General features: G+C 40.9%; 1 protein-coding gene across 1 annotated transcript; it reads left to right on the forward strand.

The window, feature by feature from the left end:
* The first annotated feature begins 980 nt into the window (after nt 1–980).
* On the forward strand, nt 981–57,940 carry LOC149440935 (sodium- and chloride-dependent neutral and basic amino acid transporter B(0+)-like). Its single transcript, XM_089657969.1, has 14 exons — nt 981–1,133; nt 7,151–7,292; nt 11,134–11,265; nt 12,133–12,294; nt 13,867–14,002; nt 15,847–15,979; nt 29,031–29,171; nt 31,532–31,760; nt 35,342–35,467; nt 46,267–46,385; nt 50,475–50,574; nt 52,012–52,121; nt 54,062–54,229; nt 54,619–57,940. The coding sequence occupies exons 1-14, from the start codon at nt 1,071–1,073 to the stop codon at nt 54,784–54,786; spliced, it is 1,929 nt and encodes a 642-aa protein (XP_089514095.1). The 5' UTR covers nt 981–1,070; the 3' UTR covers nt 54,787–57,940.
* The last annotated feature ends 3,008 nt before the right edge of the window (nt 57,941–60,948 follow it).

Genomic DNA, 60,948 nt, shown 5'->3' on the forward strand with positions numbered 1-60,948 from the left:
TGCGAGGCTTAGGAGGGGGGAGCGGATGAATGCTCGTCCACTTCCCCGTCCATCTGGAGCTCAGAGTCACTGCTTGGGCAAGGCAGTATGGAGGCCTGTGAGTCCAAGTGGTCGGCCACGCGTTGTGTCCGGAACAGCGCGGGGATATTATGTCTGACTTGTGAGTTGTCGCTGTGGTCGGAGGGTAGAGATATGTCTCCCTACCTTGCCCATAATTCACTGGGGTGGAGGAATGTCCTGCAAAAAGCTGCTTTAAGGTCTCGTCATGCCGGAGCTCTTCACTCACATGTCCATCCCGGCAGGAGTCCAAGCCACGCCCCTCAGATAATTTTGTTAGCCAAAAAGAAGCCTGAAGTTTGAATACACACATGAAACACCTATAATACGCTTCTAAAACACTTGTATATGCTCAAAAGACACAAATCAAAATGCCACAAAAACACCTGAAAATTGCTCAACTCAGGTTTTAAAACAATAGATAGAAAGTCTATCGATTACAATCAAGTCAAAATATATCCATAGATAAGCACTTTAACAAAGTTCATCTAAACAGGAAGCGGAGTCTGCTTGTGCAAATATCAGATATAGTGCCTATATAACACCTATTGATAAGATTATTTATATCTGAATACATTTACATCTATATCCTAAAATATATAAAGAGACAATAGTTTCCATTGAAAATAACTTGTGATAGACACCTACAGAACAATTATGCAAAGCCAATGGCATGTTGACACAAGCTTGATTAAAATTCTAGACTAATACTAAGTTAAACTTAAGTCAATTACTTTCGGGTTGAAACTTCCAAAATGTCATTGCTTTAACTATGGATAATTTCATGGTATGTTGCAAGATAATTTGTCCAGCCTACTTGTGAAACTCATCATTACTGTAATTGAAGCAATGATGGGAGGCGGTGATATGTCTACATAAAGGAGCTCTGTCTTACCTGGGGAGAGAAGTACACAGGAGGTTGGGCCAGTGAGTGGTTGAGCTACAGAGGACACACACAATTACTTAAAAAGGACAAGGATATAATACATCTCTGTTAAGATCTACTTTCAGGAATGGGTTTCTCTCTGCCTAATTTCCTCAAGTGTTGCAACAAGAAAGCCAGCAAGGACCTCACGGTGAGTGTACCAGAGAGTTCGTGTATGAATGAAAGTGTCAAGTGTCTGGGATGGTAGCCAGCTGGATGTTTTTCCCTTTACTTGAGTTACTTTGTAAATCAACCAAATGAGAACACAAAGTGTATAATATAATTCATGAAAGTACAAGGGATTCCAAACTCCTTGTTCACGCTGTTACTTCAAAGAAAGGGCATTTGTGACTTGAAGGGATGTTTTTATCATCACCTTTTTATGTATTACTATTATATAGCAGGTGCTGTATATGATGAGCCATGGGTAATTGCTATACAGACTTAGCAAGAACAGAGATGGAATTATTTGACTGGGTGAGAGACCTGGAATGTAGAACGTAGGAAACCATCCAAAGAAAAAGAATGTGTATTAGAATGTACAATAAACTAGCAGAAAGGAGCTTTCAAAATAGTAATTGTGGGGGTTATTTACTAAAACTGGAAAGTGCAAAATCTGGTGCAGCTCTGCATAGAAACCAAACAGCTTCCAGGTTTTATTATCAAAGCTTAATTGAACAAGCTGAAGTTTATTGGCAACCATAATATATGGATAATACTGAATAATCCTAGTAACATGACAGTTGGATGTTGAACTTGGTGTAGGTCAAACGCAGCTACTCATTAGATTGGTTCTTCACACGTGATTTTTCACAGGTGATATGACTGATTCAAGCACCTCAACAATACTCATGTGACGGTAAAAGACCTGCTGCAACTGCCTGAGGGAGTAACATCAGTCATATATATTTTCCAGCATCGTGGAAAATTTCTCCAGGAAATGTTTTCCTCCTTCTGCCTTCCGTTGCCCATCTGTTGGTTCAGGTTGATGATGTGGCAACAGTGGGATCTTGGCAATTGTTAGGAGAATGAGCAGAGCTAGTTTTACTACTTATTTATGCTTCTTTAAAAAAAATCTTAAATGCATATTGTTTCACAGATTCTTTTAGCTCAGGATATTTTATTCACATCAATACACATTTTTTTTAATTAGTTCCACAAGCTGGGGATGGAACATTACAGGGCAGAGAGGTGTTGATTTACTAAAATTGGAGAGTGTAAAATCTAGTGCAACTCTGCATAGAAACCAATCAGCTTCCAGATTTTCTTGTCAAAGTATAATTGAACAAGCTGAAGTTAGAAGCTAATTGGCTACTGTGCACAGCTTCACCAGACTAAATCAAACCCAGAGTTTCCATGATCCACCTACACTTAATAGGTTAGAAATAATGGCACATGCAGGTCTATGAAAATGTACTTTTCTAGGAGAGGCTGCAAGTTGTATTTTTTTTAATGACCTTGACATTCTATACATCATAGGCTTTATTGTGGTAAACACCTGCATTTTCTTTAGGAATAGGAAAATGTGTGAATGGATGCTATTACATATATTTACATGTTTATATATTTATATTAATTTTCACATAAAAAGGCTTTTCTGACGTATTCCTTTTTTTCCTCAAACACTGATTCTGGCACCGGGATGGGTAACTCTGTCCATTACAGTTTATTAGTGGTAAAATGTAAGCTGTTTAGTCCAAAAGACGGGGGGTTGTATAAGGTTTAACTAAAACTGGCCATACACTGATCGAATTTATTCAGTTCCAGATGAACTAGTTGAAATTTGTTTTGCGGGTGACACTGTCAGCACCTTACCACCCAGCCTACCTTGATTGAAAAATCGAAAGAATAGAGCAGAAAATTGTTGCTGGAACAGTGGCTGCATCCGATCAGATGCAACTGCTGCTCGAGTGAGCAGATAGCCACTGGCACCGGCTGTCAGATTACTTTAGCCCAGCAGGAGAGATTTTCTCAACCACACTGTATAGCATGAATGGGAGAATCTGTCGCATTTTTTGTTGTAGGCTAAACGAAAAAAAATATACGACCATACTTATAAAAATCTGAAAGCATAACACATCACTGGCGAGCACATATTAGAATATATAAGAAAAAAAGTATACTCATATACTCGTCTGGGATGCAAATGCAAGAAACACGTGAACAGAGCTAAGCAAACTGAATGCAATTTGATGGGGATATGTATATATATATATACAGGGGCGGACTGACAACTCATGGGGCCCTCGGGCAATAGGGGATCATGGGGCCCCTGTGTCCTTGCCAAAACTCAAAAAAGCCTATGAAAAAGGTACCAGGAGCATCTCATGGGGCCCCCTACTGACCCCGGGCCCTCAGGCAGTGCCCGAGTTTCTAAATGGGCAGTCCGCCCCCATATATATATATATATATATATATATATATATATATATAAACATTTTTCCTTAGAAGTAGAATTTTCTTGGTGTCCTAGCAAGGACAACTGTGATGACAGAAATATTTAAACTGCCATTTCTCACCTCCTTCAGAGAATAGTTGCATAGTTATCATGCTGATCCTCCTACTTCACTAGTCTTTGACCTGGAACAGGCATGCTGATCAGAAGTCCAGACTTTGCTTTGCTTTTCTTGCTTTCTGAGTTGTTCCAGGCCAACTCAGAAAGTAGTGAAGTCAGAAATAGGCAGGCAACTAGCATTTCCAGAAGAAGGCAGTCTTTTATTTCTCTTGTAACATGTTTACTTTAGTATAATAGCTTTATATATATGTAAACCCAAACAATAATCCCATATATAAACTTTAGCATGGTAACATAATTTCAAAAGTCAAATTTCATATTGTTGTGCTTTGCTTTTTATTAAAATAATAACTAGTTATCCTGCTATAAAGATCCATCTTTAGGCACTTCCTGTTACGTTGTGACAACACTCTGCCCAGGTCTCCCAAATTAGCTTCTGTGTTGTCACTCTGTCATACGGTCTTCCAAAAGGATTACAAATGATCATTTCAACACACACTACACACTGTTGTGGCCATCAGAAAACCTGCCCTGAGAAATGTAGACAGGTACATGTGGAGAGGAAATCGCTGCAAAGAGGTTGCAGGAGATTAGCAGCACTGAGATGCAACAAAGAATAAAAAATGATAGGTATTTTATTTCTAAAGGTATTCATTTATGATACACAGTAATTTAGCAAACTAAATGTCATTCAGTAGGAGTATATATTCAAAGCATACAGCATTGAAGCTCTGCCAATAATGAGCCTGTTCTTGCATTAAGCAGGTTAATGGAACACTTACCAAACAGGATTTTCTCCTTACTAGTTTGGGTTGTTTAAGCAAATAAATGTCTTCTGGTTTGATGTATTCAGTAAATCTCAGAAGACGCCAGGGATATATGTTTTTGATGAACAAGGATCATAAAACCACCGATTACCCTAGGTTCACACCTAAACGTTTTCCGCAGCATTTTGCAGAAACGCAGTACAGTCCATTTAACATGATTTCCTATGGGACATGTTCACATTTGTGCGTTTTCATCTTTTTTTGGAAAGGGTCAGGGACTTTTTTGAACGCAAAAAGGTGTGTTTTTGGTTCTATAGACTTCAATGGAAAAGCTGCAGGAAAGCATATAGTGCATTTTTGTTGCATTTTTGATGCCTTTTAAATCTGCCTAGCGACAAAAAAAAAAAATCAGCAAAAAACAGCAACAACGCAGGTGCAAAAATGCAAAACGCAACACAAAATGCAATGCAGAAACGGCTCAAACGCAACCTGCATAGGTGTGGACCTAGCATTAATCAGGTTTGGATTCCCATGGTTATCTGCATGTAGATATATATCTGACTTGTGCAGAATTCAGGAATCTGGCCAATCATAATTCAGGTTTTATTTTCTGACGATTCCGCATGCTTATGTTGCAGAGGGTTAAAAAATTGTCAGTTTTCAGATTCACCTAATCACTGGATCTTAAAACTGAATATTTGGTAAGAGATAATGGCTGAAATCAAATATCCCTACACACTTGTTAATAAGTAACTTTTCCCTTCTCCATGTGTTTGCTCATTTGATAAAGATAGGAAACACAATACAGTAGCAAACTGGAGATTAGAGTTATCTCCTTGCTAAAGAGGACTCTGCACTGAAAAGCTACAGTGCATGTATAAACAACACTTTTTATTAGTGGAAGGCTCTCTCGGCCAGGGAATTGGGGGGGGGGGATTTTGGCAGGTGTTAGTGAAAGGCTCTCTCAGCCGTGGGGGGGGGGATTGCTGTAGTGTTGGCGGGTTTCAGTCTCTTTTCTCGGAAGGGGGGGTAGGGCTGTGTTGTTGGTTGGTGTCAGGCTCTCTTGGCGGGGGGAGGGGGGGGGGGGTAAAGGTGGAAGGTGGATGATTTTTGTGTTGCCTAGCGCAGCACACAACCCAAATACACTACTGATGTGAACTATAGATGCATTAAAGGATACTGTATGTAAACCCTAACAATGAATTTCTCTTCTTTGCTCCCCTTTCATCTGTTAAATATTAATTGAAATAGTTGTGTTATATCTTTGCAATAAGTAAAAAAAAAATACTTGACCCTGCAACAAATCCAGTGAGCTTGTAACTTCCTGTTTACTCTTCAGTGATTTCAAGAATTATAAGCCATACCATGTTATATTCTAGGACTACAAAATACCTCCCTAAGTCTCCGTTCACGCTTGTGCAAGTTCCGAGTCGTACGATTTCCTATGCAACTTTGGAGTATGACTTTGTTGCAACTTTAAATGTGACTTTGATCCTACTTTACATTCTATGGATCTAAGTTCCATCAAAAGTCGCTCCAAAATAGCGCAGGCACTCTTCAAAATCTGAGTAAAGAAAAACAAAAAGAGGGTGCACCGGCCTAGTTCATTACCTTAAAAAATTTATTTATTAAATGATAAAAGTAGGTATTGTATTCACAAAACGACACTACAACAATACACTCAAAGGTACATCGTACTGATGTTCCTCAGAGCCTCAGCTCTGAGGCTCTGAGGAACAGGCAAGTCCTTGAAACGCATCAGCATGTTGGAGGTCTAGAGTTCCCATCACGGACGCACACTAAGTGCAGATTGGACCGAGCTGTTCCTATACGATGTACCTTTAATTTTATTGTCATTTTGCGAGTACAATACCTACCTTTATCATTTAATTATTACATTTTTTAAGGTAATGCACTAAGCCAGTGCGCCCTCTTTCTGTTTTTCTATAGTGTATTTGTATTTGGACTTCCCCGGTCATTTGAGGGCAGCAAGGCGTGCATATTCCAAGAAATTCTCTATGTGGTTCCACCCTTTTGGAGTCCATTCCTAAGCACAGGAGTATTTGGGTTTGCCATTTTTTCACCTTTTCAAAATCGATGCGACTTTAAGTTGCATCAATATGAATGGGTGCCATTGAAAAAAGGCCGGCTGCAACTTTTCATCTGATGGTCATGTCCATGACAAGTTGCACAAGTGTGAATGAAGCCTGAATATTATAGAAATAAGGAGAGAGGAAGGTAATTTGTAGTTCTAATATACTTTCTGTCCTGATGTGCCAATCTGGCTCCCCCACACAAATTCAACAGCAAGTGAGCATTTTCACCTTAAGACAGAAAGTGTGTTAATTAGGGGGATTGCCTATTAAAAATAAAGAAAAAAACTGTAAAAAGAAAACAAATTCAACCACTACATCTAAGGATTAGCATGCTGAATATATAATATTTTTATTCTTAGGTTTAGAAATACATTGAACTGTTTGCCTAATGCTTACGTAGGAATGAGATACAAAAAAGTCCCTACCAGCACACAAGGATTAATATTCTGCAAATGCCAAAATTTCCAGATTGATTATCTCAACCTGAAAATTTGTCTATTTTTTTTTAATTTTATTTAACAGTTTCAGTTGTTAATCTTTTATTAATTTAATATTAACAGCAATGAGCGCTATGTTCTTTTTGGGATCCAAATATTTCTATAAGTTGAAGGAGCTATGATGACCGTCAAACCAAAATAACTAACAGCAGCCAATCAGACTATATGTAATGTAAATTGTGATTGATTACTCTTTATAGCTTCTTTTAGGCACTTTGCTCTTAGCCATAGTCATTGACCCATGTAGCCGAGTATGTTTGGTGCCTTTTTTAATATTTTTTTTTTTTCAAAAGGATTCAACTGAAAACACAGATGAAAACACAGAACGTGGAAACTGGTCCAGTAAATCAGAATATCTCCTGTCTATGGTGGGCTATGCTGTTGGCTTGGGCAATGTCTGGAGATTTCCATATCTAACATTTCAACATGGAGGAGGTAATGCACCAAAGTTGGTTGTCTTTGTTGAATTTTTTGCTTAACTTTACTGTGGACTAATATACTTAGTTTAGGACTACCTACAGTATAAGCAGACCAATCTGATCATCTTGTATATGGACCTCACAGTGGCTAAGCAGTTAGCACTTTTGGCTGACAGCACTAGAGTCATTGGTTTGAATCCCAACCACAGCACAGCCTGCCTGGAGTTTGCATATTCTCCCTATGCCTATGTGGGTTTCCTCCAGTTTCCCCCACGTTCAAAAGACATGCTGGTAGCTTAATTGGCTCCTGTCTAAATTGTCCCTAGGGTGTGTTATGTATGTGAATTTGTGACCTTAGATTGTAAGCTCCTTGAGGGTGGGAACTGATGTGAATGTACAATATATATAAAGCACTGTATAAATTGTCAATGCTATATAAGTACCTGCAATCAATAAAATCCATGATGTCCATACAATGAATGGTTCTTTAGGTTTAGAGGTGTGGCTAGACAGAGAGACTGGGGTCTCAGGACCTTCACAATAGGTCCATTTTTTAAGTTCTGTTTTTGATAATCTAATAACTTTGTGTTGTCGGTCCAGTTGTATGAATGGAACTGTCCAAGCTGTCCACTAGTGCTCCAGTAGTACACCCTAACATTCTTTATTCATTAGCACATGGCTTGTTCAAAGTCCTCCTTCCCTCCCCCTACCTCTGCTACCTCTTTTCTTGTAGTGAGCTTTTTGTTTTGAGCTCATAAACCAATCCCACAAGTTTATTACCATGTTTATGGAGGGGGGGCTAGCTTCCAAAAAGCACACATGTAACTGAAATGTTGCTCCATATCAGTGAAATAAAAATCAATGTGAATAGCCATGGCAACACAGTTCCATTTTAATATTCTTATAACTTCCAGCATTGTCAGGCAACTGATTTGAATTGAGTTGTACAAGCTGTCCACTAGTGCTCCATTGCTATACCTTAATGTTCCCCTCACCTTCCAGTCTGTCCCTCCCTGTAACTGTTGAAAGTATGTATGCAAATCAAATAGAGCAAGGGTGTTCACATGGTATGATGCCACATATCTGCATTATAGTCTATATCAGGGGTCCCAAAACTTTCTAAATAAAGGGGAACTTCTTTGTCCTTTTAGACTTTAGGGGGGCTGTATTATGGCCAATGGGAATAGCAAATGTCCCAGGATCAGTGGAAGAAAAGAAAAAAAGGTAAAATACTGCCCATCAATGGTATCAATGGGAGAAAAATAGTGCCAAGTTATTGGCATCACTGGGAGAAATGATGCCCCATTGTTGGTGTCAGTGGAAGGAATAGTGCCCCACCACGGAACAGTGGGAGTGGGAGGAATTATGCCCCATTTGTGGTGTCTGTTGAAGGCATGGTGCCTCATGTTTGGTGTCAGTAGGAGGAATAGTGCCCCATATCATTGGGAGAAATGGTGCCCCAGGGGCTGAATAAGGGCAAGGAAAATGTCACATCTGGCTCATGGGCCATAGTTCGGAGACCACTAGTCTATATTATAGTACAAAGGGTCTGGTTGGCTGGATGTCATAGGAAGAAGCAATGTGATCTGCATTGATGTCTGGGAGCAATGAGGCCCTATATGTTCTCTCTGTGTTTGCTTGGGTTTCCATTAGGCACCCATGCTTCTTTCCACAATCCAAGAACACTAATTAATTGACCTTCTTCTTGATATGATCCTTAAATGTGTATGCCTGTATGGCTGCAGTAAGACAATGAAGCTGATCATGCCCTGTCATTGTTTGGAGTCAAATGATAACATCCCTAAATGACCTCCTGTTCACCTAACAGTACCTCAACTGTTGCACACCCCTTGTGAAATCTGCTGATTATTGTCAGTGAGGCAGAAATACCAGGTGTCTAGCATATTGGATGAGAAGCCTGTTAGGTGACTAGAGAAGATAGCTCCTGGCATTATCATTTTTGTGCCAAATATAGGCAGTTTATCACAAAATACATTGATCTGTGCAATGATTTATTCTTTTTTATGGTGATTTTCAGTTTTTTAGTTCTATTGGTACAGAAATTGATGAAGATGGTAAAAAGTATTTTGTAAAGCACTGATGTGATGGTATATAAACACAAGACATAAAAATTATACTGTATATCTGAGCTTTGGCGGAACATAAATATCCATTCAATCTTTACTGCCATTTTTGTCCAGGCAATTCAGTTTAGTTTTTCAGAAATAAAATGAAATATTTACAGGAGTTAGAAAGGAGAAATATCAGCTCTACATTTTTTTAAGTCTACTTTAAGTAAATACTTATACAAAACTATGTTCCTACCATTTGACTTTCATAAGAGCTTGCAGTGTTAAATGCGTAAGCAATAAAAATTCACATCCTACGCAATGTTTACACCAGCTCATTTTGTTTTGGAGCACTAACAATGAGAACTAGAAAAGCTACAATTTCTGGGGAAATTATGTGAAGTTCACTTGCCTCCACCAGTAGTCTACAACTGGAGTGGGCGGAGTAACTGGGTGGAGTGGCTTGAGTAACTGTTGTGTGGTTGGAGTGGCTGGAGTAACTGTGAAAAGGTTGGAGTGGGCAGAGTAACTTTATGGAGTGGGCAGAGTAACTGTGTGGAGTGTTTGGAGTGAATAAAGATAGTAAACATAACACTAACCAATTGATTGATCAAATTTAAAAAGTGCACATGGCAAGCTTGATAGAGTGAGAAATGCATTTCAACTTTTAATTATTTATATATCACATGTAATTGCAATGTTGTTGCCCGAAGTGCTTCACAGTTACATTAAAACATACATTTATAAAAACATTAGCAGCATTATCACTTCAAATACTCTCTACTGTAGAAAACTTATTTCCAAACCTTTAACCAGAAGCCGGCCAAACTGTCACAAATTCAAAATTAGATTTCAAATAGGGCAGAGAAGAGCGGTTAAAAACAAACTGCTCCAAATTGCTCACTTCACTGGCATCTTCAAATGGTTGTGGTTTTAAAAACTATAAATCCTACAGTGAAGAGCTTTATATTGTGAGAATCACAAGACCCAGACCTACATTTTGATGCATAGTATGTCTCTGAAATATTAAAAATGAAGGCACAGTCGCAGTTTAGAAATTGCCCTTCAAATTTGAGGTGGCTAGAGTGGAGTTTCAATGAATGGGCGGCGTGAGTTGCAAACAAATGGGCATATTGTGAAAACTATCAGGACTATGGCTTAGCCGTGGACATTTTTAGTGGCAGCAGGGATAGCTGAACGTTTTGATATATGATTTGTGTAGGTGGGCTTGAAAATGAGGGCGTGATGGCAGTTTAGAAATCATGTTCTGATTTTTCAGCTCACACTCTAGCTTTTGTCAGCTCACACTCTAGTTTTGAACATTCCGCCATTCATTATTATGAGACCAATTTCACCACAAAAACACCAATATTTCGTGAACCATTCGGCGAAACGTTCCACAAAGTAATAGCACACCAATAGGGAACAATCCGCACGTTTCAGTATATTACTGTCTATGTAGTGTAAAAACTGTGGGAGGAGTTAGGATGGTAAATTTGGCTATAATAATAAGAATATATATGTGAGATAACAGTAAGTGGTCTTGCCATGCAAGAATACTTAATAATGTATAATAACATATTAAGCTGGTAAATGGAAGCAATTCCACTTCACCATATATAATATAATATAGGTACAGAGTTGTTAAATTAGATGGAGAATCAGTTATAAGTTGGCCACTGACCTCAGGGGCCAGGGACAGGTTGACCTTCTGTAATTATATCCTATGTTTTTTAAGCTTGAATATGTGTACTTTTAATTTATTTCATGTTTAATATTCCTATATAGGTGCCTTTCTTATCCCATATACCATCATGCTGGCTCTAGCTGGGTTACCGCTCTTCTTTCTGGAATGTTCCCTTGGTCAATTTGCCAGTTTAGGACCTGTGGCTGTGTGGAAGATACTTCCAATCTTTGAAGGTCAGTGCCACTGATGGAAACATTAGACTGTTGGCGTGATATACAATATGTGAAATACATTGTGCACAGAAAGTACTAAACTGTTTCTATGAAATATGCATAAAAAGTATATTTCACAGCTCTTTTCAAAAATTGGCTATTGTCGCTTATACTTGCCCCTAACTGCTCCGTCAGAGATTGAGTTTGTTCATTGATAGAGAAGAATATATTGTATATGCTTTTTTAAATGTTTGCTGTCTGGTAAAATGCAGGTTCTACTGCCTTAGTGCCAATTCCAATCAGTTAGCGGGCATAATTATTCAATAATGCTACCCACTAGACTTAGAGGTCTATTATTATTATTGTTGTTGTTGTTGTTGTTATTATTATCATTATTATTATTATGTGTTTATTTTACTCAGAGATGTAATTAAGACCTTGTACACAAAGACAGTAGATGTTTAAGGTGTATCTAATCCCAAGAGCAAAAATGTAAAATATTGCAGCTTGCCAGTCCTTCGATTTGGTGAATGCATTCACTTTCTTTTTTCATGCATCTTTCAACTTAATTTAGCCTTGTGATACTGCCAATAACATACTTCCTGTCCAAGGGTAATAATGCTCACCGACTACTGTATCCATGGAGGAGCAGCGTTATCACCCTGTGTTCAGAATACAGGTTACCCACTCCTTTTCACCATTATATATATATATATATATATATATATATATATATATATATATATATATAAATAATCTCAATGATTAGAATTAGCCAATATTGGCATTAATTCCCCTTCTGTTTTATTTTCTCTGTTGTTTTATAATTGAGCCTATACAATAATATGTACTATTTATTGTTATATCTTTTCTCTTTTCCCATCACAGGGGTTGGAATTACAATGGTCCTTATTTCAACTCTAGTAACCATTTATTACAATGTCATCATTGCATACAGCCTGTACTATTTGTTTGCTTCATTTACAAGTGTGTTACCTTGGTCGGAGTGCTTTCATTGGTCTGACAGCAAGTGCAGCAAAGTACCATTAGGTAAATCGAATCATATGACAAGTCATCATCCGTAATCAGTTATGTATCTCTGGTTAATCAGTGTTTAACATGCATAATACCTATTCACCAGATAATGTTATTAGGATAATTTTCTATTAATTTTCTTTACTTTTCTTTTTTATCGCCTTGCCCCAAATCTTTCCCAACTGGTTTCCATATCCCTTTTCCTTGCTCCTGATTTTTTACTGAGGCCTAATTCACACTTTGGGGGTTATTTAATAAAACTGGAGAGTGCAAAATCTGGTGCAGCTTTGCAAAGAAATCAACCAACTTTCAGATTTTATTGCCAAAGCTTAATTGAACAAGCTGAAGTTGGAAGCTGATTGACTACTGCGCTTTGGCTACCATGCACAGCTGCACTAGATTCTGAATGATCCAGTCTTAGTAAATCTCCCCCTATATTCAGTAACTGGTGTTTTACTGCAGTTTAAAATGCTGGTCACCACAAGGACACACAGAAAACAATTGTTTTCTGTGTGTCCTGTTCACACTGCGATGCAACCCGGAGCTGCACTGCAGAAAGCTGCGATAAAATGCACTGTGGTTTTCTTTCCAGCAGCTGTCTGTTCTAGTGTGAATTCAGCCTGAAGCAGCAGCCCATGTTTTGATCTCTGGGTGCAGACATTACAGCCCCTGTCCTGGAGTTGGAACCTTCCTGATCTAGTTCAATAATGTCATCCTTGACGTCAGGAAGGCTTCATAGGTTCTAATCCTGTGAATTACATGACTGGATGTTTTAAATATTGTTTATCCTGGCATTTTGACAACAACTCACACCTTCAGCCATGTAAATTAAATCATTAACACCAGTGAAGCCTTCTTGATACCAAGGACATGATTATGTAACATAGAACAGGGGGGATTCATTATTTTCACACCTTCTATCTTGGTCTTGGACAATAAGATCTGCCTTACCATGGTGGATGGATTAAGGTGTCTGTGATACCTGTTTGGATATAAAGGCTGGGGAATTTTCCTGACACTTGTTAGAAATGAAGAAGTGGCTTAGATAAACTACAAAACATTTTCAACATTAAAGACTAAAGCTGGCCATACATGATACAATTTTCTTATTCAATTTCCTTTAGGTTTACCTTCAATTGTGTAGTGCAAGGGCCTGCCTGCTTGCACACAAATTGATAGTGTTTAGGTTTGACCTCATATCATAAGGTTTTGGTAAATCTAAGGGAAGAGTATACAAGAAGATTGTATAATGTCCAGCACTGTCTTTCTGTTTGGCCTTTAAATACAAATACATACACAGTGTATATATATATATATATCAAGAGACCCCCACTTAATAAGTTACCTGTAAAGCAATTACAAACATTCCAGGCTTTGACTATGACTGATTGACAGCTTTCTTCATTTAATTTTAGAAACAAGGATGCTTTATCTTTATGACTGTGATAACAAATAACAAATCTATACAGCTATTCCCAGTGTTTATATACCAGACATTGTGCTAACATACAAGACAGATTGATTATTTGATTATTAAGGGCTTTGTATAAGCAATACTCTAATTACCTGCTCCTTTTGTGTCCACAGTCTTTTGTAACATTACTTTAGAGCCAGATCTCACTGAAAGAGTAAACCTTACCTGGGTCACAGAAAATAATTACACATGTTTGGAAAACACGACTATGTATATGGATACTGAACTTCCTAGCAAACAATATTGGGAGTAAGTACATTCAAGCTGGTACAAATCAATAGCATGTAACAGATAGGAGAACTTGGGACACATCATATTATAATGTCATACTACCACTAGCAGCTAAAGCTTGGTGGTAGGAATCAAATGGCAGTATATAAACCTTTTAACCCAAGAACTGTGCACATTACAGTAGTACATTTGCTATTGCAAAGCAACGTGTCCATCAATCTTTGTATGATGTTTTTAATTGTTATTAGAGACATCAAGTGATGAAGCTTGTGCAACTCAAATCTTAGACAACCTAACTACTTCTTGCAGCTGCCAGAACAACCTTAAAGTGAAACTGCACTGTATCTGAACACCACAAACCAAAAAAGCTATTTAATTAATTTTAAATATTCAAAGTAAACTCACCCATACATGTCTCCATGCTTTATTTTGCAAATAAATCACTTTGAAAAACACGCCTAGCATTTCTAGTCATGGCCATCTTAACTAAGGGCAGATGATTCATCTGGAATATGCTTGCTGGAGTCCATCTGATCTTAGCTCATGCGTGCAGGCAGGAGGGTGTGCTTAACTGAAAAAACACTCCTCCCTTCCTAGAGACTTCTTGGCATGGAAACCAGAAAACTACTTAAGAAATGTAAAACAAAAACAAGTTTAAAACAAGTTTATCTGATATACGTTCCTATCTTTTTGCTAATGCTAGGAGCATGAGGATTAAAATAGTCAATGGTGATTGAGTGAATGAAGTTCCACTTTAATACCTAAAAGAATTAATCAGATTATCCAAATAACTGGTGATTGCAACCTGTTGTTTTTTCCATCCTTTTAAATGCAATAAAATATTTTTTATGCTCTGTTGGTACTATTTACCTATCATCAGGTTGTAGAGGTGGTGGCTACATTAAATAAGCATAGGGGTTGATTTACTAAAACTGGAGAGCTCAGAATCTGGTGCAGCTGTGCATGGCAGCCAATCAGCTTCTAACTTCAGCTTGTTCAATTAGGATTTTGCACTCTCCAGTTTTAGTAAATCAACCCCATAGTTTCCCCAATCAGGCATTAAATTATAGCAGCAATATAAAAATAAAGGCAGGCCAACTTGAAGAAATCCTGTACTGAGAAAAGTATGGAGGTTTCCATTACAGAATGCTTTCTAAACATAGTAGATCCCTGGTGGACTCTGGCTTAAGTACTTTCTGATTCCCTGACATGAAACAAGAATGCAAAGAAGTCAAACTGATGACAGAATTCTGCATTGTGTATTTGTCTCAGATCAGTGTCTTGCATTCTTTAGATCAGCAGCAAAAGTCTGAAATCTCTCCTATAATCACAACGAGGAGATTGACGAACCTAGTAAGAAAGGATTGTATAAATTTCTCATTAAAGACAAAATTGCTGGAATTTCTAATCTAAGAAGAGTTTCAGGGTTTTCTGAACCACAATAGCAACTCAATGAGTGAGTTTAGCCTGGAGCCTGGTTAAATATTATATTTACTTGACCTTTTGTAAGCTAGGGCTTTTAACATTAACCTTTCCAGGTGTCTCAGTTTAGAACATATATGAGTACGCTGTGCAGTTGCTTAATGGAATTCATATACTTCCTTATGTGAAATATTCTACAGTATCTGATCTGACCTACATGGGGACATAAGAATTATAACCCCGAAACCCAGGCTGAGCTGTAAAGTTCCAGAGCAGCAAAGAGGTTAAAACGTAGCATTTGCTATATATTCCAATCAATATGTTATCAAGCCCTAAGTGTTTCTATCCAGTTTCCTAATACATATAAAGGATTTGTGTTTTTTTCTGATCTGTACTAGTAGTCCTGTTATACTGATAACAGACTTTGTTACATTTTATAGTAAAGTGGCCCTTCGTCGATCCAGTGGACTTGATGAAACAGGAAATGTTGTCTGGTATTTGGCCCTTTGCCTCCTCTTGGCATGGATAATAATTGGTGCTGCTTTGTTCAAGGGTATAAAGTCTTCTGGAAAGGTAATACGCTTCTTACTAAGGTTATACTGTGCATTGTATATAGTATTGTATATTGTTAATGACAGGGTAATACATAACCTACTCACAATGAGAAAAACAATAGCGGTCAGCTAAAGTACTGACCAATGATCAAATAATGGCCTTTCCCATGATAGTTACATACAGAATTTATTGGTGGAAAAGATGCTTATTGCGGTTATGATAGTGCAGGTTCAACCAAAATTTTCTTAACTGCCTGATCCTTTTTCTTCCTAATGAAGGGAAGTTAAGTAGATGTTCCAGCCATGTCCATCATGTTATCTTGTCATGCATATCCAGACAGGCATTAAACATAGCCTATATGCCAATCCAAAGATATATATATATATATATATACAGGGCTTTTTTTCTCAGAGGAAAGGTGGTGGAACTCCCCCACCCAAACCTGGCCACGCCCCCATCAAACCCTAGGACCACCCCTTTAGAGAACAGGAATGCAAGTAAAATTTGGGAGGGGCTTCCGATGACATCATTTCCCGTACATACCATATAAGGGAAATGATGTCATCGGACCCCCGGCTGCCTCTTGCATGATCTGCATGAAACACATGCATAGATATAAAATGACTAATGTACTGACACCAGAAACACATGCATAGATATAAAATGAATACCGTACTGACACCAGAAACACATGCATAGATATAAAATGAATACCGTACTGACACCAGAAACACACGCATAGATATAAAATCAGTACCGTACTGACACCAGAAACACATGCATAGATATAAAATGACTAATGTACTGACACCAGAAACACATGCATAGATATAAAATCAGTACCGTACTGACACCAGAAACACACGCATAGATATAAAATCAGTACCGTACTGACACCAGAAACACATGCATAGATATAAAATCAGTACCGTACTGACACCAGAAACACACGCATAGATATAAAATCAGTACCGTACTGACACCAGGAACACATGCATAGATATAAAATCATGGCAGGCCGTTTGTAAACGTCCAGCATAGATATAAAATCAGTCTAGCATGCATGTGTACCCTGTCTGGTAGATGTGCCTGCTCCTACAGGCTCCCCTAGGGTTGCCACCTTTTCCTCCAAAAAATACCGTCCATCACTGAATTTATCTTTCCTGTTCCTCATGCACAGGAGGGGCGCTCTCGATCGGCGCCGCTGAGCGCTGAGCAATTGCGTTCTGAAATAGTTTAGGTGGGCTCAGGTGGGTGAGGATAGTTTAGGTGGGCTCAGATAGTTTAGGTGGGCACAGGTGGTTGGGATAGTTTAGGTGGGCACAGGCTGGGGAGAGAGTAAAAATTTAGAGCAATACATGATACTGCAGTCAGTGACAGGGAGCCGAGCGCAGCTTACCTACTCCAAGCTGTACGGCCCCTGCGTCCACGCTGTCACTGCCGTTGATGTCGCCGCGCCGCCCCCGATGTTTACACGCCGGCGGGGGGGGCGGTGAAGCGTGCATAGTGTCATCGCCCATCGTCCGCGCCCCCGATGTTTACACGCTGGCGGTAGAGGGGGGGGGGGTGAAGCGTGCATGTCCCCGCTCACCGGCTGTGAGCAGCGGCAGTGACAGGTGCCGGGCACGCGCAAGCATGACATAAACAAGCCGCGTCCGGCACCTGTCACTTTCGCTGCTCTGCATAGCTTGTCAGCTCTGCAGAGGCAGTCGGTGAGCGGGGACAAGAAGAAAAAGGTGGCGGAACGCAGTACCGCCGCGTTCCGGCAGAAAGAAAGCCCTGTATATATATATATATATATAATATATTTGCTTGCACATGATTTGATGATGTAATCATTGGAGCTTCACCTCCTTTTCTAAGCTCTGGGGATAATTACCTTATAAAGTGAATCTTCCCTTGGAAAGTGAACAGTCTATTTACCTTTAGTAAATCAATCCCTATGTCACTGAAAAATATTATTCATTGGTTGTATTGAGTCAGGAAGGTTATATGATATTTTTAGGTGCCCTATTCAGAAATACTGAAAGTTTGCACTGTAAGCACCTGCAAAAAGTTAGCTACAGATCCCTGCAGAACGGTTTTATAATAACAGAATTATAAAAAATATCTACTATGGCTTTTTCATCAGGAAATAAGTGCAGGAACTCAACCACAGCCCCCCCCCCAGTTTCACTAACAGTGGGAGGGTCTTAAAGGGGCATTAAATACCAGGAGTAAATTACTTACAGAGTTCAGGGGTGCACTTTGCACAAAGTGCAAAGTTCAGTGGTGCGCTGCACACAGAGTGCAGAGTTCAGTGGTGCGCTGCACACAGAGTGCAGAGTTCACCCTTCTTCCACAGCTGCTTACCTCTGCATCCCCCATCCACATCTCACTTTCACCCCCCTCCCCTCAGCTTTGACCTCTGCATGAAACCCCCTCTCCACTGCCCCCCCCCCCCCCATTTCCCCCTTCCTTAAAAGCTCCACCATCTTCCACATGTCTTACATTTGTTGCTGTATTAATTTGAAGCACCCAGCCGCCTCTAGTCCCTCCCCACACACTGTAGGTGTCTCGGTCTCTCACTTGCAGAGAGATCATCTAGTGGGAGTTGTCAGCATCCGCACTACACCCCGGGCACCTACATCTTCCTTGTAGCTGTCCTGCACTCAGTAGAAGCAGCTTAGGAGATCAGACCTGTAGCAGCCGTTAGGAGATCAAAAAGTGATAGAGGGGAGATTTTCCAATGGGGAGACTTTTTTTGGTGACCTGGGGGTCCCCAAGAAATTCCCTTAATTTGCAGGGATTTCCTGTCACTTCCTGTTTGGCTATGGGACAGGAGGTGAAAAAAATTCTCCGCAATGGGACACAGATGGCAGAAAAAATATCTGATAGGGGTTATAACCCTCCCTTGCTGTGTCCAAAGGGAAAAAAAAGTTTTGCCTATAGCTCTACTTTAAAAGGTTATCTATCACAAACAAGACTCCAATAAAAATCATGAAGCTGCCATTGCCCAACTCCCAGCTTTGTAAGATAAACGTCAGAGCAGACCACTACCGCAAAACTGGCAGTGATGTTCTTGCCCTGGATCTAGCATTGCTTTGGCTGTGTGTGTGTGGATTGACAGCCTCCAGTATTAGATGGATGCCTCCATTAGATACAAGCCATCCTGATAGGTTGCATTTAGAATGCTTAGATGATTTATAATAAGATGTCTACCAGACTGTTAAGGTTGAAGAGGTATTTAACTAAGTCGATGAAGTAGATGGCTTGATAACTAGTATTTATTACTCATAGGCTGAACTGGAAGTAGCCCTTCTATGAATCATGAACTGATTTTTAGTGACTTGATGATTAGGTTTAGCATGACTACCCCAGAACTAGAAGAGAGGGAATGACTGCTTCCATGAAAGCATTCCAACACAGGTGTTTTACTTTCAGAGAGATGTCCTTAAAGCTAAACTGCAGTGAATCTGAGCACCACAAACCAAAAGCGCTATTTAATTCAAATGTAATATTTAGCGCAAACGTACCCATTAGAGATGAGCGAATTATTCAAAAATTCGATTCGGCTGATTCGCCGAATTCGCGGAATAAATTCGATTCGAGGCGAATATATTCGCTGCGAATTTAACTTATAAAAAGGGTGTTTCTAGGCTTCAGAGAGCCTTTATATTAGTACAGAACACTGTACCTTTAATTTAAATGCCCTTGGAGTCTGCTGGGGAAGAGAACTAATACTGTCAGTCAGTATGACATGCAGATGAGTGCCGTCGATCTTAGAATCACCGCACACTTCACTCATTTGGGCAGTCACGGGGCCAAAACCAGAGTGTGGAGCCACAGTGTGGCGGTGGAGGCAGCAGCAATGGGAGGCCATACAGCACCCTATGACAAAATGGAACCCACCAGCAGTGTGAGGAGACCTGAAAGTGGCACATGGCAGAGTGTGGCGATGGAGACAGCAGCAATGGGAGGCCGTACAGGGACCCATGACACACTCTGGACCTGGCAGCAGCATGAGGAGGCGGTACAGGGGCCCATGACAGATTACGGGCCTGGCAGCAGCAGTGGGCGGGCGGTGGATGCAGCAGTATTCGGAAGCCATACACAGGCCTAGGTTAAAAAGCGGAAGCCGTCAGCAGCGTGAGCAGACGACAGACACATGGCGCAGGGTGGCGGTGGATGCAGCAGTATTCGGAAGCCAAACACAGGCCTCGGTTAAAAAGCGGAAGCCGTCAGCAGCGTGAGCAGACGACAGAGACACATGGCGCAGGGTGGCGGTGGATGCAGCAGTATTCGGAAGCCAAACACAGGCCTCGGTTAAAAAGCGGAAGCCGTCAGCAGCGTGAGCAGACGACAGAGGCACATGGCGCAGGGTGGCGGTGGAGGCAGCAGCAATGGAAGGCCATACAGCACCCTATCACAAAATGGAACCCACCAACAGTGTAAGGAGACCTGAAAGTGGCACATGGCAGAGTCTGGCGATGAAGTCAGCAGCAATGGGAGGCCGTACAGGGACCCATGACACACTCTGGACCTGGCAGCAGCAAGAGGAGGCGGTACAGGGGCCCATGGCAGAGTGGCGAAGCGTAAGCAGCTTAAATTGAAGGCCATACAGAGGCCTATGTTAAAAATAATAACATGTTTGGGGCATGATTCATGGCGGATTTAGTCAGTTGTGTCAGGAACTGGTGGTTTGAAATCCAGACTAATCCACGCCTGATTCATTTTCACAAACGTGAGTCTCTCCACACTTTGGGTGGACAGTCGTGTCCTCCGCGGAGTTACAATACCTCCTGCCGCACTAAACACGCGCTCCGATGCCACGCTACTGGCCGGGCATGACAGCCTTTCAAGGGCAAATTCAGCTAGTTGGGGCCAAAGGTCAAGTTTCGTTGCCCAGTAGTCAAGGGGATTGTCTACCTCGGTTGGCAGGGTGCTGTCCAAGTAGGCCCGAGCCTGTTGTTTGAGGTCCTGCTCCAGGTCCACCTGATGCTGCTGCGGCTGGTTAGTAGTTTCCTCACTGCGCTGGTGAAGAAAGCTACTCATCATCGACTGCAGACTGAGGCAGCCGCTGCTGGTGGAGCTGCCACTGCTCCTACCACCCCACCCCTCCCCTGCTGCCATGGCAGCGGGACGCGAGCGCACAGGGCCCACAGTGTCTGAGGATGGACGTTGGCGCAGAAAGGCAGAGACCAACTGACTACATAGGTGGTTTTTATAGTACTTTATTTTGGCCTCCCTCTCAGCAGGTGTGAAAAAGGCCACCATTTTTGAACGGTAGCGAGGGTCCAACAAGGTGGACAGCCAAAAGTCATCCCTCTGTCTGATGGTTATTATTCGGCTGTCGCTACGCAAGCAACCGAGCATGCTATAGGCCATTTGTGCCAAGGAATGCGAGGGACTCCCTGCCTCCATCTCCACAGCATACTGCCACGGTGCGTCTGGGTCCTCTGTCTCCTCCTCCTCCTCTACCAGATGCTCCTGCTCCTCCACTCCTGTCCGCTGAGTGGAAAAACCACCCATTTCACTCAATAATTCCTGAGCACCAATGTCCTCCTCTACCTCCTCCTCTTCTTCCTGTCCTGCCCTCACAGGGGTCATGTGGCGTTGAGATCTGTGCGCCACGTCTACCGCACCCTGACCAGCCATTGTTAACAGCATTTGTTCCAGGACGTGCAACAGAGGAATGACGTCGTTTATCCCATAGTCCTGCCGACTCACGAATAGCGTGGCCTCCTCAAAGGGCCTGAGCAAGCGGCAGGTGTCACGCATGAGCTGCCAATGACTGACATCTAAGTTACACAGGGGAGTACCTTTATCCGCTTGTAACATCAGGAAATCGGTGATGGCCTTTCGCTGTTCGTAAAGGCGGTCTAACATATGTAGGGTTGAATTCCACCTTGTTGCAACGTCGCAGATCAGGCGATGCTGTGGAATTCCGTTCTGCCGCTGCAGCTCAAGGAGGGTGTGCTTTGCGGTGTAGGAATGGCTGAAATGCATGCAAAGTTTACGTGACATTTTAAGGATGTCTTGCAGTGGGATGGTGGATTTTAGGAACCGCTTGACAACCAGATTGAACACGTGAGCCATGCATGGCGCATGGCACAACCTTCCTTGAGGCAGAGCAGACACCATGTTCTTTCCGTTGTCGGTCAACATGGTTCCGATTTTCAGTTTGCGCGGAGACAGCCATCTGTCGATTTCTCTGTTCATTACACTCAGAAGTTCCTCCCCTGTGTGACTACGTTCGCCAAGGCATACCAGGTGCAGCACAGCGTGACACCGTTGCGCCCTGCACATGTGATATGCCGGTCAGGTAATGGGACTTGGCACGGGGGTGGCGGCTGAGGACACGGCGGAAGAAGAGGTGGTAGAGGCGGACATCTTTGCTGGACCAAGGACGTGCAAACGTGGAGGCAAAAGCGGCGTGACCTGTCCAAGTTGCTGGTGCGGCTGTGCCGGCACCACGTTCACCCAGTGGGCCGTAAATGACATGTACTGTCCCTGACCGTAGTTACAGCTCCACACGTCGGCGCTGCCGTGCACTTTGGCAGAGACCGACATGCTCAAAGACTGGCCCACCATCTCTTCTACATGTGAATGCAGGGCTGGCACTGCCTTTTTGGCGAAGAAATGCCGGCTTGGCACTCTCCACCGCGGCTCGGCACAAGCCATCATTTCTCGGAAAGGTGCTGAGTCCACCACTTGGAAAGGGAGGGACTGCAGCACCAGCAACTTGGACAGGAGGACATTCAGCTTCTGCACCGTCGGGTGCGTGCTCGCAAACTGTTGTCTCTTGGAAACGGATTCCAAGAAAGACTGCTGACGGAATCCGTGAAGAGGAGTAGCAGGAGAAGGAGCATCTGAACGAGCGGAAGATGCCAACGAGCGACAACTCCCCTCAGCAGAGGTGTTGGAGCCTTGACTGGCTGATAGAGGGCGATTGACGTCGGGTGACGGAGCAAGTAACGGAGCGGGTGATGGAGCGGGGGCTGGGGCAGGCAGAACCGCCGTATCTTTATCACGGTTTTCCCAGGCCACCGAATGGCGACGCTGCATATGCTGACGCAACGCTATAGTCCCAACATGGGCCCCCTGGCCACGCTTGACTTTCTGGCCACATAGTGAACATACGGCTACGTTTACTTCCTCGGGCGGCTTGACGAAAAATTGCCACACCGCCGAGTAGGAAACTTTGCCCCCGCTACTCCTCACTGGCTGACTGCTACTTCCTCCGTGCACACCGGCACCACTACTGGCCATGGTGGTAGGCTGCAGTGGAGCTGGTGCTCTACTCCGTGGCCATTTGGCTCCACTGACACTGCTGCGACCCTGCTGCCTCCTGGGCAACCCACCGACTGTTTTGCTCGCTGCCAAGCTGGCACCCTCTTCTCCTGATGATGCGGAAGCAATAGCCTGATGACGACGAGGCTGCCAAGTGCGATCAGCCTCATCATCATCAATTAGGGTCTCCGCGTCACTACTAGCCCCCTCGGCTGCGTGTGGGTCAGGAGACAGACCTGTCTCTAGACCGGCTACCGAGCCACTCTCCTTGCCAGTACTTCTTCGCCTGGCTGCTGAAGAGGCGGATGTCTCCCCCCGTTCCTGACCGCCCTCTGTTAGCTCTTCCTCACTGTACAGTGGGGCTGAGCCCACAGCATGCGATACTTCGCTTGGTGAGGGAACACCAAAGGACAGGGGCAGGTAGAGGACACGTGATTTCAGTGGGCTTGGTCCCGGGCCATGCCAACTAACGGTTGTGTCTGACGTACCCACCGACCGTTGGCTGTAGGTGTCAGAGGTGACCTGGGAAGAGGAAGACGACCGAGTCAACCAATCGATGACGGCAGGGTTGTCGGTGTAACCACGACCGCTGGATGACACCGGGAGCACTGGCCTCTGGCTGCGACTAGTGCTGCCTCGACCCCTTCCTCTGCTGCCACGTCTGCTCGCTCCTGAAACATTGCCTCCTCTGCCACTCCTCTGTGTGTTGTCTGACATACTCTTTAATTCAATAAGCACCCCAAACATAAAACAGGATTTAACTCTTTGAACGTACAATAGTGGTTGTGAAGCAGAAAGTAACAATTCTGTGTCCCTGAGTAACAATTCTGTGTCCCTGAGTAACGATTCTGTGTCCCTGAGTAACAATTCTGTGTCCCTGAGTAACGATTCTGTGTCCCTGAGTAACGATTCTGTGTCCCTGAGTAACGATTCTGTGTCCCTGAGTAACGATTCTGTGTCCCTGAGTAACGATTCTGTGTCCCTGAGTAACGATTCTGTGTCCCTGAGTAAAGATTCTGTAGCCCTAAAGTCTCTATGGCCCTAACTCTGTCCCTAATACAGACAGGTCTGTCTCTCTTGAATGACCGGAGGCTAATGGAGAATTCTAAGATGGCCGCGATTTATAGCTCCACCATTACACAGTGCTGGCTGGCTGGCTGCTGATTGGCTAATGTGATCACATGTCATGAATGAATGCATTATGGGTCAGCGCGCCTTGTCTGCGCGCCTTCCCAGAGATCCCCGCTCCGTCGCCACACATGTCGCCGCCATTTTTGGGAAAATTCGATTCGTGCATCCGAAGTTTGCTAATTTTCGGATTCGGCGCGAATCGAATTTTTCCTAATCTTCGAAACGAATTCCACTTCGCCATGTTCGATTCGCTCATCTCTAGTACCCATCCATCCATGTCTCCATGCTTTATTTTGATGAGAAATCATTTAGAAAAACACCACTAGTATTTCTGGCCGTGGCATTTTTTAGCAAGAGCAGATGATTTGTGCAGCATTTACTTTCTGGAATCCAACTGCCCTTAGCTCAGGCATCCAGGCAGGAGGATGTGCTTAGCTGAAAAATACCCTGCTCCCCTCCTGGTATGTATGACATCATTTACCTAGGCATGGAAACAGGAAGTGACTGAAGAAATGTAAAAATGTTTAAAACAGGTAAGTATGATATACTTTCCTATCTATTTACCAATGCTAGCAGCATAAGGATTCAAAATAGTCAATGTCGATTGAGTGAGTGAAGTTCCACTTTACATATTCGTTTCTTTTTTTTTTTAATCTAAAACTATACGTAAAGCCAATTTTTTTTTTTAGTTCTGGATAGAATATTGAATGGTTAAGATGCCTACCAGTTTGTTTCCTTGTTTTCTGTGTCCCTTTGGAAAGATTTTCCTTCACTTCCTCTCCCAAAGTCAGAACAGAAAATAATTTGAAATCTCTCAAACAGGTGGAAAATCCCCTCTTAGATAGTTGTTACCAAAGCAGGTGTAAAATCACCTTCTGTTCCTGTAACAACTCTAAGGCTAGGTTCACATATATGCGGGTGGTGCCGCTGTGGATCCACACAAAAATCCATGCAGCCGCACCACCCGCACAGAAGAATGAGGACTTGCGGGCCATTCATTCTAATGGCACACCGCCCGCACTGGAAATCGCAACGATACTGGGAACTGAGGTTCCAATGCGGGCTGCGTTTTCAGAAGAGGTGCAGGGACTTCTTCCCTGCGTGTCCCAGGGCACAGGAGTCCATTCAAATGAATGGGATCTTGTGCCCGTGCAAAACGCATATCGCACAGCCACATACAGTTGTGTCCAAAATTATTCAACCCCCAATGCTGTAAAGGGGTTTAGGGACTATAGTGTACATTTGGAATTGTATTCAGAATCAAATCCTACAAGGACGTTGTAACTACCCAAATGCAACTAAAATGACATCAATTGTTTATGTAATACAGTAGTAAATGGTTCTTATGTGGTTTCTTCATTGCCACAATTATTCAACCCCTTAAAGACTACCACTCTGAAGAACAGAGGTTCATACAGGTGCTTTCCATCAGGTATTGAAAACACCTGTGGATGTCACCGAGCAGCAATCAAGCATAATAAGCACCAATTAGGCAGCTTTAAAATGACTGTGATACTCAGCTCCTTCTAGACATTTACTGGTGTGGTTACAAACATGGTGAAGGCAAGAGAATGGTCCAGGAAGACAAGAGAAGAGGTGATTTCTCTTCACAGGAAGGGCAATGGCTATAAGAAGATTGCAAAGATGTTAAACATACCAAGAGACACCTTAGGAAGCATCATTCGCAAATTCAAGGCAAAGGGCACTGTTGAAACGCTACCTGGTCGTGGCAGAAAGAAGATGCTGACTTCGACTGCTGTGCGCTACCTGAAGCGTAGAGTGGAGAGAAGTCCCCGTGTGACTGCTGAGGAACTGAGAAAAGATTTGTCAGATGTGGGTACAGAAGTTTCAGCCCAGACAATAAGACGCACACTGCGTAATGAAGGCCTCCGTGCCAGAACTCCCAGGCGTACCCCCTTGCTGTCTCCAAAGAATAAGAAGAGTCGACTGCAGTATGCCAAAAGCCATGTGGACAAACCACAAAAGTTGTGGGATAGTGTTCTGTGGACTGATGAAACAAAATTAGAACTGTTTGGGCCCATGGATCAACGCTATGTTTGGAGGAGGAAGAACAAGGCCTATGATGAAAAGAACACCTTGCCTACTGTGAAGCATGGTGGAGGGTCAATCATGCTTTGGGGCTGTTTTGCTTCTGCAGGTACAGGGAAGCTTCAGCGTGTGCAAGGTACCATGAATTCTCTTCAGTACCAGGAGATATTGGATGGAAACGTGATGCAGTCCGTCACACACCTGAGGCTTGGGAGACGTTGGACCTTTCAACAGGACAATGATCCCAAGCATACCTCCAAGTCCACTAGAGCATGGTTGCAGAGGAAAGGCTGGAACATTTTGGAGTGGCCATCGCAGTCACCAGACTTAAATCCGATTGAGAACCTCTGGTGGGACTTAAAGAAAGCAGTTGCAGTGCGCAAGCCTAAGAATGTGACTGAACTGGAGGCCTTTGCCCATGAAGAATGGGCGAAGATACCCGTAGATCGCTGCAAGACACTTGTGTCAAGCTATGCTTCACGTTTAAAAGCTGTTATAACTGTAAAAGGATGCTGTACTAAGTACTAAGATTGAATGTCACTTGGGGGTTGAATAAAACTGATAATGCTGTGAGCACAGAAAAGACATTTGTGGTTATTTCATTATAACTGTTATGTTATATTTGTCTGACCTACAAGTGCCTCTTTAATGTAAATGTAAGCAAGATGACTGAATGATCAAAAGCAATGTCAAACTGGCCAAAACACTCAATTTCAGTGGGGGTTGAATAATTTTGGACACAACTGTATATGTGAACCAGAACCAGGGCTAAGTGCAGCAGTTTACATTACCAACCATTGCTTTTCAATGCAGCTGTGATGAAACTTAATTAATTCTTACTTGTAGCATTTCAATAAATCTCTAAAGAAAAAAGTGCAATGCTCTGGGATTGGTACATAAGCACTGTTTTTGTACTGTTCTGCTCTGTACCAGGAGCTATGGAACAGGGACAATCCATGAGATGGCATCTTCCCTGTAGAGACACAAAAAAACAATGAACCTGGCAGAGGTTTTAACACTTCTCCACTATACCTAAAATTAAAATGTTTTGGCTTAACACATACTTTAAAAGACATGTACATGTCAGTGATGATGGTAAACATTTTCAAACTGAACTGTGCTCATGCGGAACTTCCGCTTCATGAAAGTCATTCAAAGTCAATTAGCTCCTGTACGTAATTAGTTATATCTGCATAAAACTATATGGTACACCACTATCTTATATGGTATACCATTAACAGGCTGAACATTAAATTGGCTACCCCGGTGCTCCTACAGAACAATCAACCTCATTAAAATTCATGCCTGTAGCAACATAAAGCAATTGCAAATATTATCCCATAAAGTTAAGAATATGAACCTAAGTCTCAAGATGTAACCTCATGAAAAGTACTTCTATATCTTCTGTATCTGCCAATAAAACTCTAAACCAATAAAATCATTGCCCTGTAAATGATATACGCAGCCATGCATTAAAACGCATTGCACCGTAAACCATTAAGAGAGACTGCGTCATAAACTGTAAAGATGAACCCAGCATGAAATTATATTACCTCATAAAGAATCCATTTCTACGAAATATTAACATATATTGCTAAGGTAGCTTAATACTTTGCACTCTACAATTAGATTATATTTGGGTTGGTTAAACTTGGCTACTGCATGGCTGTCTGCAGTGTAAAATATTTATTAACCTCACTTTTACTGTCAATTTGATAGATATACTGTATGGATGTGTGCCAGTGAATTAACTGCTAATAATAGCAAACAGCAATGTGCTGTTGAATTGAAAAAAAAATAGAAAAAAGTCGAAAACTCCATTGCAGAATGTCTGAAATATACAGTATAGCTGTCCCCATTTTCACTGCTTAAAGCAGAGCTCCTGGAAAAACATCTTTACATGTCCTTGTTGCTGACTTCCAACTTCACTGAATATGTCATCCATCTTTTAGTTCACTCAGTAGTTGCTCTGAAATAGCTTATTCACTTTGGATTCCTGTTTGTAAGGCTCAGTTCACACTAGCTTTGTAAGCAGGCGTTTTGCAGGTGTTTGAGGGGTGTTTTAATGCCCCCCCAAGCGCGTATGAAAATGAAACACATGGCAGCACACAGTACTATTCACACTGTAGCATTAGCGTCACTGCAAAATTGACACCTCATGTCAAGTCAGGAGTTGAAGCCTTTCAGTGCCTCCCATTCAAGTCTATGGTTACGCTCCTATGCAGGCGTTTTCTGGGCATTTGTGAGGCGTTTGCAAGGCATTTGTGGGGTGTTAATACCATTAACTTCATTATAGGAGTTTGTGATGCGGTTTTAACGCTTATGAAACGCCTCACAACTGCGCATAGGACGTTGGGGAGCATTAAAAATGTTCCCCAAATGCCTGTCTTAACGCCTGTCAAACATTAAAGGGGTGTTTGGGAAGAAGTCAAGTGTAAACAAGCCCTAAGACTGGTGTCTGCTATGCCTCCTATTCCCCCAGCCACTTGCCTTAGCAAATCCCTTCTGTAGTTCTTTCTCCAAGAAACAGTGATGTAATTCAGCCTCACTTGCGGTGGTGGGGTTATCTGATAAAATAAAGAATAGCATTCTGATCTTGTGATGTTTTCTTTGATAGGTGGTGTATTTTACAGCTATATTTCCATATATTGTACTGTTCATTCTCCTGGTACGAGGGGTTACACTGGAAGGAGCCTCTGATGGAATTAGTTTTTATATTGGAAGAGAGTCAGACATCTCAAAACTGGCTAATGCGGACGTAAGTTTCCAAACTGTAAATGAAGATCAGATGTTAATCAGAGAAGTATCATATGAATATGTTATTGTATTATTGTAAATTGCTAAAATTGAGTTCTTAAACTCTAAAGAGTGGAAGTATGTTTTATAAAACCCAATTAGATGACAATAGTTTTTGTGTTTATACATTTTTCAAAAGTTATGATTGCCTCCTAAGAGAATGAATGAAATTTCCCCTTCGCTTTAAAGCAGAATTACACTGCACCTGTGCACCAAAAAGCAAAATGCTATTTAATTCAAATGTAATATTCAAAGCAAACTCTCCCATCCATAAATGTTTTATTTTACTGAGAAAACACTTTGAAAAAATACCCCCTAGCATTTCTGGCTGTTACCATCCTGAGCAAAGGCAGATGATTCATGTAGCAGTTACTTCCTGGAATCCATCTGCCCTTTGCAGAGGCATGTAGGCAGGATGGTGTACTTAGCTGAGAAAATCCCTCCTGAAGACTCTTGTGATCTATGACATCATTTGCCTAGGTCTGGAAACCAGAAAGTAACTGAAAAAAGGTTTAAAACAAGTAAAAATTATATACCTTCCTATCTATTTACTAATGCTAGTAGTGTAAGGATTAAAGTTCAGCTTTAAGACAAAAGAGCCTTCATTCTTATGGAGGAAACTCAGAAAATACAGTCTTGGGATCTATTTACATCAAATTGAGTCTTATTCTGCGCAGTATATTTATCAAATTAATTATCTAATTATTGTTCTTTCTAATACAAGTATTAAAGAGAAATCATTAGGAAACAAACATTCTGTATATAAATTGATATGGCTCTAAACGTTTCCAACACTGTCAGCTTTAGCTAGCCATAAGCCACGGCTGAACAAGAGAAAATCAATCAGTCCCCCATCCATGCTAAACAGTGTCGATGAAAGAATATCCACTGCTAGCGATTGTATTGTGTTGGACAACAATGTCAGCGCTGCCACTGAATGCAGAAGCCCTGTTGAACAGTGACTACATCTGATAGGATACAGTCATTGTTCAGCTGATAATTTTCCATCTGGCTCTGATTATTTTAAATTTTTATTGAGACACGTGGTGCTTACAAGACCAACCATGGTTTAAATTTTGGTCAATTCAGAAGGAGTTGGCTGCAATTCAAACTGTGGACAGTTACTAGCCTTACTGTTATCCATAGAAAGCCAAGAAGTACCATTATGCTTGACTGCAAATGTAGCTCTTAGAGGAATGGAATCCAAGGAGAGGCCGTAATAAGCATAATTTCCAAGGTGAATGGCTTTCCACTTCAACTTCCACTTCCACAGTTAAAGAAGGCAATGACTTTGGGTTACCCAGTTGGATCACACTACATCTATGTAGAACCCTCCTGGGTAGGTTGCTAGGATGTATATAGTCTAGTTTAGTATAGTGTGGTCTCCTGCTTAACAGGAGACTGATAGACAAATCATAGCAGGTTTCTGCTTAACAAAAAGCTAAAATTGTTCAGTGAGGATATCTTGAGTATCTGCTGCTGCTTTAATTAGCTCCTCTGTATCCAGGAGACCTTGGAAGGTTCTTGGTGAACAGAAGTGACCCATGCAGATCAGCAGCATGACTAGGGATGCTGTTACAGCCAATTACAGAGAGTGGTGTCCCTGAGCATGCTGGGTACTAGTATTCATATTCAGTGAGCACATGTGATCTGTGTTCTTCTTCTTTTTTCTCTGAGAAGGGAGTTCCAGTCAAGGGGGATGGCTGCCTTCTTTGGCTCATGCTGCCAGGAGGCCTCGGGTGGATGCCCTGAGGGCCAGAATGCTGAAACCCAGGGTGCTTCTGGGAACTGACTGAGGGGGATGTCTACAGATCCACAGAAAAGGTGACCTGCAGCAAGAGCCTTGTGAGTACAGACTGTACTACATGGATGTTGGGACTTGTGCTGTTTAACCCCCCTTGGGATCTATATAGTTAGCTGCTGGATGTAAGCTAGAGGGGACTCCGGCTGGTGTCCAGAAGAGCAGCTATCCACTAAAGGTCTGCATTTCTACAGAGGGACTTTGCTTTATTCCTTGTACAGTTTGCTACACAGATCTATTTAAAGAAAGCTGGCCACATTTATGTATCGTTTAATTCAGGGTATCCCACTTTATCCCTTCCCTAACTCAGTTCTAAAACAAAATAAAAACAACAAAAACAACCCCTAGACTGGAGTAACGAGCGGAAGTATTGTGCACCTGGCTATAGGAAATGAGGTGTGCTTGGCTTCAGGGAAAGATCTTAGGGAAAACCTGGGTAAGATACAAATGGCTCCTTCAGGGGTAGTGCTACATGCATGTAAATATTACCATAATTTTTTATATTTTGTTTCTTGTTGAAGGTTTGGAAAGATGCTGCTACGCAAATTTTCTTTTCTCTGTCAGTGGCATGGGGCGGACTGACAGCTCTTTCATCTTACAACAAATTTTACAACAATAGTTATGGAGATGCCATAATGGTGTGTGTAACCAACTGCCTTACCAGTGTGTTTGCTGGATTTGCCATCTTCTCTATACTTGGTCACATGGCCTTTAGAGCACAGAAACCAGTAAAAGACGTAGTGGACTCAGGTAATTAATTCAAATAAATCTAACTAACTGCATGTTTTAGCTTAACTATGCATATTGGCATAAGCTTGAGAAAATTCTAGCAATGCACTTTTGCACAGAGGTTTGAGGCAATAAGACCCTAACAGTATTTATAAGCACTCAATGCCAACTAAATGCATTAGCAAAAGCTTAAAGATGAATTTACAATCATGTAACATTTATCTGTTTTTTTATGTTTTTTTGCTACATATCATGTTCAGATTGTCCTGATCTAGGCTATCTTGTGCATGCCCTTCCAAGAACTGAATGACAACCAGTTCATGCTGAAATTAACTCAAAATTAATTTGGCTGAAATGGTCAAGCATACATATTCACATAGGCTGTAATGGCTATAGTGATTAGTATATCATTGGAACAACGTTACTAATAACTAGAAAAGCTACAATTTCTAGGGATTTTGTGTGAAATGTTCTTGCCTCCACCAGTAGTCTACAACTCACACTCTAGCTTTTGTCACTCTGCTGCCTGCTCACACACCTGGGTTCCTATGGCAACTCAGTCTACAGCAAGGGCAGAGAAGAGCGGTTAAAAACAAACTGCTCTAACTTGCTCACTTCACTGGCTGTTGCCATCTTCAAACGGTTGTAGTTGAACAATTGTAAATCCTACACCGAAGAGCTTTATATTGTGAGAATCACAAGACCCATACCTACATTTTGATGCATAGTATGTCTCTGAAATATTAAAAATGAAGACACAGTCACACTTTAGAAATTGCCCTTCAAATTTGAGGTGGCTAGAGTGGAGTTTCAATGAATGTCAATGGGCGGCGTGAGTTGCAAACATATGGTCATATTGTGAAAACTATCAGGACTATGGCTTAGCCGTGGACATTTTTAGTGGCAGCAGGGATAGCTAAACATTTTGATATACGATTTGAGTAGGTGGGCTTGAAAATGAGGGAGTGATGGCAGTTTAGAAATCATGTCCTGATTTTTCAGCTCACATTCTAGCTTTTGTCAGCTCCCACTCTAGTTTTGAACATTCCGCCATTCATTCCTATGGGACCAATTTCCCCACAAAAATGCTGATATTTTGTGAACCATTCTGCGAAACGTTCCACAAAGTAATAGCACACCAATCGGGAACAATCCGCACGTTTTGGTATATTACTCTTTATGTAGTATAAAAACTGTGGGAGGAGTTAGGATGGTAAATTTGGCTATAATAATAAGAATATATATGTGAGATAACAGTAAGTGGTCTTGCCATGCAAGAACACTTAATTATTAAACATCAAAGAAATAAGGAGAGAACATTTATAGAAAAATTAAGCAATGGGAAATGGTTGCAAGCAGTTAATAGTATTAAATGAAAGTATAAAGGAAAAAATATAATTCTTGAATTTGCAATAATTGACGATAAAGTAATGTGTCTACATTTTCAGAAATAATAATTGCCTGAACTGGTACGCTTTGGTGTCTATTTATTGTTTTCATGTAAGAGTCAAACAACTTTCACCAAAGATTCACACATTTGTCTAATTGGTTTCAGTTGGAAAAATGTGTGAATCCTGGGTGACAGCTGTATAAATCTTGAGTAAAGAATACAATTACACACAATACAATGCAAAAACACATTGGCCATGGGTTAACTACCTTCTGCCAAATTGGCAGTAAGAATTATTCACTTGCCACCCACCTACAGTACATTTACTACAAGCGGGTGGCACAGCCAGGCTAGGTGACATACCCGTATGTTGCCACCTGGCTTCCGGGTTTTGGGCATGTGTGTACCCCCCCTGCTGACCCATGATGCAACTGGACACAGCTTGAGTTTTGTCAGCAGGTTTCAGCCAATAATTCTGTCTGAAACTTGCTGATTGGCTGCACACAGTAACCCCTTGGTCGCCCACAGATGTTAACTCTTTCCCAGCCAGTAATACCAGTATTGTACCGCGCTCCAATATATTCTACCTCATGTGATATTATGAATTCCTGTGTATACCACCAATGATCAAATAATTTCATCAATCAATAATACTTGAATATATAATTTGTGTAAATATATAAAATATTCTATAAATGTGAAAAAATGAATAAAATAGAAACGAAAAAATGTAGAAAAATAAATAAATAAAGTGGGAATGATAGTTCTCTTCTGTGTAAATGAGATGGTGTTATTATTCAGACTGGATTGTGTAATGAGTCTGTGTCCACTGCGTGAACCACTCTCTCCTCTCTCCTCTCCTCTCTCCTCAGCACAGCCTTCTCAGTGGGATTTTCTCCGCTGGCTGCTTGGCTTAATCCTCCATATATGGAACATAAAGAGAAGGGAAAAGAAACAAAATATAAAATATTTTTATAATAAAAAATATAAAATAAAATATTATTTCAAGCACACAATTAATTATTTTTTCATGCACGAAATTAATTGATATTTTTTATGCACGAAATTAATTGATATTAGAGTTTGTATATAGTGGGAAAACTCCTAGTGGCTGACAAGTAACTATCCAACTTTATATATCTTTCCCAGCCAGTGTCATTAGTACAGCGTACAGCATATCTGATCACTGTATTAGTGTAATTTGTGGTGTCAGTGTCACTTAGTGTCCCTCCCAGCCAGTGTCTGTAAGTGCCAGATTGCCCACCACACTATCACAGTCCCACTATAAGTCGCTAATCACTGCCATTACCAATATAGTACCTATAGCTGTGTAGATTCCAGTATATATACCATAGTTTGTAGAAGCTATAACCTTCACACAAACCAATTAATATACATTTATTGGGATTTTTTGCTAAACACATGTTGCAGAATACATTTTGACCTGAATTTTTGAAGAAATTAGATTATTTTTCTGGAAATGTTTTTTTTAACAGAAAATAGAAAATATTGTTTTTCTTTCAAAATTTGTAGTCTTTATTTGTTTATTTAATAAAAAAATTAAAAAAAACCCACTGGTGATCAAATACAACAAAAGAAAGCTCTATTTGTGTGAAAATGTATATGAATTTCATTTGGTTACAGTGTTGCATGACCAAGCAACTGAAGGTTGAAATAGCACAGTGCTGAATAGCAAAAAATGCCCTAGTCGTGAAGGGATTAAAACATTTTCGGAGGTCAAGTGGTTAAACACAGAGTGTGTATGTGTGCTTGTATACTGTGGCAGGGATTTTATTCTGAAGAACCTCAGGGGCAGGGATTGATATGAATAGTTTTTTTTGCATGAATCAAATGAATCTATGCACTCTGTAAACCACCTTTTACACAGTTCTGTCTCTGCTATATGAAAATGACAAATAATTACAAGGTCTTTATATTAGGAAATAAATACAATGCAGTAAAGTATCCTGTATTATCTTACAATAAATTCAATAACTGCATTAAAATAACCCAATAACCCCTATAATTATTGACATGGTCAAGGTAAAGTTAATGTGAATTATTAGACGTGTGCTAAAAACAGGCTGCAGCCAATAAGTACTTTATTTGTATAACTTGCATGTGCTAAACAGGGATGGGCTGCACACTTTGTACATACTCAAATACCTGTCATATTTAAGTTAACATAATCCTTTGTGTTCTTCTACTTCAGGATTTGCATTGGCATTCATTGCATACCCCGAGGCTCTGTCACAGCTGCCTGTGGCCCCATTCTGGTCAATTCTGTTCTTCTTCATGCTTCTCACCTTAGGACTTGATTCTCAGTTTGCCTCTGTAGGTAGGTACAGCTGGTATGCCTACTGCTCAACAAATTAATAATTCATAACAGATACACACTTTTGTGCTGAAATCAATGTTGGTGGTATTATTTCAACTGAAAGACTTTAGACCAGGGATGTCCAATCTATGGCCCTCCAGCTGTTGAAGTACTACAAGTTCCATCATGCCTCTGCCTCTGGGTGTCTTGCCTGCAGATGTCAGAGTTTTGCAAGGCCTCATGGGACTTGCAGTTCCTCAACACCTGGAGGGCCATAGTTTGGACACCCCTGCTTTAGACTAAATTGGTTCGAGGAAGAAGCAATATTAACTTATTGGACATGAAAGCAAGGATTCAGGGTTGTCATCCCATATTACCTAGTTTACTGTAATGAAAGGATGGAGGACACTACTAGAATAGTAAAGCTGGATAGCATATTTTCCCTGAGCCACTATATCACTACTGTTTAATGTGACATAAGGGCAGCTAGGATGTACAGAGCTGGGGAGCAAGAAATCAACACTCCTGGAAGTGTTGGATGCAGTATAAACTTCAACCGGTTTGTCTTTGTTACTGCAGAGCACAGCAACAGGAAAGATGGATCTTCTATGTTTTCTTTGCAGGAAGGCATTCTTTTGAATTTTGCTTTTTTCAACAGAGCCACTTTAAGTTTGTGAATTCCTGCTTATTTGTTGGGAGCTGGTTGCTGTGGGTGCCCCTGTCGGCATTACCCAACAAAATTAGATTGTTCAATCGACTTTTGTTGAAGGAGCTGGGTGGAAAATTGTTGACCAAATAGCCCATGCATTCAATCAGATGTAGGCACTGTTTGGGTATTCAGACAGCCTTGGGTGCCAGCTGTCAAAATATGATCACTGGTAGCAAAGATTTGTGCATCTATACTATTTAGCATGGATGGCGGGATCTATTAGATTTCTTTAATTCAGCCTCTAGGCTGAATAAAAGAAATATGTGCATGTATGGTCAATTAACACCTTCCCGCCTGGCCTATAGCAGGTTGACGGCCGGGCGGCAAACTCCCCATTGAGACTGGGCATTACATGATGTCCTGTAAAAACGATCCGAGGGGCCATGCAGCGGCGCGATCTATGACTGGCTGTGTCCATGGGACACAGCCGATGACCTATCACTACACCGGCCCGTTGCTAGTGTCATGTGACAGCAGATCACATGTCAATTGCATACAATGGATGGCTTCCTGTCAAGCCATCCATTGTATACAATTCTGTTGTTAGCTGTGACTGGTCAAAGCAGTCACATGGTACAGACAGGACCAATCACAGCCCATCTGTATCATGTGATGAGCTTTGCCCAATCACAGCTAATCCCAACAAAAGACTGAATGAATCAGTTTCATTCAGTAACAATGAATGCGAATATCAATGAAATACATTGGTATTAGCAATCATAATGTGTTAAAAAAAATCCTGATCATTTGCCCAGAGTAGTTCAATGTTACTATGGTAACATTGTATTGCTTTGGTCACAGTGTGTTGGAAAAAAAATAGTAAAAAAAAAAAAATAATAATGTAATAAAAAAATAGAAAAGTTTGAAAAAAATTCAAATAAAATTATTATTTTTATTTTTTTTTTTCTACATACTGTCACCAGTCAGTGTCTCCGACCACCACCACACCACTTATATAATAACGCTGTACTGGACTGGTGACAATATGTAAATAAAAAGTGATTTTTTTTTTTTAATTTCTACATTTTCCAAAAAATTGTAGCAAAAAAATGACAACCTCCAAAAAACTCACTCTTACTAAATACCTTGAACTATCTATTTTCCCAAAATGGGTGATTTGGGGGGTATTTGTACTATGCTGGATTTTTCGGGCCTCAAGAAATTAGATGGGCCGTCAGTACATCAGGATTGATCAATTGTCAGATATATATACCTTGGTTTGTGGACTCTATAACTTTCCTACAGACTAAATAATGTACACTAATTTAGCGTATTTTCTCCAAAGAAATGTAGCAGAATACATTTGACTTAAATTTATGAAGAAATGTTATTTACAGTCAGGTCCATAAATATTGGGACATCGACACAATTCTAACATTTTTGGCTCTATAAACCACCACAATGGATTTGAAATGAAACAAACACGATGTGCTTTGACTGCAGACTGTCAGCTTTACTTTGAGGGTATTTACATCCAAATCAGGTGAACGGTGTAGGAATTCCAACAGTTTGCATATGTGCCTCCCACTTGTTAAGGGACCAAATGTAATGGGACAGTTGGCTTCTCAGCTGTTCCATGGCCAGGTGTGTGTTATTCCCTCATTATCCCAATTACAATGAGCAGATATAAGAGTTCATTTCAAGTGTGCTAGTTCATTTGGAATCTGTTGCTGTCAACTCTCAAGATGAGATCCAAAGAGCTGTCACTTTCAGTGAAGAAAGCCATCATTAGGTTGAAAAAACAAAACAAAACCATCAGAGAGATAGCAAAAACATTAGGCGTGGCCAAAACAACTGTTTGGAACATTCTTAAAAAGAAGGAACGCACCGGTGAGCTCAGCAACACCAAAAGACCTGGAAGACCACAGAAAACAACTGTGGTGGATGACCGAAGAATTCTTTCCCTGGTGAAGAAAACACCCTTCACAACAGTTGGCCAGATCAAGAACACTCTCCAGGAGGTAGGTGTATGTGTGTCAAAGCCAACAATCAAGAGAAGACTTCACCAGAGTTAATACAGAGGGTTCACCACAAGATGTAAACCATTGGTGAGCCTCAAAAACAGGAAGTCCAGATTAGAGTTTGCCAAATGACATCTAAAAAGGCCTTCAGGTTCTGGAACAACATCCTATGAACAGATGAGACCAAGATCAACTTGTACCAGAGTGATGGGAAGAGAAGAGTATGGAGAAAGAAAGGAACTGCTCATGATCCTAAGCATACCACCTCATCAGTGAAGCATGGTGGTGGTAGTGTCATGGCGTGGGCATGTATGGCTGCCAATGGAACTGGTTATCTTGTATTTATTGATGATGTGACTGCTGACAAAAGCAGCAGGATGAATTCTGAAGTGTTTTGGCAATATTATCTGCTCATATTTAGCCAAATGCTTCAGAACTCATTGGACGCCGCTTCACAGTGCAGATGGACAATGACCCAAAGCATACTGCAAAAGCAACCAAAGAGTTTTTTAAGGGAAAGAAGTGGAATGTTATGCAATGGCCAAGTCAATCACCTGACCTGAATCCGATTGAGCATGCATTTCACTTGCTGAAGACAAAACTGAAGGGAAAATGCCCCAAGAACAAGCAGGAACTGAAGACAGTTGCAGTAGAGGCCTGGCAGAGCATCACCAGGGATGAAACCCAGCTTCTGGTGATGTCTATGCGTTCCAGACTTCAGGCTGTAATTGAGCAACCAAGTATTAAAAAGTGAAAGTTTGATTTATGATTATTATTCTGTCCCATTACTTTTGGTCCCTTAACAAGTGGGAGGCACATATGCAAACTGTTGTAATTCCTACACCGTTCATCTGATTTGGATGTAAATGCCCTCAAATTAAAGCTGACAGTCTGTAGTTAAAGCACATCTTGTTCATTTCATTTCAAATCCATTGTGGTGGTGTATAGAGCCAAAAATATTAGAATTGTGTCAATGTCCCAATATTTATAGACCTGACTGTATTTGGAAAATTTTATAACAGAAGTGAGGAAACTTTTTTTTTTTTTTTCAAAAGATTCAGGGTTTTTTTTTAGCAAAAAAAAATTAAAAAACTCAGTGGGGATTAAATACCTCCAAAGAAAGCTTTATTTGTGTAAAAAAAAAATTATAAAAATGTAATACTGGTACAGTGTTGCATGACCCCGCAATTGTCATTCAAAGTGTGACAGCGCTGAAAGCTGCAAATTGGCCTGGCCAGGAAGGGGGTAAAATTGCCCGGTATTGAAGTGGTTAAAATAAAAATTAAAAAAATAGTGTTTACATTTTTTGTTATTGTGTTGTTGAAAAACACAGTCTAGGAAATTTCATTGGGAAGCAGCACCAAAAATGACAGTGCTTCTGCACAATTCATGTACATGTCACAGGCAGGTACATGAATTGGTCCATGTACTGTGGTCCTAGTGCAGATACTAGACACTAGGGGGTTGATTTACTAAAACTGGAGAGTCCAAAATCTGCTGCAGCTCTGAATAGAAACTAACTTTCATGTTTTTTTTGTCAAAGTTTTTATGAACAAGCTGAAGTTAGAAGCTGATTGGCTACCAAGCACAGCTGCACAAGATTTTGCACTCTTCAGCTTTAGTAAATCAATCCCTAGACTCCTTCCTCTGTGCACTTACTCTCTTCTTCCCCTGCCGCTACCCTGTCACATTGACAGGTCTAAGAATTTTGTACTAGGTCTCCTTTACATTTGATTGACAGCATACGACACTGGGCTGATCCATAGCAGCCATTCAACCAATCAGTGTCTTTCGATTCACCCACTGCCAAGTGTTGTCAATCACAGGCAAGGCAGACCTGATGTGGAAGTAATCTCAGAGTTGGCCATTAGGTTCCACCCCCCCCCCCCAACAGGCACAGTAGCTGTGAAGTTGACTTGCTGGGTGGATGAAGCCTGGTGGGGGACTCTGAAACTAGTTTTCCATCAGGTCCGATTTGCCTATGATTGACAGGAGACTATTGGACTGAATAGCAGGTATGGAATCTGCCCACCCACTGTAAGTTCAGTCTGACCTGTGTTGTTAGTTGCTAATGGAAAAACAGAATGGTTGGCTGCACAAACAACAATGTGGTGGATGAAATCCTTTATTGGAATCCTTTATATGCAATATGATAAGAACATGACAGCTCCAAGCCAGGACAGAGGAGCAGTAGACGCGTTTAACACGAAAACGTGCTTAGTCATTACTTAACCTCCCTAGCGGTATGATTATTTCAGATTTTTGGTGCTGAAAGCGGTACCATTATTTTGCATGGAAATTTGGCGTTTTATATTGTAGGCATGTAATTTTTAGGAATAACTCACTGAAATCTGTCCGAACAAGAGTCTAGTAAACATCCCGGGTATGTTAAAATTTTAAATGCAAAATCATAAATTATAATTTAATAAATAATCATAAAAAATAATAATATAATAATACATTTAAATCAATAATGTAATCAAACCAAAAACACTGAAATTTTAAATAGAGCGCCAAGTTTGCACATCACTGATCTTAGTTGCAAAATCGTTTTCAGTGTCTGATGATGAATTTCCCCACAAATCATTATCACTCAATTCTGCAAGTGGTTCTAATTTACTATCGCTGTTCTCTAGCTGGTCTAAAACCGATTTTGACCTAAAGGGATGCTTTTTTGACGCCATGGACGTTTCTCAGTTTCCAGGCAGAAAGAAGAGAAAAAATGCAGGCAGGGCACAGGACAAAGCACTAGAGAGAAAATGTATGTGAAATGGTTTGATACAGTAATGTTTTACTATACGATTTTAGTGATTTTAGTGAATGTCACTTTTTGTCATTTTCAAATTTCCTGGCGTTCCGTCCCCATACATCCCGACGCTCGCAGGGGAGGGAACCCAGATGACATATGCCGGCATCCGCCGGATTACATTGCCGGGGACACTGCAGGAGGGACATCGCGGGAGCACAGGACAAGGTAAGTGATCAAGGGATCCTGGAGCAGCGCCGCATGGTAAGCCCAAGTGTAGCTCGGGGTTACCGCTTGTGGTATTGAAATTTTACCCCGAGTTGCACTCGGGAATACATTCCAGGGAGGCTACGTATTGACTAAGCACGCTTTCGTGAACATGACAGCTCCAAGAGAGGACAGAGGAGCAGTAGACACGTTTCACACGAAAACGTGCTTAGTCATTACTTAAGTAATGACTAAGCACGTTTTCATGTGAAATGCATCTACTGCTCCTCTGTCCTGTCTTGAAGCTGTCATGTTCTTATCATATTGCATATAAAGGTTTGCAATAAAGGATTTCATCCACCACATTGCTGTTTATGTGGCCAACCATTCTGTTTTTCCATTGCATCGGTGATCACGGATCAGGCCAGCACCTGCGGGTCTGTGGAGGGTTTATGCAGATTCGACACTAACCTGGAGCGGATCTTTTGCTCTTTTGTTAGTAGCTAAGACATGAGTAACCTTTGTCCTAGCAATCAATGAAGTAGATGTTAAACAATTTCAAATATATTTAAATAATAAAGTAATAAAAAATTAAATAAAAGTAATAAACACACAACAACCCCCTTCCCCTCATAGGCCATCTTTGAGTTGGTCTTAATTACTGCCAATATGCTTATCTGCAAATTGGCGATTATTCTTTTAGAATCTGTTGCACCCATAGTGACAGATTCTAAAAGTGACTTGTAGTAAGAACTTCCAAAATCTGGCACACATGTTGGTACTTATACTGAAATTGGCACAAGGCTTTCATCGATTAGGCACAGACCATGTTAAAGGGGCCATAACATCAACAAAGTGACATTACTTCTTTACTGAATTCCCCTGAATGTCTCATAATAAACTTTGTGGAAACCATTTGGTAAAGGAATAAGAAAGGGTTTAGCCCCTATGAAAAGGTTCTGGAACATTTCACATTTCTCTACCCCTCAGGTATTAATAGTCCCAGCTGAGTAATCATATTTGTATAGTGTTCCTCCTTAATGAGTCAAACAATATGTTTATACTGTGGGAAATAATCAGGTTTGATAGGTAAAAATATTACCCAACATGTACGTCATGTTAAAACATGTAGTCATCTAGCTTTAACAGGTGAGACAAAAAGCATCAAGCAATGTAATTGAAGGACTGTCTAATGTTTGCACTATACTGTTTAAACCTTGAAAATACAACATTGAAATCACACTAGGCTAAGCCAGAACACGACCAGTAGGAATGCTGATGTTTTTCTCATAAGCTCACCGAATATGTTGCAATCTAACTGTACAATCATCTTAAATTTACCAAAACTGTGTAGCTCCATGAATTGCTTTTTAGAAGGTGGTTGACAGGTGGCTGGGAGGCAATAAGTTACCTCCTTACCACCTGTTTTAACCTTGAAAAGCTTGCACGACTATGCCAAAACCATATGTACTACACATAATTGTAGGGTGGTTGCATCATGGTCTATTCGCTTGTTTGGGTTGCATTTGGTGGCGGTACTGCCAGTTGAATGTGACGGGGTATAACTTTTGCAGTGGTGCATGTACACCTCTGAGCAGCTGCATGTTCTCTTTCAGGTAAACCTGCGTCCTAACCATCTGTTTTTGATGTACCCCCAGCACCCATGTGAACAAAGCCTAAAAGAAAAATTTATCTCACTTTGCAGAATTTTTCTCACATATCCTGGTGTGTCTCCAGGACAGGAAATGAAGGGTAATCTCCCCAACCAAGCACAGACAGAAACACAATAAGCTGATGGGGGTTTAAACCATCCCCTCCCTATCCAAAACTAAAATAAACATTTTGATTATACATATACTGTAGCCTCCCTGACGGTATTCCCGAGTGTAGCTCGGGGTAAGGTTTCAGTACCAAAAGCGGTAACCCCGAGCTACACTCAGGCTTACCATGCGGAGTTGTTCCGGCATCTGTTCTTCTCTTACCTTGTCCTGCGCTCCCGCGATGTCCCTCCTGCAGTGTCCCCTGTAATGTAATCCGGGGGATGCCGGCATCTGTCATCTGGGTTCCGTCCCCTGCGAGTGTCGGGACATACGGGGGACGGAACTGGCGGGAAATTTGAAAATGACAAAAAGTGACATTCACTAAATACACTAAAATCAAAAAGTATAACATTCCTGTATCAAACCATTTCACACACATTTTGTCCCTAATTCTTTGTCCTGCGCCCTGCCTACATTTTTACTGTTCTTTCTGCCTGGAAACTGAGAAACGTCCATGGCGTCCAAAAGGTGTCCCTTTAGGTCAAAAGCGGTTTTAGACCGGCTAGAGAACAGTGATAGTAAATCAGAACTACTTGCAGAATTGAGTGATAATGATTCGTGGGGGAAATTCGTCATCAGACACTGAAAACGATTTTGCGACTTTGCTCAGTGATTTTGGTTTGATTATATTATTGAATTAAATTTATTATTATATTATTCTTTTTTATGATTATTTATTATATTATAATGTGTGATTTCGTGTTTCAAATTTTAACATACCCGGGATGTTTACTAGACTCTTGTTCGGACAGATTTCAGTGAGTTATTCCTAAAAATTACAGTCCTACAATAAAAAAAATACATATTTCCATGCAAAAAAATTTACCGCTTTGAGCACAGAAATATGGACATAATCAGACCGCTAGGGAGGTTAAAGTATAACTAAAGCCAAAGGGATTAGGACACCTTTCAGATTTTTTATTGCTGTCTGTGCTCTTGGAAGATTCACACTCTTTGTTTGTCATGTTTACCATTATCACAGAAAGTGAAATAAAATGCTAAATTTCAGGTAATCACCATGTGGGGCAGGTGATTGGTGTCTTCTCCATTTTGCCCACCTCACTGGGCACCAAGTGTGGGTCACATATAAGGCCTACCCTAGGATGAGTTCTTCTGGGCTATGCTAGGTCACTCTGCACCACACATACAGGGTACCTTTACTCTGAGCCATTGCATCAATGGCCTGGGACAAGGCCGAGGCTGCCATAGGTGAATACTCAACCTTAACGCGGGCCTCCAGTCTGTTCCAGATGAACATACACCATGTACATTTGCACAACTGTTCACCAGTTACTCTAGGGACCCGTGTAAATGTACATCTTCCCACTGTAGTTTCCAGCTAGGCAGGACGTGCCGAACACTGACCACAGACACCTGTCCAGCGTTTTCCCTACTACTGATCCCAGTAGAAACATGGAACCGTGCCATGCACACAGAAGGGGCTCCAATGGGCACTTGAACTTCCATACCTCTGTACAGCATGGGGACCTCTGCAATGCAGTTCTGCTCTGGTTGCTATGGGAGATGGAATGCAGTGTAGGGAGTGCCGACAACATCTCCCTTGTGGCTGGGGGCTGTCCCACCTATAACAGGTACACACTTCTGACAGGCTGCTTGCTGACTTTGATTCTCCAGGCAACCACATGTAGACTCTTAATGTACAGACTCTTCATACCCCAATATGTTAGTGGTCTAATAATGTAGTAATGTGCTGGTTACTTGCATTTTACTACTTTAAATGACTTCAGACCAGGCAGGATACAAATTTTTAACACTTTACTGAATAAGTGCCAGACATTACAAAGTCCAACAAAAGAACAGTTCTCTCTCGAAGTCAATAATCCCTACTCCTAATCAGGCTATGTGCTGCCCCTGCATACCTGCAGAGGTAGATCTCTGTAGCAGTCCATAGCTTGCAGGCTCCACTAGCTTCAGGGGAACACCCCAGGTGTGTAGCTCTCACATCCTCAGAGCCAAATGACCTGCAACAGAACCCCTGGGCTCTTACATTGGCATTGTGGCTTTCACAGAGATCCTTCGAGGGCCTCTATCTTCTCTTTTTCCCCTTAGCAGGCTCTCTCAGAATCGAACCACTGTCCCTCTTATATCCAGAGGAGCACTGGGTTGGACCCAAAGATCCTGCCAAACAAAAAACCTGGGAACTAAGTTAACCCCAACTCTCTCGTCCAGGACAGCAGATTTTTAGCTAATTCTAACCCGCTTAGAGGGGAAATCTTCCAATGAGGATACTAGTTCTAGTGACAACCTGGGATACCCTTACTTGGGAGGAATTTCATCTCACTTTCTGTTGTGGCTATGGACCATGAAGTGAATGGAAATTCCCCCAAAGGGACACAAATAGTAAAAAAGCGGACAGGGGTTATAACCCTCTCTTATCTATCCAAAATAAAAAAAACAGTCCTGCTTTTTTTTCTACTTTAATAATTGTGGCTGTAAATGCATAAAGACAAATTCATCAAATGCAGTGATTTGGTTTCCCTGCTGAACGTTTAGATCATTACGGGACAAAACTAAAGTTGCACAAGAACTACATGCAATTCAGATGAAATTATTATGCCATAATTTTTTTCCATCTTTCACAATGTACAAAAAGCAAAATCAGGAGGACTTTATGACTGTGGTTATTGCAGGCAAATTAGTTGTTCTAGCACCTTTTTGTTTTATATCGTAATATGTTTACTGCAGTGTTATTAATTGGCATGTGTGTATTGTTCATTTTAAATAAATATCTTTAGTTGCCAACTACAGAGCAATCAACAATGAGAGCTGTCACATCTATCCAAGTTGTTACCATGGCGTTTGAAAGGAAATTGAAACACATCCACACCCGATTTTCCATTGCTACATTGCATCAGTGTAGACTGGAAAAGTAAATGTGATCTATACATTGATCCAATGGCGTGGATTCACTAATGGTGTACAGAAAATTCACTTTGGAATGTGAATGTTAGCTTAATAAATGAGGTCTTTATAAGCAAACAAAATGCATTTTTTAAATGTCCCTTGCACATGATCCAAGGTTCTTAAAAGTGAACACACCGTGATCTTATTCATTAACTGAACCTTCACTTTGCAGAGAACATTCTCTGCTTCCTTAGTAAATTAGCCCTAATGTGTGCTATGGTCCTGCCGTCTAGCTTTACTTGCAAATACCATATAATATCTTTATATGCAACACTGCCAAAAAAATACATATAAAAGAAACAAATAATTCATACCTAGCAAATATTCTATACAAAAAAGTGCATTAAATCAATTTATAAAAAAAAATTAAAAAATTAGAAAAATGCCCAGTCCTAAACAAATTGAATAGCCAATTTAAGATAAATTTCATATGTATGTGTTTCCTATGACAGAAACAATTACAACCACCATTCACGATGCATTTCCAGCAATGATGAAGAAGATGAGAGGTGTTATCACTGTAGGAGCCTGTATTATGTTTTTCTTACTTGGACTTGTCTGTGTTACTCAGGTAAGAAATGTTTTTGCCAATTTATGTTTTAGTGCTATTGTTGCTATATTATGTATTATGGGATAACAACTGTCTCTAAATTGTGTTCCTGCATTGTCACCATATCAGATGTGTCCTAGCATTTGTACCGACACACATTGCACAATCATGGTCTGACTTTGTTACGAAAAGAAAGCCAGTTAAGAGCAATAATGTGCAGCTGACATTAGAGCACATCCATGTAAATATGGAAATGGAATGGAAAAAACATGACAATTGCTTACCATTAACCAAAATAAATTTCATCCAGTTTGGGTTTAGATCTACTTTAAATCTGAATTCCAGGTATGGTTATTTGCATAGATACATGGATCCAGCTTGGACCAATGTGATTATCTATATCCCATACTTGTGAGATCCCTCTATAAGCTGGAAATCACTGTGGTAGTTGCAGCTACTCCAGCGATCCTCACTGTCTTCTGGGGCCCGTGCAAAGTAGCTTTCCTGCTGCATAGTAACCAAAGGGATTTCCCACTTGACCAAGTCACCATTTAGAGAATGCCTTGCCTTGAGATCGCCCTTGTATTTTTCAATGGATGCAAAGCATTTTCTGATTAGAGGAGGTGGAGAAACATGATATTGATAAAACAATCACCAGCTTCTCCAATCAGTGACCATATTACATTCAAATGCAAGGCATTCTCTGAATGGTACAATAGTAAAGAAGAATGAGTGAGCGCTAAAAGTCAGTGAGCAGCTAAACACCAAAAGGTACCAAAAACCTCCAAAAATGAACAATAAAATAGCAGGGTGTAGCGCTTAAAAGTTGATAATCATGATAAGATAAAAGAAACCATACATCATGTAACATGTCAATCCTACTCAGCAGCTTATGAACATGATAAAAAACATCAATATATTAAATGATGACAGTTCTAAAAAAACAAGTGACAAAGTGACATAGTGCAAACGCATATAAATAAGTGTATTGAGTCACTAATCAGTGACTCGCCATGTGCACGGTGTCAGGTATAAGTCCAAATATTAAGGTGCCTAAAGGTCTTCTGGATCCAAATGACTGGTCCAAATGATTGGTGATAAAGAAAGGTGTAAAGACTGCGCACTCACCAAATGTGCAATCACACTGCGCATTTAGAGATATCAATCTCAAAGGTCTGGTCAGGTCTGGAGCCCCTCTTAAATCGATGTTCATAAGCTGCTGAGTAGGCTTGACATGTTACATGATGTATGGTTTCTTTTATCTTATCATGATTATCAACTTTTAAGCGCTACACCCTGCTATTTTATTATTTTCTGAATGGTGTCCGGGTGATCCCTCTTTGGTTGCTATGTAGCAGGACATCTGCGGGGCATGGGACCCGAAAGACAATGAGGATCACAGTGGTAGCGACCTGGAATATGTACACTTACATTTATCCAAGCTGGACCAGTTATCAGCTAACTAGATTTCTGGATGGATGAATAGCATTTTTTTGCGCTGGTTGAACAGATATGAAAAACACTTTCAATGGGATATTTAAAAGGCCAGAGGGGAGATATGAAAAATCTTTTGTTAGAATTTACATATACTTTAAGTAGTCTGCTGGAAGACCCCTGCCCCTGGAAGACTGCTGGAAGACCCCTGCCCATGACCACAAAAACTACAAGTATATCCAATAGCTTTTCCTGAATATTTAAAGTTCTAACTTACTACGCCTGCACTGCAAGGGTTAATAGTTTTTTTTGTCTAGAAAGGAATAGAAACAGTTTTAGTTACCAAATCCTCTGCTTCCCTAGCAGATGGTGCTCCCCCACGCACCAACGGTGGATTGTTCCTCAGTGTCATCACATCCAATGTAGGGCTACAGAGCCTGATTTTGGTCTTCATGATGTCAGTACCCTAGACTGCTGAAGTGTACGGGAGAAGAAGCTGCGAGGACTGGTATAACTGCGGGGAAGACCATAAGGAGCATTTAGCACATCCACACTGCAAGGGATAATTTTTTAGTTGCCTGGAGTATGGCTTTAACTCTTAGTCCAAATAAAAAAAAAGTATCATGGACAGCACCCACCTATGTTGTTGGAAGTGCACTAATATAGCTGCAATCACCTTAGCTAGAAAGTTACACACCCTAAGCCGAACCTGTAAGGATGGATATCCCTTTGGTTTACATGCAACAGAATCAAGACATAGGCAGAAAACGTTTTATTTACATGGCGAGAAAAGTGGGTTGTTATCTGATATTGAATCTAATTGATTTATATGGCTTGCCATACAATTGCGTAACAAAGAAAGTCTTGTGAATTCACATAGTTATTAGAATGACAAAAGAAACCGGTCTATCAAATTCAACCTTTCGCAATTTTAGAAGTTTTAATTGAGAGGATGACAGAACAAAATGTTATATATATTTGATCTGATGTGAAAACATGAGTTTAGTAAATATGTGGTTGTACAGTGCCTCCCTGTGGGCAAAGTTTAAAAAGTATAGAAAAAAAACACTTAGCTTTTTTTTTTTTTTCATTCTTTAGATTAAATCTTCACTTGTAACCTTTCAGGAAAATTATGAACATTCCAAGGGTTGTTGAAAACATTTTTTCATAACTTTTTTTTAATTTTTATCACCTAGAGATATTGAAGTAAGCATTGGCAGCACTTTTATCATGCTGAATAGTGGGGGGTAGGGGTGGATTAACCTTTATTATACCTACATGATCAGTTTCAACATTATGCAAAGAAAAACAGCAGCCGCTGTATCCCATGAGCCCAAAAACACCTTATCTAAAAGGAAATCCCCATTGCAGGCGATGCCTGTAATTTGACTTCTTATTAAACAAAAGTATTTTCAGGTGCCTTTTAAATGTAAACAATGTTGAGAATTCCACCAGTTCCCATGGTTGCCAATCCAAATAACATTGGATTTTTTTGGCAGCTTTTAAAACAATATTACATTATTTATTGGGTTCTTCCAAAGAAGTGTACAGTACACAAGTATAAGATGAACTATCAAGAAATGCTGTGCGGTTCTTCTGTGATTTACATGCAATTCTGTGCAGTACGATTTCAGCCTACAACAAACAAACTTATTATTATACAGGATTTATATAGCACCAACAGTTTGTGCAGTGCTTTACTAAAAGGGGACTTATAAATAAAAAGGGGGTAAGAAGAAAAAGAACTGAAAAAAAAAGAAAAAAAAAAATATGTCGAAAGGAAGGGGGAGATAAAATAGAGGGTACAAGAGAAGTGAAAGGGTACGTACAAGGGTAAATGTGATCACTCCTCCCCTCCCACATAAAAGAGTACTGCAAAAACCCACCAGTAAACACAGAGGTCATAAGGCAAAGTGAGAGCGGTAGTCTTGGGAGAATTGGAAAGCATTCCAATAGAACCATGTTTTCCAGTGCTGCTGCTCTTTCCTATATATAGCTGCCATAAGTTCTTCCATCTGTTGGATTTAATTTATCACAGAGAACCATTGTCCTGTTGAGAGTGGATCAGTGCATTGCCACTTTTGAGATATACAGACCCTGTCCACATTGATTAAACAAACCAAGAGCAATTTCTTGTAGCAACTCTTATGTATCGCAGTTAAATGTAACAGAAGTACCTAGGGTCAGTTCTCAATTTGTACATCAGTAAGTTCAAACACTACTTTCTGGATATTTTCCCAATGAGCTGTCATGCCCACATGAATTCTACATGCTGCCCTTTCCCGGTAAATGAGAATCTGATCTCGGCCTGACCTTAACAGAAAAAGGGATCATATCCTATTTTTCGCACACAAGACAGCCATTTCAACCAGATTTCAGGGGTCTGAGTATAAACTTGTGATCAGGTGGTATAGGGTGCTCTCAATTTTCCCTACCACTCCCTCGGTGTGCTGGAGGTGTCAGCAGGACCATGAGACTTTGCTCCACATTTGTTGGCTGCAGATTTAAATGGAAAATTTCAATAACATTTGAAAAGAAAATTAGTTGTGTGCTTATTATGTACAGTATACCAACTTTTCAGCAAAAGTGGAGTTTTCTTGTAAATATATACATTAGGTAGCATGGACTCATAAAGGTTCATATCTGTAGCTCTTACTTAGTATTCTGATTTTGCAGGCAGGAATCTATTGGGTGGATCTAATTGATTATTTCTGCGCTGGATGGGGAATACTTATTGCTGCTATTCTTGAACTTGTCGGGATTTGCTGGATTTATGGTAAGAAGAAGTTTCATTTAAAAGGAATCTTGTGTATTTACATTTTCTAATATATATATATATATATATATATATATATATATATATATATATATATATAGCCAAGCAGTTATTAGGAGCAACATATAAATATTGGCTCAGGCCTTCCTTTTCAGTTCTTCGCGGCATTATTTACAAGTGTAGCACAACCCCCTTAGGGGACGCTGGATTCGATTTGGGTCCCCTTATGCTCTGCCCGGCCAGGCAACATGCATTTTCCACACTTTGCACACTGGAGTCAAAGAACAATCCTTGAGCTTGGTTTTCTGATTTTTTAAGGGGTTAAGAACTTGTATGGGGTCTAGAGGTAAATGGGATGCCTGAGGAACTGCAGAACTTGAGGACAAACTCCTTAGCAACTATGTATAAAAATGCGGATAGCAACTCTTTTGTCATGGAGAGCTCCAAAGGCTCTTGCTAGTGTACCACATCAGATCCTGGATGATTACTCCTCCTTACCCAGCTGCACTGAGGGTATTCTTTGGGCAAGGGGGCCCAAGAGCTGTAAATTTAGAACCATCCCAGATGAGAAGCTAGTTGGATCTTGCACCTGACTGCCCTCTCCCCTTATCCAGCCCAGGGTGTGTAAGAGTACTCACACTGTCCTCTCCTGTTAGCTTGGTGGGTTAGTGGCTGCTCTCAAGCCTTACTCTGGACTGGCTCCTTCCCTGCTACACAGGCTGTCCTCACTAGGAGATGTTGAGGCAGTGGAGATTCTCTTTTCCAGTGACCTGCCTGTAGGTGAGCTCCCCTCCCTGGGGCCCCCTCCCAGGCACCACACTGCAGCCTTCCTCAATCCATCTCCCACCCAGAACTGCACACCTCCACCCAGACGCTGACACATTTGAGGGTTGGCCTGGTCACCATGCCCAGCCTCCTGTCAGGGGATTGTCCAAGGTCCCTCAAACATGCAGATCTAGGATCCTCCCCTCCCAGGTTTCTGGAGAGGTGGGGGCTCCAGATACCCTGAACTATTAGAGCCTCCTAGCCTGATCTGAGGTAACCTCACTACCTCACTCTCCAGGCTGACTCATCCCCAGGCAGCTACTCAACCTCTATCTAAAAAAAAATCTTAAAAATAATCTAAATAACCTGGAGGGTTACACAAGTATATGTGTATATTGACATGATTGCATCATGCAATGTCTGCAGATTTGAAAGCTACAGATTTATGTTGTAAATCTCTTGTTTCTGAGTTATTCTCTTGTGCGTTTTCCTATTTTCCCTGCTTATTAAATAAGCCCAAAACGTAATGTTTTTTATTCATGGTCTATGTTACACACCCCCCCCCCCCCCCCCATTGTGTATACTCTCTGCTATACCATTTATAATTTGGGAAGATAGGACACAATTTTATCACAGTATTTATAAGCACCTGTCCTCTTGTTCCTTGTGAAGGGGGAAATCGCTTTATTGAAGACATTGAAATGATGATTGGGAAAAAGAGCTGGCCATTCTGGCTGTGGTGGAGAATTTGCTGGTTTTGCATAACTCCCCTTCTGCTAATGGTAAGTCTGATTATCTATCTCATCTGAATTGTTTCCATATTTACTTCTACTTCAGGTTATAATCCATTTTGGCAGTGGAGGCGTCTGTACACTGAGCCCTAATGGACTTGTATGTCCATGGCCTCTTGCTTTCCAGGCAGCCCCATACAAGTCTATGAGGGCTCAGTGTGCAGACACAGCCAGCTCTAAAAAGGATTTTTTGTTAGAAAAGAATAAAATTGCAAGGATGCAGCACTGGCACAAGGCTAAAGATGGCAGGATGGGGGGTGTTATTACAGGGTGTGTGTTTGGGGGGGAAGGAGCGGAGAAGTTAGAAGAGTTTACTATCAAAGTACCATTTCATCCATTAATAATGGGTTCTTTTGTTTTACGTTTTATAACTCTAAACTTAGTGTATCTAAACTCAAAAGCAAAAATGTAAAATATTTCAGCTTACCAATCCTTAGATGTGATGTCTGCACTTATTTTCTTCTTTGGGCTTTTTTTCCTTTTTTTTTTTTTACCTGATGATCTGGTTAATGAGTTTATAATTTTTCAACCTACTTTAACAAGTCAAGTTGTCCAGCAAAAGTAGCAGTTAGGGTTGAGACAGACCATTTAACACTGATAGAGGTGCTTACAACAGTCAGTTTTTATTCACTTATGTAAAACCTTTATCTTAAAAGGAAAAACAACTTTTGATGCAACTACTTTTAAAATGTTATCTAGAGTTCAGTTTTGGTTTTTTAATCAATTTCTAAATCTAATACCTCTAACACTAACCTCTCCCCAAATTGACCTTGCTGATATCCATTGCTTCTTCATCCAGAGCATGGACAGAGACAACCTATGACAGAAAGTATGTTTCCTGAGGATCAGCATGTGAAAATAGTGTAAAAAGATGTAAATGAGAAAAGTAAATACAACCACCACCATGTTAAAATTAAATATTTTGGGGGGTTTAGATACACTTTGGCACAGCTGTTTTTTTCACCTTTTAATTTATATATTTATACTGTATATAATGGTCATAATACTCCTGAAATGTCTCTTCTGCAAAGAAATGAAACCTAGCTTTATCGATTTGCTTGGAGAAAAAAGATGTTTAAGAGTGTGTTTGTTTGTTTGTTTTTTTAAATCATAATTATCTGGGTGGATGCAGCATTGCTGCAATGCTGCATCTGTCCCCCGCCAGCTCTAAGGGTGAGAACTGAGCAATCAGACATTGCTGATCGCTCAGTTCTCCCTGCTGATCTGACCAGAGAATGGTGAATATCAGTCAGCGCTCTCTGCTCTGCGCCCCCCCCCCCCTCCCAGAGCTCACAGGGGCACTGGGCTGTGGAGGGGGCAGGAAAAGCTGGCTCAGGCTTTCAGCAGCTCACGAAGAGGCTGAGCCAGGTGCCAGTCCAGACATTTGGGTGGATCCCGACTTTAAAGTTGGGATCTTTCCCCAGTCTGGACCGGCTGATTGACACCAGCTGACAGCGGACTTTAGCCCACTGTTGGCTGAAAACAGGTCACAGAAGCAGGGGCGGACTGACCATTTGGAAACTCGGGCACTGCCGAAGGCCCGGGGTCAGTAGGGGGCCCCATGAGATGCCCCTGGTACCTTTTTCATAGGCTTTTTTGAGTTTTGGCAAGGACACAGGGGCCCCATGATCCCCTATTGCCCGGGGGCCCCATGAGTTGTCAGTCCGCCCCTGCACTGAAGTGCAGAATGAACTGCACTGCTGTGATCCACAGGAGAACTTAAACCAAAGCTTTAGTTGTACTTTTCTTTTAAGGCACTGTATTATTTTAGTTGTTTTTATAGGTACACTTACCAGAGAATTTCTCCTGCACATTTTTGGATGTTTGAAGTATATCAAGACTTAACTGTGCTCATTTGTGATAATTGCATAAACATACTCAAATGATACTAGGGATACTAAGGAAACTTGTGTTTCTTGTTTACTTCACAGGCTATTTTAATATGGTCCTTGGTTACTTTCAGTACTCCAAAGCATGGTGATGTTGAATACCCTGCCTGGGGAGTTATCTTGGGATGGTGTATGATCATTTTCTGCATCATTTGGATACCTATATTAGCAATTGTAAAGATATGCAGGGGTCATGGATCTCTTTGGCAGGTAAGTCGTTTCTTTGTTAGTTCTTTTGTACCCAAGTCAATGTTTTTAGAAGACCATTCTAATTTCAGCTGAGCTTTCAGAAACTAAGACTCCCTTCTTCCTTCCCTTTCCATCCATTTCTCTCTGTCTCCTCTCCTCTCCTTTTTTGTCCTTCTTTTCTCCCCCTTCTTTTCTCTTTTTCTTCTCCTTCTTTTCTCATTTTCTTTTCTTTTCTTTCTTCTCTTCTTTTATTCTCCCTTTTTTCTCTGTCACTTCTCCTTCTTTTCTCTTTCTCTTCTCCTTCTTTTATCTTTCTCTTCTTCTTTTTTCTTTCTCTTCTCCTTCTTTTCTTGTCTCTCTTCCCTTCTTCTCTCTTCCACTCATAATATTCTGCTTCTATTGCTCGCCAGCGTTTTCGGAAGATATGCTCCCCAACTGAAGACTGGGGTCCCGCTCTGGAGCAGCATCGTACTGGAAGATATCAAGGCACAACTAGAATCCAGAAAGGTGCCAAGGATTTGGAAATTCCTACAATTGAAGGAGGAATGGCTGGATATGACAACAAATCTTTTTCTTAAACTTAGTGAAAAGGAACACCTAGCCTGGAAAGTGCTGCATGTAGCTTTGGCTACTTAGTGATTTTGATTTCAGCAAAGACTATTTTATTATTTCTACAGGACCTGGAATGTTTATATTCATCTGATTCTAGTAATTTTTTACAAATTGTTATTTATGAACTTTTATAAAAAAGACTGATTCCCATAGCAGCAACGGTACTATCTTGTATGTACATATTCAAAGAAGACTGCAACCTTAAATTTATCCATTGGTACGATACATATGATGAAAGATTTGGCCCTAGCTGATGCATATTTAGTAATGCTGAATTTCCCATCTTAGCAGAGCAATTTTCAGGCATTCTCAGGTGTATTTCTTTAGTGTTTTTACGCACATGCATATTTTAGAAGCAGGGGCGGACTGACAATTCATGGGGCCCCCGGGCAATAGGGGATCATGGGGCCCCTGTGTCCTTGCCCAAACTCAAAAAAGTCTATGAAAAAGGTACCAGGGGCATCTCATGGGGCCCCCTACTGACCCCGGGCCCTCGGGCAGTGCCTGAGTTTCCAAATGGTCAGTCCGCCACTATTTAGAAGCATATTTCAAGTGTTTTACATGTGTATTCAAGTGTTAGGCACTTTTGCTTTAGCCAATGAAAAGCACTACGTGAGGAGACCAGTTATACCAGGCTACAAAACGCCTGAGAAAATGCACAGAAGCACTAGCTTTGTTCATTTTCAGGTGTTCCCATTCAAGTTTATAGAAAAAGCTAAAAATGAGCATGTGTAGCTTTGGAAGCATTAGGTGTCAGAGTGCTCATATGTGAACAGGCACCACTGAAATACATTGTATTTTGAATGGTAAGCATTTTGGAGCTTTGAGCTATAAAATGCTTAGGTGTGAATTGGCCCTAAGGCAGAGCCATTATGAGGTGCTGATCACAGTTACCCGAAGGCAACCAACCAGCAGGCAGGTGATTTCAATTTATTGCACTAATATTACTAAATAGATGTCATTATGCACATCATCATTTTAATTACAAATCTGTTAAACAAACCTAGCAAAGTTCTATTAATTGTCAACTGTATTGAACACCACTGATTCTGTTTTTAAAGTCAGCCAATAATTAAAATGGTTCTAAAGTAAAACATTTTTTTACCTTATTGCATTCCCTGCATTAAGGTAAAAAATGTCCCACCACTTGTTATGCCCCCCCCCCTCCTTCCCCAAACACTTAGCTGAGTCCTCTCACTACCCAGCACTGTCCTGTGTGCAGCCTTGCTGCTCCTTCTTCCTAGTCTCACAGAAGACTCTGAGAGTAATGGGGGGAATAGGCCCCTGCTGTCATGGAAGCATGCTCACACAGAACATGGCTTGCTTGGGGGGGGACCTGCAGGAAAGAGGAGGAGGTATGCCACTGCTCTGTGCAATATCCTTGCACAGAGCAGATAAGTGTAACATTTTTTTTTATTTTAATAAAAAAATGAAGATCTAGTATCACTTTAAATGCATTAAATAGGCAAATTGAAAGCTTGCTCTATGAATATCTCAGCTGCACTTGCCACTGATCCACATTGCAAACATTATTTTTACCTATAAAAAAGGAAAGGGCAGGCAAGCTTCAGCACTACTAGGATACACCAGAGCCTTGCTTAGCTCCTTCTGTAGAGGTGCCTATTTTCTATACCTGCAACTGTTTTTCTTTTCTTTGTTTTTTCTTTTTTTTTAATAATGACAGCATCTCTTCTTTACTCTATTATAGTTGAAACACAAAATAATTAAATATCATAGAACAGTACCAATGTACATATATTGTAAGGGCCAAAATTCTATTGATTTTTCTTCACCTGTACACTTGTGAAATATTGTACATGTACATATAGAATCAGATTTTAATTGCATAATGATTTAAATGAAACCTTTTTTAAATTCCTTTGTAAAGGGTTGGATGTAGTGACATTATTGCTGTTCTTCATGAAAAATTCCACAAACACTGCTGCAAAAAAAAAAAAAAAAAAAAAAACTCTACGTATACTACAACTTCCTTGAATCCAGTGGCCTCTCGTGTACTATAGTTTTATATTGGCTTGGGCAGAACCAAGCAAGATGGTGCCTTTTCTAGCTAATGCAAATGAAAAGAATGCCTAGTATGTTTACATTCCTGTTTTTGCAGTATAAGTACTTTTAGAGAACACTTCATAATTTTCCATTTTGTAACATTTAGAATTTCCTGCCAAACTGCAATTTAAAAATGAAGTCAACTAAAAAGGGATTATTGGATCAGGGGATGTGTTAATTTCATTAACCTCCCAAGTGTCAGTGGGGAATATTTGCTAAAACTGGTGCATACAGAATTTGGTGAAGCTGTGCATAGTAACCAATCAGATTCTGGGTTTTATTGTAAAAGCTCCATTTGCACATAGGAGTTTCAAATATCTGGCGGAATCACAGCAAATCTGCCCACGATTTGAAAGGCACTGTTAAAATTCAAAAACAAAATTGTGGGACACGCAATGCCCAAAAGAGGTTCCGGAAAATTTTTGGGCTGTCATGCGCTCCACTTTTTCAGGTGCTATTTAAATGAATGGCATCTGAACTCGCGAATGCGTGTTTTAACATTTTCATATCGCATATTCAAATTGCAGGCAGAATTGCGGTGATTCTGCCCACAATTTGAAACGCCTACGTTTGAATGGAGCCTAATTAAACAAGCTGAAGTTAAAAACTGATTGGTTACTATGCACAGCTGCACAGGATTTCTATGTGAACGAGTTTTAGTGAATCTTCCCTAGTGAGTTTTCTAAAACATAAGTATAAGCATATAAGAGGGTGTATGCTTTTCCTTGTAAGTGCTGTACCTAGATTTCTACACCAATCTACTTTTTAAAGGACTTCTCATCAAAATATTTTTTAATATATCCTTGTTTGTTAACATTTGCATGTGATTGTTTTTCTTTTTTAATTATTATGATCATATAGATATAACAATGCCATCATGTTCTTTTACTTGGTTGTATCCATATTATTTGTGTAGGATATATGTCAGATACACTGACAGATATACTGGTTTAACGTTCTGTAACTCATAGCGACCAGTCAGATTTAAAGTTAACTCCAGCCTCAGCTTTTTTTTGTTTTGTATGAAATGAATAATAAAAAGACATCCTGGCAGTATTTTATTGCTGTTTTTTTTCAATTGAGGAGCTCTGCCTTCACTGTTTGTGCCTGTGTCACTCATGGATAATGAGAGTCATCAGGACAGAAAGGCCCTGGTGAGAAAAAACAACCTGCCAGAAATTTTAACCTTCCCTCACTCTACTAGTAAAACAATATTTTTTTTATTCTTCTTTCCAGAGTGGATACATTTCTGATCAATTCCAGGGAGTGGGTTACTTGAGAGTTTTCATAAAAGGGATTGATTTTATGGGTTGTTTTTTTTTAATAGTGGGGTTTAAAAAGTTTAACTGAGTATTCTGGAAATTACTTTTATCTATCCTTGATCTATTCTTGTGCCAAAAATGGCACATCATCAGTTTTCTCATTTTACTAGAAAGAAAGATAGAGAGGAAGGAAAAAAGGAAGGACGGAAGAAGGAGAGGAAGGAAAAAAGGAAGGAAGGAAGAAAAGGGAAGGAGGAAATGGATGGAGGAAGGGAGGAGGGGAGGAAAGGATGGAAGAAGGGTGAAATGAAGGAAGGGGAGGGAATGGATGGATGGAAGAAGGAAGAAAGAGAGAAATCATTTTTTTTTTTTTCGCAATGATGGTATGGGGGCAGTGGACAGTGTCGGAGGGGAATGAATGGAGAAAGGAAGAAGGTGAGGGAGGAAGGAAATGGATGGAGGAAGGAAGAAAAGGAGGGGAAGGAGGGAGAGGATGGAGGAAGGAAGGAGAGGGAGGAAAGAAGGAAGGTTGGGGAGGGAATGGATGGAGGAAGCAAAGAAAGAAAAAATGGAGAAAGGAAGAGAGAGGAGGAAATGGATGGAGGGAGGAAGGAAGAAAAGAAGGGAGGGACTAGTAGGTTCCACTGATGGGCATTGACAGGCTTCACTGATGGGCACTGAAAGGCGGCACTGATAGGGGGCACTGACTGGCACTGATAGGTGGCACTGACTGGCACTGTTAGGCGACACTGAAGGGCACTGATAGGCGGCACTGGTGCACACCGATAGGTGGCACTGACTGGCATTGATAGGTGGCACTGACTGGCACTGATAGGTGACACTGAAAGACAGCTCAGATGGGAACTGATATGTGGCATTGATGTGCACTGGTAGGCACTGATATGTGGCATTGATGAGGCACTGATGGGCACTGGCAGGTGGCATTAATGAGCACTGACAGCTGGTTATGATGGGCACTGACAGGTGGCACTTCTGGGGCCACACTGATCATCAGGGCACACTGATCATCAGTGCCCTGATGATCAGTGCCCATGTACCCTCTGAGGAATGCCTATTACCGGCTCTCCTCTCCTCTCGAGCAGTCAGCATGACAGCTCGTGAGGTGAGAAATGCCGATAACCGGCATTTCCCTATTTACATGTGATCAGCTATGATTAGACACAGCTGATCACATGACCGAGCTGACATCTTTGGCTCTTTCCGTTGATCGGTGATCCGCTGTGTCCGAGGGAGACAGCACACCGCCGATCGCCATGCTGCGTGCTCCCGGAGCCGCGTATGCATGGTTAGAGTGGGAGGACGTCATATGACGTCCTCCCAGAACAGGCAAACCACCTTGCGCCCGTCATTACCTTATATGGCGGGTGGGAGGCGGTTAAAGCAATTCACTGAGTTGGCCACAACCAACTCTTGAGGGAGTCTATTCCACATTTTCATAGCTCTCACTGTGAAGAAACCTTTCCATGTTTGGAGATTACATTTCTTTTCCTCCATACGTAAAAAAACACAATGCGATATCTTAATTTAAATTGGCTCATACCAGAAATACATTTTTATCTTATTTTGTAATCACTGTTTAGAGAAAGGATAAAAGAGGATTAAATAAAAAAAACAAATCTCAAAATTAACCATTGCAACATTTTACCTTCAGAACTGAATAAATTGTTTCTAAAAATAGATGATATTTTCTGTAAGTATCTTTGCTTTGCTTTCTTATCAGCACTGCTTCATAGGAATAATTTTAATGAGCTTATATACTGTAACTATTGTTCACTTAGCAAACCATACAGTTTTAGATTAACCTCTTGCCTCCCGCTCACAGTACCTTAACTGTGGGTGGGCGGCACAGCCAGTCAGGGCGATGTAGTGGTAGTGCCAATAGCATTCCCCCTAAGAGGTGTAGCAGCACAATGCCGTGACCTTTCCATGACTGAGCATTTCCAAGTTAAAGTAGCACAGTGCTGAATAGCAAAAAAGCCCTCATGAAAGGAGTAAAACCTTCTGAAGGTCAAGCAATTAAGTGAAAACATTCACTTTTACCAAAATTATGTGAAAGGCAAAAAAAAAAAACATTTTTCTGCTTGTATTGATTGTATGGATTAAAGAAACTCTTAGCTTATTCAGTAACTGAACATTCTCTACCCAGGGACATAATTAGGAATCATGGGACCCCACAGGAAAATTTTGATGGGCCCCCCAGCTCAGTGCTCTGCTAGGGACTTGTGCTTTGGTTATCCATTTGACCTCTAGAAGATCTACCCCCAACCCCCCCCCTCCCCCCCGATGACCAGGCCATTACTTTAACTGACAAGTGCATGGTCATGCAACACTTTACATAAATTACATTTATGGCTTTTTTTCCCCCACAAATAAAGCTTTCTTTTGGTGGTATTTGATCACCACTGTTTTTTTATTTGTTGAGCTATAAACGAAAAAAAGACCAACAATTTTGAAAAAATTAAAAAAAATGTATTTCTTCATAAATTTGGGCCAATATTTATTCTGCTACATATCTGTAGTAAAAAAAAACCCAATAAGTGGATATTGAAAGTTATAGTGGCAATCAGTGACTTATAGCAGGACTGAGATTTTGCGGTTGACAATCTGACACTTTGTGGGAACCAGTGACACTAATACAGTGATCAGTGCTAAAAATATACATTGTCACTGTATTAATGACACTGGCTGGGAAGGGGTTAAACATCTAGGGCAATCAATGGGTTAAATGTGTGCCTAACAGTGCTTAGTGTATGTACTGCAAGGTGTTTTTATTTGGTAGTG

This window comes from Staurois parvus, unplaced genomic scaffold, assembly GCF_062004578.1.
Source record: "Staurois parvus isolate SC_StPar_1 unplaced genomic scaffold, SC_StPar_1.0 ptg001045l, whole genome shotgun sequence".
Classification (NCBI taxonomy): domain Eukaryota; kingdom Metazoa; phylum Chordata; class Amphibia; order Anura; family Ranidae; genus Staurois; species Staurois parvus.

What these genes read in the sequence shown, in the direction of transcription:
- LOC149440935 (XM_089657969.1), top strand. Translation starts at nt 1,071, where the DNA reads ATGGGTTTCTCTCTGCCTAATTTCCTCAAGTGTTGCAACAAGAAAGCC. An exon ending in AAGCCAGCAAGGACCTCACG is followed by an intron (nt 1,134 to 7,150) that starts GTGAGTGTACCA and finishes TTTTTTCAAAAG; the next exon opens with GATTCAACTGAAAACACAGA. An exon ending in TTCTCAGTTTGCCTCTGTAG is followed by an intron (nt 35,468 to 46,266) that starts GTAGGTACAGCT and finishes TTCCTATGACAG; the next exon opens with AAACAATTACAACCACCATT.